The 72089-nt window shown below is 41.2% G+C and overlaps 1 protein-coding gene across 1 annotated transcript; it reads right to left on the bottom strand.

Annotated features, from left to right (window-relative positions):
* Window positions 1-25763: 25763 nt before the first annotated feature.
* Window positions 25764-53508, bottom strand: LOC129053507 (granulocyte-macrophage colony-stimulating factor receptor subunit alpha-like). Its single transcript, XM_063721442.1, has 10 exons — window positions 53427-53508; window positions 46498-46637; window positions 44089-44212; window positions 43842-43971; window positions 42397-42568; window positions 37953-38068; window positions 36487-36516; window positions 34388-34450; window positions 30319-30400; window positions 25764-25922 (listed from the first exon to the last, which is right to left on the bottom strand). The coding sequence occupies exons 1-10, from the start codon at window positions 53506-53508 to the stop codon at window positions 25845-25847; spliced, it is 1017 nt and encodes a 338-aa protein (XP_063577512.1). The 3' UTR covers window positions 25764-25844.
* Between the last annotated feature and the right edge of the window lie 18581 nt (window positions 53509-72089).

The following is a 72089-nucleotide window of genomic DNA, read 5'->3' as shown; positions in this document are numbered from 1 at the left end:
AAAAGTTTTGGTTAGGAGGAAACATCTACAAAAAATAATTCTGCAAGAAAGTGAGGAATGTTTTTGTATCACAGACTAGACATGAATCAGCAATGTAACGTGGCAACAGATCAATACCCTTTTGAGCTTCAACACTTCGCAAAACAAGGATGTTCCATTTGCTTTCTAACACTGCAGAGCTGATCAGTAAATGGTGATCATGAACAATAATAAGGCCTATGGTGATAAAGTGCATATTTGTGATAATCAGTGTTTAGCTGAGTTTACTAGGATGGGAGTATCGATCAATAAATTAGTCAGCAATCCTAAAATAGCATTTCTATCCATTTTCCCTCTAATAAACTTTAATTGATATTGCTATAAAAGTTTATAAGAACCCTCTATAAGGCTGACCACATTTCTCTTCCTATCCCTCAGTAACACTTTTTATTCTCCTTAAAACAAAAGAAGGAAATAAAATGAAAGGTATAAAAATCTAAAAGTAATTGAAATAGCTTGGTATTACCATAAGAAAAGAGTGCTTCAAATTCATATTGCTTGTTACAAGAAGTAAGATATCATAATCAAATATTGTGTACATTATAATCACACACATGCACACACACACATATGAGAAGCAAGAAGTCTGGATGATAGAGAAATTTTGCAAGATGTTTTCCTATTATAATTTGTTTAAAATATCTAACTTTTAAACAAATTACTTGAAGTACTTGAAATACACTTTTTAAAGATTGAAATTCTCTGTTGTAAGTGAAAAAGGGAGTTAACCAATATAGATAGATAGATAGATAGATAGATAGATGATAGATAGACGATGGATAATATAGTAATCCATAAGAGTTGCATGTGCAGATGAAATATAAAAACTCTTTTTAACAATTTCACTCAATTTATGACCTCTTCTGAAATATTAAGTATAACAGTTTTCCTATAACTTTTGACCCAGGCTGGGTGCAATGGCTCGCACTTATAATCCCAGCACTTTGGGAGGCCTAGGCAGGAGGATCACTTGAGCTCAGGAGTTCTAGACCAGCCTGGGCAACATAGTGAAACCCCGTCTCTACAAAAAATACAAAAATTAGCTGGGCCTAGTGGAGTGCAGGTGAGCCAGGTGGGCAGAGTTTGCAGTGAGCCAAGATTGCCCCACTGCACTCCAGCCTAGGTGATGAGAGTGAAACCCTGTCTCCTAAAAACAAGCAAACAAACAAAAATTTTTGACCCAGCCACTAACTCACAGGTAATTACTACTAGACACAGGGTCCCACGATCTCATAGAAAGTAGCTGAAAATAGTCCAACATTTAAAACTCACCAACCAGCTTGTTCTAGTGCAATTTTCCAAGTGACATTAGATAGTTAGCACAAACGCAGTCATAATGGAAGTCTTCAATATCTACTTGCTTTATTTTCAAACTACTGAGAAATTAAGTCCGTTTCAATGAAAGCATATTTCAGGCCATATTTCACAGCAATTGGTGAAACAATGAATTAAGAGGGTGTAATTTTATCAATGATTTAGTGAGAATATGAAGAAGTTCCTCCATAGAAGACAAAGAAAATATTTGTCTTCATAAATTTTATTCTCTATTTAATCTAGCCTATTTTCAACAATATTTATTAAATGAGATTTTCAAATGCAAGACCCATTAATAGAGTGGAGTAGAAGACAGTATTAAAGTTCTTGGCCATAGTAAGGAAATCATTTATGATTTTTTTTCCATTTAAAGAAATAAATATATGTGTGCGAAAATCATTATGAAGTATTTCTTACTGTAGGCAGTGCTCGAAATCTGTAAAATAATTCTATATAGATAAAATAAAGAATGGCTGACAGTGATATCCTGAAATTTGAAACTTGAAATATTTCATATTAAAACACAACAGGTTTACATTTCAGAGTGCGTATGTTTTGGAATTTAATGTGTTGGAAGGAGAACCCAGTGTAAGTTATGTCTTTCTTTTTAAAATTTTTCTTATTGAATTCTAAAATGGATGTCCTAGTTTAACCCAATGTTTTATTAAAAAAGGATAAAAGGAAAGCTGAAAGTTTAAAGTTAGATTTCATACTGGTTCACATTTAAAGACTGTTTATTAGAACTTAGATTGACATATAATGACATACAAATAGGATGTAATGAATAATCAATAATATCCAACAAATGAAGAATGAAGACTGTAATTCATTCATAAAAATGTAGAACTGTAATGAAATTTCAACTATCCAATATTTTTCACTAGCAGTGAGACATGTACTTCACCATCTTTCAATATATTACTATATTTGAATACTGTTAAATTAAGTGTAACTTAAAGCTGCCTCCTTATAAGTTTGGCATAAAGTTTTCTCCACACATAGTGAACTGTAACCTAACTGGACGTGAATACAGACTGTAACCTACTCTTTTGCCAATCATCATGTTTCAGCCAGTCAAAGGTGGCCAACTGCTCACACCATGTTCAAATAAGGCAAACGCCATGCCGAAACCAGTTCAGCTATTTTGGAACCTCACTTCAGTTTTCTGTAAGTCAACTTCCTTTTCCTGTCCATAAATTCTCTCCAAACGTGGTAGTGCTGGAGTCTCTCTGAACCTATTTTGGTTCAGGGGAGTGCCCTACTTGTGAATCATTCTTTGCTTAATTAAATTCTGTTAAATTTAATTTGTATCAAGCTTTCCTTTTAATAATATCAATGTCTTAATATAATTGAGGAAACCTCAGTTAACATCATAGCATTTTTATTTTCATTCAACTTGTGTCTCACGTGTCAATTCCCACCCCATCTAAGCTTGGAACTATATATTTAATTTATTGGCAGAGATTAATATTTCTAAGTTTTAACCTGCTTACAAGTGTAATTTAAAAACAATTAATGAGATGATTATTATTATTTTTGCTTGATGATTTGTTGAAGTTCCTTATAGATTCTAGATAGTAGGCCTGTGTCAGATGCATGGTTTGATAATATCTTCTCCCATTCTGTAGGTTATCTGTTTGCTCTGTTGATAGTTTATTTTGCTGTGCAGAAGCTCTTTAGTTTAATTAGATCACACTTGCCTATTTTTGTTTTTCTTGCAATTGCTTTTTGGGACTTACCCAAAAATTCTTTACCAGGGTCAATGTCAAGAAGAATATTTCCTAGGTTGTGTTCTAGGCTTTTTATAGTTTGAGGTGTTATATTTAATATTTAATTCTTTGACTCATTTTGAGTTAATTATTGTGCACTGGTCCAGTTTCAGTCTTCTGAATACGGCTAGCAGGTTATCCCAGGACCATTTATTGAATAGGGAGCCCTTTCACCATTGCTTGTTTTTCTCGACTTTGTTGAACATCAGATGGTTGCGGATGTGAAGCTTTGTTTCTTTTTCTTCTTCTTTTTTTTTTTTTAGCTTTGTTTCTGGGCTATTCTGTTCCATTGGTTTACATGTCTGTTTTTGTACCAGTACCAAGATATTTTGGTTACTGTAGACTTATATTGTAGTTTGAAGTCGAATAGTGTGATTCCTCCAGCTTTGTTCTTTTTCCTTAAGATTATTTTGGCTATTCGGGCTCATTTTCAGCTCCACAGGAATTTTAGAGTAGCTTTTTTTTTTCCTAATTCTGTAAAGAATGGCATTGGTAGTTTGATAGGAATAGCATTGAATCTGTAAATTGCTTTATGTAGTATGACCATTTTTGATATTGATTCTTCCAATCCAAGAGCATGGCATGTTTTTTTGTCTATTTTTACAGTCTCTGATTTATTTCAGCAATGTTTTGTATTTCTCCTTGAACCCCACTAAAAATAAGCAAAAGACGTGAACAAATACTTCTCAAAAGAAGACGTAAAAGCAGCCAAAAAACATATGGAAACATGCTCTATATCACTAATCATTAGAGAAATACAATCAAAACCACAATGCGATACCATCTTACACTATTCAGAATGGCAATTATTAAAATTTCAAGAAACAAAAGATGTTGGTGAGGCTGTGGAGAAAGGTGAACACTTATACACTGTTGGTGGGAATGTAAATTGGCCCAGCCACTGTGGAAAGTAGTTGGGGGACTTCTGAAATAAAACAGAGCTACCATTTGATGCAGCCATCCTGTTACCAGTTACATACCAAAAGGAAAATAAAGCATTCTACCAAAAAGACATTCACATGTTTATCACTGCACTATTCACAATAGCAAAGATATGGAGTCAACCCAGGTGCCTATCAGTGGAAGACTGGATAAAGAACATGTGGTACATATACACCATGGAACTCTACACAGCCATAAAAAAGAATGAAATTTTGTCCTTTGCAGCAACATGGATGCAACTGGATGCCTTCAACTTAAGCAAGTCAATGCAGGAACAGAAAACCAAATCCTGCACGTTTTCACTTATAAGTGCCAGCTAAACATTGAACACACACACTCATAAACATGGGAACAATGAACAACAGCCATTACAGATTACTAGGAGGGGAAGGGAGGAGGGGGAAAGGGTTGAAAAACTACCTACTGAGTATCATGCTCATTACCTAGGTGACAGGATCCATACCTCAAACCTCAGTATCATGCAATATTCTCATGTAACAAACCTACAAATATACCCCCTATATCTAAAACTTGAAATTAAAAAAAATAATAATCCAAAAAATAAATAAATGAAATGATGGATATTAAAATTATCCTGATTTGATCATTATACACTCTCTACAGGTATTAAAATATCACATATACCCCCTAAATATGTAATACTCCTACTAATATATATCAATAAAAAAGCAATGAAAACCACTTTATAATGTTTTCCATTTCACCAGTTTTCATGGTAACTATAGTACAACTAGTCTATAAGATACTTCCTAAGCCGAAAACTCTAGCTCAACCTCTAAATAGGTACATACTATAGATATATTTTATTATCAGCAGAAAACAAAAGCTTTTATAGTCAAACACATAGAAAATAAATGAAGGATCTCTAGAAACTAATCATTTGTCCATTGTTAAATCTGTCAAGGCTAACTTAGAAAACAGAATCAACCAATGGTATTAATCTTTTGAGAATAAGATTTATGTAGACATTTAAGCATATGTTTAGTGCCTGTGTCTTATTAATTTTGAAGCTAATCTGTAGTTTAATAGAGGAGGTGGGCCAAACAAACCAACAAAAAAGCACAGAAATAAATTGTCAGGCACAGACAAAAAGTGGCACTCTAATTTGACACACCAGCATGTATTTTTTTTATTTAAATGCATTTTTGTGCCTTCAGGCCTATAAAGGAAATCTTTTACATAGTGCTGTAAAGTGCAATTAAAGGGTATAATGAAATACTACTATTTTGCGTTTCTTATTCTGCCATTCCAGTGTCACTAACATCCAGCATCTGTTGCAAAAATGGGAGATTAGAAGTGTAGTACCAATAACCTTGTAAAGAATAATATTAGCTGTTCTACATCCCCCTGGTATCACCCAGACCATTCTGGCACTAAAGAATCATCACTTTGAAAAAAAGGCAAAAGCTCCTTGAGGCGTATCACATGTGAGTCCGCTGTTTTAATGGATGGAATGGGTTACTGCTTTTCCTCCTTTTCACACATTGTACATTAAAATTGGCTTTTGTGTTGACTGATTTTTCTGCATAGCTTGATTAATCATGGACAGCAGGAAACAGTTGTTCAGAGCCCCCCACCCCCACCCCCATTGAGCTAGGGACAAAGAAAACACAGTATAATTCCTATTGAATGCCTGGACAGATAAGTGACAACCTGGAAATTGTAGGTTACTATCAATCAGAGAAAAAAAAATGTGGCATAACAGGAGATAGGGTGGCTCCAAAACTAGCACTAGCCCTAATACAGTGGAAATAAAACAGGAAGAACAGGGTTGGTACTGAAATATGGGTTCAAGTGAACAATTTACGATTTATTATCTTTAACTTATCACAGTCTATATTAATGTAATAATAGATATTTCACACATAGCATATTTTCTGCCAATATTTAGGTTGTCCTTTCACTTTCTTGATAGTGTCCTTTAATGCAAAAAAAGTTGTTTTTTAAATTTTATTGATGTTCAATTTATTTACTTTTTAAAGTTTGTTGTCGTTGCTTGAACTTTTGGTATGATATCTAACAATCTATTACCTAATTTAAAAAAATGAATTTTACCCATATGTTTTCTTCCAAGAGTTTTATAGTTTTACCACTTACATTCAGATTTTTCCTCTGTCTCAAATAAACTTTTCTATATGGTGTGAGGAGACAGATGGTCTCACTTCAAATTTCTATATGTAGATACATAGTTGTCCCAGAAATATTTTTTGAAAAGACTATTTTCCCCATTAAATGATTTGCACCCTTGCCAAATATCATATGACTGTAGATATAACTTAATTTCTGGACTTTCAACTCTATTTCATTAAGCTAAACGTCTATCCTTATTATAGTTACTAAATTGTTTTGATTACTATAGCTTTGTAGTAAGTTTTGAAATTTGGAATTGTAAGTCCTCTAATTTTGTTATTTTTCATAATGAATTTGGCTACCTGTGTCCCTTGGAATGCAATATAAATTTTAAGACAAGCTTGATGATTTTTTTCAAAAAATGCCACTGTGATTTTTATAGTGATTGCATTGAATCTATAAATCACTTTGGAAAGTATTGTCATGTAAACATTATTAAGTCCTCTAATACATAAACATGAAACATCTTTTCATTTTTTAAATCTTCTTAGATTTCTTAGTTAAATTTTATAGTTTTCAGTATGCAAGTTTTGTATTTTGTTGGTTAATTCTAAATATTTTATTCATTTTGATGTCATTGGCATTCAAATTATTTTCTTAGTTTCTTTTCAGATTGTTCCTTGCTAATATACAGAAATATAACTGTTGTTTGCATATTAATTTTGTATCTTGTGCTACTCTGCTTAATTTACATATTAGCTCTAGTAATTTTTTGTGAATTCTTTAGGGTTTTCTATGAAAATCAGGTGTTAATCTGAGGACAGCCTTAAACGGGACAAACCACTTCTCTTTTTCTGCTATCAAGAATCTCTCTGTCTTTTGCTTTTAACAGTTTGATTATAATGTGTCTTGTTGTGTATTTTTTTGTGTTTATCTTACTTGGAAACCATTGAGTGTCTTGGATGTGTTTATTTGTGTTTTTAAAATCAAATTTGGTGAGTTTGGGGCCATTATTTCTTTAAAAATTCTTGCTTCCCTTTTCTCTCCCTCTTTTTCATCTCAGACTCATACTATCCCCATTTCTTTTATTCCTTAGTTCATAGTTTCCTTTTTCTTTTTAAGAATATGAAGACAGTTGATTTAAAGTATTTGTCTACTGAGTTCAATGTGTGAGCTTCCTTAGAGACAGTTTGCATTAATTTATTTTTTCCTGTGTTTGGGCCATACTTTTGTGTGTGTGTATGTGTGTGTGTGTGTGTTTGTTTAGGTTTTTTTTTTTGCATGTCCCATAATTTTGTTGTTGTTGTTGTTGAAAACTGTAAATTTTGAATGTTATAACATAGTAGTCATGGAGATAGGATTCTCTCCCTCTCCAGTGTTTGTTGTTGCTGCTTTTTGTGGTTGTTAGGTTGTGTTGTTGTTGTTCACTGACTTTTCCAAATGACGTTTGTTAAAAATACATTCTGTGTTGCGTGTGATCTCTGAAATCTCTCTTCTTTTAGCTTAGTGATAAGCTAGTGGTCTGATAAATTTCCTTGAACACCTGGAGCAAAGCAAATAAAATAAACACTTTCCTGGACTGTGCTAATTTGTTTTACATTGAATAGCTTCTTTTACTCTTAGCTAGTCTGTTTACAACACTGCCTTATCTTTTGCTTCCTATTTTCCACTTTTCTGAGCATACATCACGTGATGGGTATATGTGGCTTCCTAGATTCAATGGTATAGGTAGGATATTTTAAAATTTTTATCTCCCACATTATCTGATTGCCCAGCTTATTTTCCCCAGGCTTTCAGTGTGTCTAATATTTGACAAAACTCTTATCTTTTGCCCAGATGGCAGGGACTTGTTTATTTGCCTTTTAATGTTTTCTAGGCATGCCCTCTGTGTAGCTGCTTTTCAACTCTGAGAAATGTCCTGGCTAGGTGAAACAAGGGCAAGCCTCTTACATCAATACTTCAGGAGGGAGCCTCCGGGCAGATCCAGACAGACAGACATAATTCTTTGAGAACAATTATATTCTAAATCTTCTAGATTTAGGGACCCATTCAAGAATGTGGGCTTCCACCTTCAAAATTGCCACCAAGCAAGAGAGAAGAATGGGAAAAAGTGTAATTAAAAACATCATAAAGTTCTTTATCAAGTTTCAATCACCTACGTTTTAATTGAGCATTTGCTTTGTTGTTGTAAGCACTTGACAATTTTCCAGAGTTCCAAGTTGATTTAGATTTTACTCCATTTTCTTGGTGTTTCTGTAGAGGGCTGTAACCTTGGCATTTCCTACTCTACTGTTTTCACTGATGTCACTCATTAATGGATAGGTTTTGACTGATTTATCTCCTTATCATGAGTTATGCTTTACTGTTTCTTTTCATGCCTGATGAATTTTTATTGGATACCAAACATTATTAATTTTATCTTACTGGGTACTGGATTTTTTGTATCTTTAGACATGTTCTTGAATTTTATTTTAGGACTCAGGTATGATACTTGAAAATATTTTTATTCCTCCGGGTTTTGCTTTTAAGAAGCCTATGAACTATAAATATGTGAAATTACCCATTTCAACTAAAAAATAAGTAAATTTCTTGACATAAAAAACTCAAATTTTAAAAATAAAAATAAATAAGTAGCTAAATAAGTAAAACGATGCTATTATTAAAAGGAAAAGAAGTCTAGATGAGTCCAGATCACTGCACAGTTTAGGGTTAAATATTCACCACTGTTATGGGCTGAATGAATTGAGTCACCTCCCCACCCCCTTTCATATGTTGAAGCCTGTCTCAGCTTGGTCAGGCTGATATATCAAAATATCATAAGTCAGGTGGCTTGTAAACAGCAGAAATTTAGTTCTTAAAGTTCTGAAAGCTAAGAAGTCCAAGACTAAGGTGCCAATCGATCTACCACCTGGTGAAGGCCCACTTCCTGGCTCATAAACAAAAGTCTTCTTGCTGTGTCTACACATGGTGGATGGGGTAAGAGAGCTCTTTGGGACCCCTTCTATAAGGGAGTTAATTTCATTCATTAGGGCTCCACTTTCATGACCTAGTCACCTCCCAAAGGTAAATTTCCAAACACTGTCACATTGGGGATTAAATTTCAGCATATGAATTTGATGGGGCTCAAAAATATTCAGTCTATAGAAAAGCTCTAATCCTCAATGGCCCTATAGTTGAAGATAGGGCCTTTAGGGAGGTAATTAAGCTTAAATGAGGACCTAAGGGTGGAGAGATCAGCCAATAAAATCAGTGGAAAAGACACAAAAAGAAAGAAGGAGGAGGAGGAGGAGGAAAGAAGAAGAAGAGGAAGAAGGAGGAGGAGGAGGAAAGAAGAAGAAGAAGGAGGAGGAAGAGGAGGATGAAGAAAAGACAAGGAGAAGAGTCACCAGAGATCTCTCTCTCTTCGTGCAAATAAAGAGGTAAGGCCAGGTGAGGACACAGTGAGAAGGTGGCCATCTACCAGTCAGGAAGAAAGTCCTCACCAATAACCAAGTTTGCCGGCACCTTGATCATGGAATGGTATCCTCCAGACTGAGAGAAATTAAATGTCTCTTGTTTAAGCCACCCAGTCTGTGAATTTTTTTATGGTTGCCCTAGCATAAACCCACATTGATATAAGACAACTTCGGGTACTCTCTCAATATCCCATGATTCATGGTGTTTTTCTATGTTGCTTATAGGAAAATGCAGTATTAAATAACTAGTGGATACTAGGCTTAATACCTGGGTGATGGAATAATCTGTACAACAAAACCCCATGACAAACATTTACCTATGTAATGAACTTGCACATCTTGCACATGCACCCCTGAACTTAAAATAAAAGTTAAAAAGAAAATGGAAAAGGCACTATTCCAAGCCCTATTTGAGAAACAGTTTCTGTTTCTGTCAGTACTGTTGGTTGTTTTTTTCTGAGTCTTCAATTGTTTCCTCACACATGTGTGCTAATCAGTACCCAGCTGAATACTTGAGTGTTCACTTGAGAATTCTTTCCTCAAATGAATACTGTAAATCTCTGGAGTTCTCTCTTATGAAGCTCCTCTCTTCTCTTTTACTCTGTACTGTGAACTATAGCTGCCTTCATCCTCCCACTTTTCTGTTCACCTCAGCCAGTATGCTGAATTCAGCCTGCATGCTGCCTGCATACACTATGTTCATGAAACTCTTTTAAGGCAATAATCTGGGGTAATCACAGCTGACTGTGTTTGAGTCCTATTTCAGTGTGATCAATGTCTTTTTTGCCTGATAGTCAGTGTTGTGAAAATTGTCAGTTTATATAGTTTTCCATTTTGTATGTGCTTCAGAGAAGAAAGCAAAGCTGATCCCTGATAGTCCTTAGTTAAAAGCGGAAGTTCCTGCCATTTGTTATCAACTTGATCTTAAGCAGTGATTCTCTGTTTCCACATATATTAAATAGGAGTAATGACTTCAGAAGAGTATTGTAAACATTAAATATTATATTATATTTGTCAGTAGACGACCATAGTGAGAGAAAAATAAAATTTGACTCTGGAAAGCATAGGTAAAATCACCAGAGATTCTAAATATTGAGATAAACAGGAAACTAGAGATTAACTTAGTTATGGAAAATAATTTCAAATATAGTAGACCATTCCTGAAATATCTGTGACTACCTATGGTTTTGTAAAGAAAACATATATTGGCAATATATATTTTTCAATAGAGAACATACATTTTTCTTTTATTACAGTAAAAAAGGTCTCATTTTTGTTGTGGAGTGGCTGTTCCTTGTCAAGACTTTTAGTGATGCTGTAAACACATTCGTTGCCAGGTCTCTTTAGGAAGGAAGTAGTTCAGTGTTAAATTGATTATTTAAGTGACATTGGTTGTTCCAAGTTGATTCCTCCCACAGTTATTTTTCAGGCCTATTTCTACTTGTGATTAGGGAGTGACAGTTTATGTAATGTTCATTTAAGGCAGAGGTGAGGCTCCTTTCTTGTTCATGTCCCCAGATGAAGTCCTTCTTTCTGACAAATAAAGACTTGAAACAAGAATCTGATTGTTTCTACTGTTCAATCTTACTTCAAACTTCAGTTCTCTGTTAGAATTTATGTTCTGTATAAGAGAGAAAGCACTGTTCAACCAGATCCAACAGAATAATTCTCATGTAGGAAAATACTCTCTACTGGCTTCACTACCATTGTTCCAGTATTGCCTTAAGCTTCATTTTCCATCATGGGCTTGGAAAACTTGCTGCTGACAAAGAATGAAAAAGTAATCCTAGTCTCGGAAAAGTTATCTAATTTTTGTTACCTTTATGACAGTTGCATTTCTGTCCTTGTCACATGACTCTATTTCTCTTCCAACATGTCCCATATTTTAAACCCAGGCTAGGACTAACTTGATGAAGCTATTAGTATCAAGGATTTGGAACCCAAGTTTCTGTCCAGATTCTACACATGGTTTATTCCCACCTATGCTGACTCATAAAACCTCACAGTTACAGGGGACTGTAGAAGCTGCCTGCTGCCATTGTCTTCTCTTGTAGGAATCTCTTGCACAAATTATTTCATTCATTGTAACTCAGTCATTACGTTAGTCATATGTTCTTTTAGTAAGAAATATTTTTCACTCTTACTAACTGATAGGCCATATGCAAAGTGATGGAGATAAATCAGTGAGCAAAAACCGGGAGTATTTCAACTTCGGCGTCAGAATGCCCGGTGATGCCTATTCACCATGCCAAACAGCACTATCTCTCATTTTTCAATTCAAATTTTGAAATGAGTTTTATATAAGTATAGCTAAAATATCTCTTCTTATAATTTCAACCATCATCTTCTACCACCATCCCTAGTGCTGGCCTCTGGAGAATAATTCTCCTTATTTTCTCAATAGGTAATACTTTTATGTAACTATAATTATACCTCTCAGTGTAATGACACTTGGATTCTCTAAAAGCGGCCCAAGAGGCAAAGCTGGAATCATGCAGCAGGACAGTCAGAAATTCTGTGGAAGATATAAATAAAACTGTAATAGCATCATTTTCTAATGTATGGAAAGAGTTTGTTAGTACAGCTGTTAAATAAAATGAGATGGCTTGGGTTTAAAGTTATACTGCTCTATTTGTCTCCAGGAATTAGAATCTCCATGAATCAAATCTCTATGCTTTTGGAAAAAAAAAAAAAAAAAACCCAACGTTTTTTCAACTTATTACCACCCAGCCTACTTTTACAAATATTTTATTTTAAAATAATTATAGATGCACTGGATGTTTTAAAGAATTATAATCTAATGTTAATATCTTGCACAAATATAGTACAATATAAAACTCAGAAAATTTACAATTTACAGAACTGATTTAGATTTCATCAGTTTTATTACATATACACTTACAATTACTTGACATACTTTTATCTTCATAATGATTCTGTAAGGTAGGTTTTTATCATACCATTATATATGTGACAGAACTTAAGCTCAGAGGCTTATTAACTTTGCTATGATCAATTAAGCCTATGATTTGCCTGCATTAAAAGTATGTATTCTTTCCTCTAAGGAATTAGTTTTACATTGAGAAATTCAAACTTTTTAATCTCACTTTTGTTCTTAGGTTTCTATCTCTATTTCTTGACTCTTATGTCTTTTTTGTTTTTTTTTTTTCATGTGTCTAACTCTGTGCCTCACTTCTTAAATCTGTTTTATTCTTCCTTTCTTCAAACGCTTAGATCCTCACTTCCTTCTCGACCTTTGTAAAATAGCAATAGAAATGTGAACGTCTTCTTTGTCTCTAAGGAAATCATTGGGACATCCCTTAAATCACATCCCTTTCCTCCTTCTCTAGACTCTTTCTTATTCTCACAGGAACTTGCTCCAGATTATTATAACTTTCCCTCTTCCTATTTGTTTCTGCACAACAACTCTTTACCATGTTGCAAGATAAAATCTTGTCATTATGTGAAACTCTCTTTGTTAACATTTAACCCTAGAATAATTTTCTCTTCTGTTTAGTATAATTTCAAAATACTCTTTTAGGCAACCTTTAATATTATATGAGTTTATGTATTTTTTGTTAAACTAATATTTTGATTTATATACGCAACTTTGTTTTTAAAACACTTATGAATTTGTGAGTTTTAATTTTATATAAAAATTAAACTACTTAAGATGAAAAAGGAAAGTGTGAATTCAGCCAGTGACTGTTTCATGTAATCCACCGTGGCTTTTCTAAAATACCACTTAGAAGACATAAAACTATCCTACAGGTCTTTATAATTTCTACTCTTAGAAATGAAATAGATATTTTACATTTAATTTTTTCATGTCAATACTTGTGGCCAGGTCACTATAGAATGATGCAACATTAAGATAACTTTGGGAAGTGGCTTTATTCATTTTATTTATTTATATTCTTATTTTTTGAGACACGGTGTCACTCGTCTCCCAGGATGAAGTGCAGTGGCTCGATCTTGGCTCACTGGAGCCTCAACCTTCCAGGCTCAAGCAATCCTTGCACCTGAGCCTCCTGAGTAGCTGAGACTATCAGTGTGTCACCACACCCAGCTAATTTTTGTATTTTTTGTAGAGATAGGGTTTTGCCATGTTGCCCAGGCTGATCTCAAATTCCTGATCACAAAGGATCCACCTACCTCAGCCTCACAAAGTGCTGGAATTACAGGCACATGCCATCATGGCAGGCCAGGAAGTGGCTTTAGGAAGTATCTTTATAGTGATTCATGAGCTTAGGAAATATTTCACCATAGTCAGTGGCAGACTAGGAATATTAGCTTAAAATTGAAATGCCAATATATGCCCATTTTTGCAGACCAATAAACACTCAGATCATTGACAAAATGTGTAAGCCAGACGCTTCAGACAATTAAGTTACAAAATGTCCAAAAGATAGTTTTTCATCATCCATTGACATTATCTAAGCATATGAGAATTGGGAGAATTGTAGAATAATTAGCATATCAGGGCATTCCTCCAACCATATATGTTGCATTGTTTTACATATGTGTGCTGGAAATTTACCTTTTCATATCCAATGGTAGTTTCTGTTTCTTGTATCTGTTGTTTCAACATTTATTTTTAAATTTGTCTATATATGTAACTTTATCATAAAAGCCCTTTTTTTAAAAATGAGGCAAAAAGTTTTGGCATATTTTAAGAATCAATTGATTTTGTGACTGTAGGGATGATCAAACACTTAAAGATATAATGTTTCACTCTGTTTCTTTAAAAATAAGAAACACATTGGTAATAAAAAAAATAACAATTTAAAATTTAGCATAGAGATACTACATGCCCTGCATTCGGGTTCAGAAACCCAAAGTTTACAAGCACACATATTTTAAGAATTAACTTATCAGCTATTAACTTGAAAGAGATCCAGTGGTTTTATTTGTATGAAAATAGAACAGTGTGATGTTTGTGAAAAAAGTGATATAAACCACATAAATATTAATAACATCAAAAACAAGGTTTGTAAGTATTACATAGTCTGCTAGACCATATGTTCTAAAATATAGTCATGGTTTCCTGAGCTTTAGATATAAATCTCCCTTTTCATCTAACAAATGTTCATGTAGAGATTTATTTGGTCCATCAAACATTACTGGATCAGAGTACATCACCTTTTAAATCTCTGATATCTTCCTACATTGACATCAATATTCATCTATTCATATTACCTTGAAAACCACAATTATTTTTTAAAGGTTTTCCTCTCTCAGAAGGCCCTAACTATTTTGAGACGGAGTTTCACTCTTGTTGCCCAGGCTGGAGTGCAACGGCGTGATCTCGGCTCACCGCAACCTCCATCTCCCGGGTTCAAGCAATTCTCCTGCCTCATCCTCCCGAGTATCTGGGATGACAGGTGCCCGCCACCACACCCAGCTAATTTTTATATATTTTAGTAGAGATGGGGTTTCACCATGTTGGCCAGGCTGGACTTGAACTCCTGACCTCAGGTGATCTGCCCGCCTCTGCCTCCCAAGGTGCTGGGATTACAGGCATGAACCACCATGCCCGGCCGGGGTCTGTTTTTAAAGTAAAATTTATTTATTTATTTATTTATTTATTTACTTACTTTGAGATGGAGTTTCACTCTTGTTGCCCAGGCTGGAGTGCAATGGCATGATCTCAGCTCACTGCAACCTCTGCCTCCCGGGTTCAAGCGATTCTCCTGCCTCAGCCTCCCGAGTAGCTGGGATGACAGGCGACCACCACCACGCCCGGCTGATTTCGTATTTTTAATAGAGATGGGGTTTCTCCATGTTTGTCAGGCTGGTCTCGAACTCCCAACCTCAGATAATCCTCCTGCCTCGGCCTCCCAAAGTGCTGGGATGACAGGTGTGAGCCGCCGTGACCGGCCAAGGCTGTGTTTCTCTTTCTCAGAGACAGAGACAGAGACTTTGGAGAAAGCACTCTTCTCCCAGCCTGGCCTGTTTGCCTGGGGGAGGCCCAGGTGTTTCACAGATTACCTTTCAAAGAGGAAGCCGAGGATGAGGCCACAGACAAGGGTTCCCACGATCAGGAGCCTGTAAATGTACACAGAGCTGAGGTTTCGGTTGTCAGAGCCTAGAGAGACACACAGGTTTGAGTCTGCGGTGAATCGTTGATGGACGTGTGAAAGGAAATTAAATCTCTTCGGGTATCCAAACTCATTTAGCCGGAGGGAACAGTCAAGCTGGGAACCTGGTAGAGTAAACCTGCCTCCCTCTTTTTGGTTCTTAAGTAAGATGGCTCTGAGATGAAAGGCGACCTGCCTGCTCCATGTTTTGCCCACAAGTAAATTTGTGGTGAGCTGTTAAAACTTCGCCACCATGGGCCGGACACGGTGGCTGACGCCTGTAATCCCAGCACTTTGGGAGGCTGAGGAAGACAGATCACTTGAGGTCAGGAGTTCGAGACCAGCCTGGGCAACATGGTGAAACCCCGTCTCTACTAAAAATACAAAAATTGGGCCAAGCACGGTGGCTGACACCTATCATCCTAGTACTTTGGGAGGTCGAGGCGGGCACATCATCTGAGGTCAGGAGTTAGAGACCAGCCTCACTAACATGGTGAAACCCCGTCTCTACTAAAAAAAAAATAGAAAATTAGCCAGGCATGGTGGCACGTGCCTGTAGTCCCAGCTACTTGGGAGGCTGAGGCAGGAGAATCGCTTGAACCCGGGAGGTGGGAGGCAGAGGTTGCAGTGAGCCAAGATTGCGCCACTACACTCCAGCCTGGGCGACAGAGTGAGACTCTGTCTAAAAAAAAAAAAGAAAAAAAAAGAGTAAAGGCATAAAGAATGGCTGTAATTCCAGAACTTTGGGAGGCTGAGGCAGGAGGATCACTGGAGCGTAGGATTCAAGACCACTGTGGGCAACATGGTGAGATTCCATCTCTACAAAAAACTTGGGCTAGGCATGGTGGCTCATGCCTATAAACCCATCACTTTGGAAGGCTGAGGACGGTGGATCACTTGAGGCCAGAAGTTCAAGACCAGCCTGGGCAACATAGTGAGACCCCTGTATCTACTAAAAATACAAAAATTAGCCAGGCATGGTGGTGCATGCTTCTAATGCCAGTTACTCAGGAACTGCTTGAATGTGGGAGGTAGAGGTTGCAGTGAGCCAAGATGTTGTCACTGCATTCCAACCTCGGTGACAGAGCGAGACTCTGTCTCAAAAAAAAAAATTTTTAATTAAAAATTAGCCGGGTGTGGTGATGTTCAGCTGTGGTCCCAGCTATTTCAGGAGACTGAGAGAGGAGGATCGCTAAGCCGGGGAGTTTGAGGCTACAGTGAGCCATGATCATGCCTCTGCACTCCAGCCTGGGCAAAGGAGCAAGATCCTGTCTCAAAAATTTAAAAAGCAGGCCGGGCATGGTGGCGTACATCTATAATCCCAGCACTTTGGGAGGTTGAGGAGGGTGGATCACCTGAGGCCAGGAGTACAAGACCAGCCTAGCCAACATGGTGAAACCCTGTCTTTACTAAAAATACAAAAATTAGCTGGGCACAGTGGCGGGCAACTGTAATCCCAGCTACTAGGGAGGCTGAGGCAGGAGAATCGCTTGAACCCAGGAGGCGGAGGTGGCAGTGAGCCAAGATCACGCCACTGCACTCCAGCCTGGGTGACAGAGAGGGACTCCATCTCAAATAAATAAAATAAAATAAAATAAAATAAAATAAATAAAATAAAATAAAATAAATAAATAAATAAAATAAAATAAAATAAATAAAATAAAATAAAATAAAATAGAAATGAAATGAAATGGCTGGGCACAGTGGCTCATGCCTGTAATCCCAGCACTTTGGCAGGAGAATTGCTTGAACCCAGGAAGCGGAGGTTGCAGTGAGCCAAGATCACGCCACTGCACTCCAGCCTGGGTGACAGAATGAAACTCTGTTTCAAAAAAATAAAATAAAATAAAAATAAGCCAAGCATGGTGGTGGGCATCTGTAATTCCAGCTGCTTGGAAGGCTGAGGCAGGAGAATTGCTTGAACCTGGGAGGCAGAGGTTGCAGTGAGCCGAGATCATGCCACTGTACTCCAGCCTGGGTGACAGACCAAGACTCAGTCTCAAAAAATAAATAAAATAAAATAAGGAACTAAAGGATCTCCATCACCATGGGGTGAAGGAAGCTTTGCAATTTTCTTCCCAGACATCTGCAAACCTCTCCAAAGTCTTTTCTGTCCTTTCTGTCAGGAGGGGCTATCGGCGGCTCAGGGGGAGTGGGGCAAAGTCCAACGGCCTGGGGGGAAGTGGAGAAGGTGCAACCACACTTTGGCTAACTACTGTTGCATCCCACTGACAAGTGGAGACAAAAGTTCAGCTTCGGCCGGGCGCGGTGGCTCACGCCTGTAATCCCAGCACTTTGGGGGGCCTAGGCGGGTGGATCACAAGGCCAAGAGATTGAGACCATCCTGGCCAACATGGTGAAACCCTGTCTCTACTAAAAATACAAAAATTAAGTCTGGGCACGGTGGCTCACACCTGTAATCCCAGCACTTTGGGAGGCCGAGGCGGGCAGATCACATGAGGTTGGGAGTTCGAGACCAGCCTGACCAAAGTGGAGAAACCCCGTCTCTACTAAAAATACAAAATTAGCCCGGCGTGGTGGCGGGCACCTATAATCCCAGCTACTCAGGAGGCTGAGGCAGGAGAATCGCTTGAACCTGGGAGGTGGAGTTTGCAGTAAGCCAAGATCACGCCATTGCACCCCAACCTGGGCAACAAGAGTGAAACTCTGTCTCAAAAAAAAAGTAAAAAGTAAAAAAAACTTAGCCGGGCTTGGTGGCAGGTGCCTGTAGTCCCAGCTACTGGGGAGGCTGAGACAGGATAATCTCTGGAACCCGGGAAATGGAGGTTGCAGTGAGCCGAGATCGTGCCACTGCACTCCAGCCTGGGTGACAAAGTGAGACTATGTCTCACATAAAAAAAGAAAAAAAGAAAAGAAAAAAATTAGCCAGCCATGGTGATGCATGCCTGTCATCCAAGCTACTAAGGAGGCCGAGGTGGGAAGATTGTTTAAGCCTGGGACGTTGAGGCTGCCGTGAGCCAAGAATCGCCACTGCACTCCATCCTGGGCAAAGGATCTTCCTAGCAATCTCTTACTTTCCCTCAATAGAATTCCTCTTTTCCCACTCCAGGAGAGAAGATCCAAGCCCCAGTAGAATTTCTCTTCTTCCTCTTCTTCCACTCCAAAAGCCTGTTTTTCCAGGATGGTAAACCCATCCTTTCTGTAACCACAGGATGGTGTACAAGCTTGTACCTCCCTGGGAGTGTGGGTCTTCATTCTGAAGGCTCCTGTGCATGCATGTTACAGAAATTTGCATGCCTTGGCCAGGCGCGGTGGCTCACGCCTGCAACCCCAGGGTTTTGGGAGGCCGAGGCAGGCAGATCACCTGAGGTCGGGAGTTTGAGACCAGCCTGATCAATGTGGAGAAACTCCATCTCTACTAAAAATACAAAATTAGTCGGGTGTGGTGGTGCATGCCTGTCATTCCAGCTACTCGGGAGGCTGAGGCAGGAGAATCGCTTGAACCCGGGAGGCAGAGGTTGTGGTGACCTGAGATCGTACCACTGCACTCCAGCCTGGGTGAGAAGAGCAAGACTCCATCTCAAAAAAAAAAAAAAAAAGAAAAAAAAGCTGGGCACGGTGGCTCACACCTGTCATCCCAGCACTTTGGGAGGCCGAGGCAGGCGGATCATAAGGTCAGGAGTTCGAGACCATACTGGCTAACACTGTGAAACCCTGTCTTTACTAAAAATGCAAAAAAAATTAGCCGGGCATGGTGGCGAGCACCTGTAGTCCCAGCTACTCGGGAGGCTGAGGCAGGAGAATGACGTGAACCTGCGAGGCAGAGCCTGTAGTGAGCTGAGATCATGCCACTGCACTCCAGCCTGGGCGACAGAGCGAGAGTATGTCTCAAAAAAAAAAACAAGGAAAATATGCATGTCTTGTTTCTTAGTAATCTATCTGGTTCATTGTTAGTGATTATTCAGCAAACCGTTAGGGGGCCAAGCGTGTTGGCCCCACACCCTCAATGCCTCTGTGTCTGGGGCATCGGCTGCTGGTTTTGTGTCCACACAGGAAGACAGAATTAGGGAACTTGCTCCCCACGGCATGACTCAATAAGATGAGAGACGCAGGCACAGGTGTAGGAGGTGGTGTTGCTGTTGATCTCATTCAGGAGAGCCCAGGTGTTGGGGATCCCCATGACGCCGGTGTTCCCTCCCGCGTAGATGAGCAGGGGCTGAACATGAGTCTCCACAGCTCTTCTTGGGCCAAGCCCATCTCCAGGAGATACCTTTCTCCTGCCCCTTGTTAGACGCTGTGCACTGAAAACCTAGCCTTACCCAAAGGGGAGTGTTACCTTGGATCTTGGCTAGAAGGTGATGATCCCTCAGGTCCTGGAATGGCCCCTGGTAGTATCTTTGCTGGCCCGGATGGTTCACGGTCTAACAATGTGATTTAAGGTGAGAGTCCTGGAACAAGCAAGATCAGTTCCAACTTCCAGGAGGGAGCCTGAGAAATAGCAGATAGATCCCAACTATCTATCTGTCTATCTATCTATCTATCTATCTATCTATCTATCTATCTATCTATCTGTCTGTCTATCAATCTATCATCTAATCTATCATCTGTCATCTATCATCTATCTATCTATCTATGTATCTATCTATGTATCTATGTATCTATCTATGTGTCTATCTATCTATCCATCTACCTGTCTATTCTATCTATCTATCTATCTAATCTATCATCTATCTATCTATGTATCTGTCTATGTATCTATGTATCTATCTATATATATATCTATGTGTCTATCTATCCATCTATCTATTCTATCTATCTATCTGTCTATCTATTGGTCTATGTATCTATCTATATATCTGTCTATCTATTGATCTACATATCTATGTATCTATGTATCTACCTATATATCTGTCTATCTACCTATCTATCTATCCATCTATCTATCATCTATTTTCTATCAATCATATATTTTTCTATCATCTATCATCTATTATCTATCTATCATCAATCTATCATCTATTATCGATCTATAATCTATCTATCATCTATCTATCCATTCATCCACCTATCTATCCACCTATTTATCCATTCATCTATCTATCTATCTATCTATCTATCTATCTATCTATCTATCATCTCTCTATTTTATCTATTTTCTATCTATCTATCATCTCTCTATTTTATCTATTTTCTATCTATCTATCTATCTATCTATCTATCATCTATGTCTATCATCTAAAATATTGACAGCCTCTGCCCACCCATCCCCTGGAGAGGGTCCTTAGGTGCCAGAGAACACAGGGGAGGGGCTGATCTCCACAGCCTTCAGGGGCCTCAGTCATCCTAGGCCATGTCTCTGCTGGCTGTTTTTTATTTAATTTAATTTATTTATTTATTTATTTTGAGACAGAGTCTTGCCTTCTCACCCAGGCCAGAGTGCAATCGCATGATCTTGGCTCACTGCAACCTCTGCCTCCAAGGTTCAAGCAATTCTCCTGCCTCAGCCTCCTGAGTAGGGCACCTGCAATTACAGACACTACCACACCCAGCTAAGATTTTATGTCTTTAGTAGAGACGGAGTTTCATCATGTTAGCCAGGCTGATCTCAAACTCCTGACTTCAGGTGATCCGCCCACCTCAGCCTCCCAAAGTGTTAGGATGACAGGTGTGAGCCACCGCGCCCAGCCATGTTTTTTGTTTGTTTGTTTGTTTGTTTGTTTGTTTTATGAGATGGAGTCTCGCTCTGTCGCCCAGGCTGCAGTGCAAAGGTGCCATCTCGGCTCACTGCAACCTCCGCCACCTGGGTTCAAGCGATTCTCCTGCGTCAGCCTCCCAAGTAGCTGGGATTATAGGTGCCTGCCACAACAACTGGCTCTTTTTTTGTCTTTTTAGTAGAGACGAGGTTTTGCCATGTTGGCCAGGCTGGTTTTGAATTTCTGACCTCAAATGATCTGCCTGCCTTGGCCTTGCAAAGTGCTGGGATTACAGGCATGAGCCACTGTGCCGGGCCACAGCTCCTCTCTGTCACCCAGACTGGAGTGCAATGGCATTATCTTGGCTCACTGCAACCTCCGCCTCCCGGGTTCAAGTGATTCTCCTGCCTCAGCCTCCTGAGTAGCTGGGATTACAGGCATGTGCCACCATGCCCAGCTTTTTTTTTTTTTTTTTTTGTATTTTTAGTAGCGACGGGGTTTCACCATGTTGGCCAGGCTGGTTTTGAACTCCTGACCTCAAGTGATCCACCTGCCTTGGCCTGGCAAAGTGCTGGGATTATAGGCATGGCCACTGCACCTGGCCTCTGCTGTCTCTTTGACACTGGAGGCCTCTGCTTCTGAGCTAAATGGGGCCTGAGGTCTCTGAAACCCACAGGTTCCTACCCAGGGATGTGGTGCTTCCTTGGGGAGGTGGACTTGCTTCCTGGGGCACTCTGCGAGGGTCTCCTCCTCTCACTTCTTGCGGGCCCAGGGGATTCCACACTTTTTCTTCCTTGCTGTGTTAGACACTCCTCCCTGCCAAAAGCCTGGCCCCATCTCTTCCCCAAGCTTTGACTTGTGAATTAAAAGGTCAGGTGTAGAAGGTTCTGTAAGTCTGCCTCTGCTCCATTGTCAAATCTCCCCTGAAACTTGGAAGCAAGGGGCTGGCCGGGGTTTGCAGGAGGGACGTGGAACGCCCATGAGGAAGGAAAGAACTGCCATTCTCATCATGAGATCCATCCCAAGGTCAGCTCTCTCTCGGCTCCAAGCCCTGAAGTCTCCTATAGGCTCTAGACCACCTGTCAGCCACCATCTCAGTTGATGTTTAAGCATCTGTGATGATTGAATCACCCACTGATAGTGGGAAGCAAAATAATGTCCTGTAAGTATGGCCACGTCCTAATCCCATGTGGCAGACAGAATAATGGCCCCGAAGATGTCCACGTCCTAATCTCCATGTGGTAGACAGAATAATGGCGCCAAAGATGTCCACCTCCTAATCTCTATGTGGTAGACAGAATAATTACCCCAAAGATGTCAATGTCCTAATGCTATGTAGTAAACAAAATAATGGCCCCAAAGATGTCGACATCCTAATCCCATGTGGTAGACAGAATAATGTCCCCAAATATGGCCACATCTTAATCCCATGTGGTAGACAGAATAATGGTCCCAAAGATATCCACGTCCTAATCCCATGTGGTAGACAGAATAATGGTCTCAAAGATGTCCACGTCCTAATTCCCATGTGTTACACAGAATAACAGCCCCCAGCATGTTCTTACCTGGATGAGCATCTTGTCGACACATTACAGAATGCTCTCTATGGAAGGAGGACTTTTATTCCAGGGATATTGCCATGGAGAGATGATTCTGGACTGTCCCCATGGGCCTGACATATAATTATAATTGTCCTTATAACGGCCAGGTGCGGTGGTTCACGCCTGTAATCCCAGCACTTTGAGAGGTTGAGGCAGGTGGATCACCTGTGGTCAGGTCAACATGGTGAAACCCCATCTCTACTAAAAATACAAAAATTAGCCAGGTGTGGTGGCAGGTGCCTGTCATCCCAGCTACTCGAGAGGCTGAGGCATGAGAATTGCCTGAACCTGGGAGGCAGAGGTTGTAGTGAGCTGAGATCGTGCCACTGCACTCCAACCTGAGTGACAGAGCAAGACTCTATCTCAAATAATAATAATAATAATTAATAATAATAATAATTGTCCTTATAAGAGGGAGGCAGGAGAGTCACAGTCCAGTGAGATATGAGGAGGCAAGAGCAGGCCTGAGTGACAGCAACCACCAATGAAGAAAGTCAGCCTTTTCTAGACGTGGGAAAGGGAGGGAAATGAATTTCCATCTTGTCTTAGTCTGTTTTGTGTTGCTACAAAGGAATTCCCCAGGCTGGGTAATGTATTTTAAAAAGAAGTTTATTTGGTTGGACGCGGTGGCTCACGCCTGTCATCCCAGCACGTTGAGAGGCCGAGGGGGGCGGATCATGAGGTCAGGAGTTTGAGACCAGCCTGACCAACATGGTGAAACCCTGTCTCTACTAAAAATACAAAACAAAACACAAAATTAGCCAGGCGTGGTGGCTGGCACCTGTATTCCCAGCCACTTGGGAGGCTGAGGCAGGGGAATTGCTTGAACTGGGGAGGCGGAGGTTGCAGTGAGCCGAGATTGCGCCACTGCGCTCCAGCCTGGAGACAAAGTGAGACTCCATCTTAAAAAAAAAAAAAAAAAAAAGTTTTATTTGACAAATGATTCTGCAGACTGTACAGGAATCACGCCTTCAGTATCTGCTACTGGTGAGAACCTCAGCAACTTCCACTCCTGGTGGGAGAGGAAGGGGAGCTGGTGTTACATGGTGGGAGAGGTGGCAAGAGGCAGGGAAGGAGGTACCAGCCTCTTTTTCTTTTTACCTTTTTTTTTTTTTTTTTTTTTTTGGAGACAGAGTCTAACTCTGTTGCCCAGGCTGGAGTGCAATGGCGTGATCTTGGCTCACTGCAACCTCTGCCTCCCGGGTTCAAGCAATTCTGCTGCCTCAGCCTCCTGAATAGCTGGGACTACAGGTGCACCTGCCGCCACACCCGGCTAATTTTTTGTATTTTAGTAGAAACGGGGTTTCACCATGTTGCCCAGGCTGGTCTCGAATTCATGAACTCAGGCAATCTGCCCGCCTCGGCCTCTCAAAGTGCTAGGATTACAGACGTGAGCCACTGCACCCGGCCACTAGCCTCTTTTTCATAACCAGCTCTTTCAGGAACAAATAGAGAAAGAACTCACTCATTACTACAAGAAAGACACCAAGCCATTTATGAGTCTGCCCCCCTTGATTCAAACACCTCCTGCCAGGTCCCACCTCCAACCTGGAGAAGCAAATTTCAAACTGAGATTTGCAAGGGACAAACAACCAAACTATATCATCACTTTGTCCTCCAGAAGGAACCAGACCTGCTAAAAACTGGGTTTTTAACCCAGGGAGGCCTGGCACTGTACAATAATAAATAAATTTTTTTTTTTTTTGAAATGGAATCTCACTATGTCATCCAGGCTGGAGTGTGGTGGTGTAATCTAGGCTCACTGCAACCTCTGCCTCCTGGGTTCATGCCATTCTCCTGCCTCAGCTTCCAAAGTAGCTGGAACTATAGGTGCCCGCAACCACGCCCGGCTAATTTTTTGTATTTTTAGTAGAGACGGGCTTTCACCATGTTAGTCAGGATGCTCTCAATCTCCTGACCTCCTGATCTGCCTGCCTCGGCCTCCCAAAGTGCTGGGATTACAGGCGTGAGCCACTGTGCCCGGCCATGAATTTTTTTTTTTTTTTTTTTTTTTTTTTTAATGAGATGGAGTTTTTCTCTTGTGGCCCAGGCTGGATTGCAATGGTGCAAACTCAGCTCAGCAGGTCAGTTATTCAAGGAGGAGACTAGACAGTGCCTCAGTGGTTGGATTGGAGGGAGATGCAAAAGCTTCTTGGAATCTAAGCATCTTTGTGAAATATCACTTTTTTTGAGACAGAGAGATGGGGTCTTAGTTTGTTACCCAGGCTGGAGTGTGGCGGTGAAATCATAGCTTACTGTCAGCTTGAACTCAAGTGATCCTCCCACCTCAGCCTCCCAGATAGCTGGCACTACAGGCACAAGCCACCAAACCCAGCTAATTTTTGCATTTTTTGTAGAGATAGGGTCTCGCTATGTTGCCCAGACTGGTCTTAAACTCCTGTCTCAAGCAATCCTCCAAAGTGTTAGGGTTACAGGCATGAGCCACAGCACCCAGCCAAATATCAGGTTTTTATTATTTATTATTATTATTTGTTTTGAGATGCAATCTTGCTCTGTCGCCCAGGTTGTGTGCAATGGCATGATCTTGGCTCACTGCAACCTCTGCCTCCCGGGTTCAAGCGATTCTCCTGCCTCAGCCTCCTGAGTAGCTGGGGTGATGGGCATCCGCCTGGGTTAATTTCTGCATTTTTCGTCCAGATGGGGTTTCACCATGTTGGGCAGGCTGGTCTTGAACTCCTGACCTCACGTGATCTGCCCACCTTGGCCTCCCAAAGTGCTGGGATTATAGGCATGAGCCACCGTGCCTGGCCCGAAATATCATGTTTTTAAATAAAAACATAGAAAATTATATAAAGGCTCACAGCATCATCAACAAGAAAACAGTTCCCCAGTGTCGTGGAGGCAGAGATGTCCATGCCCTTCCTACACCCTCTGGGTCTCAGGTAATTTCCTTCACAGTCAAGACCTCTTCGCGGTAGCCTTTCCCTTCCTCTGGGGCGAATTCCTCCCAGATGATCTGAGAAAAAGGAGGATTCAGGCTGTCAGATCTTCACGAGCTCAGCCTGGGACTCAGTGGGCTGTGCTTATTTTCTTTTTCTCCCTCAAGACAGAGTCTCACTCTGTTGCCCAGGCTGGAGTGCAGTGGTGTAATCTCAGCTCACTGCAACCTAGGCCTCCCGGGTTCAAGCGATTCTCCTGCCTCAGCCTCCTGAGTAGCTGGGATTACAGGTGCCCACCGCCACAAATTTAACTTATTAGATGAGGCCCACCCTTCTCCTTTAGACCTTCGACTGATTAGATGTGGCCCACTCTTCCCCCTTTAGACCTTCGACTGATCAGATTAGGCCCACCCTTCCCCTCTATACCTTTGACTGATTAGATGAGGCCCACCCTTCCCTCTTTAGACTTTTGACTGATTAGATGAGGCCCACCCTTCCCCCTTTAGACCTTTGACTGATTAGATGAGGCCCACCCTTCCCCTATATACCTTCAACTGATTAGATGAGGCCCACCCTTCCCCCTTTAGACCTTCGACTAATTAGATAAGGACCACCCTTCCCCCTATATACCTTCAACTGATTAGATGAGGCCCACCCTTCCCCGTTTAGACTTTTGACTGATTAGATGAGGCCCACCATTCCCCCTTTAGACCTTTGACTGATTAGATGAGGCCCACTGTTCCCTACATACCTTCAACTGATTCGATGAGGCCCATCCTTCCCCCTTTAGACTTTTGACTGACTAGATGAGGCCCACCCTTCCCCCTATATACCTTCGACTGATTAGATAAGGCCCACCCTTCCTGCTTTAGTGGCTACTGGCTAAATTTTGTATTTTCAGTAGAGATGTGGTTTCACCATGTTGGCCAGGCTGGTCTCAAACTCGTGACCTTAAGGTGATCCACTCGCCTCAGCCTCCCAAAGTGTTGGGATGACAGGCGTGAGCCAGTGCGCCTGGCCAGGGGTTTTTCCTGGGGTAAAGATCTGAGACAGATCCACCCGTGCAGCCTCATAGTTGTTGATGAACAGGGTGGCCTTTGGAAGAGCTTGTGAGCATGAAATTTGGGCAGGGTACAGCAGGTGCTAAGCCCTTGGGGCTGACGGAGCTCAGAGAAGGGAAGGTTGAAGCCTGAAGCCGTCATCCTGGCACCTCGATGTGGGGGACCCCGGGGGTCATTGGAAAGCAGGGGCCAGGGAGGAGGCTGGTGTGGGGGTGGAAGGTAATGGAATGACAGATGGCCGGGTCTAGGACGGGGGTGTGCAAGTGGAAACCGGGAGGATGCGGGTCACACAGATCCCTCATCCTCTCTGGGGTCTTGCTCTTAGTCACCCTCTCTGGGGTCTTGCTGTTGAGCCTCTCTCTCGGTCTCTCTGCCTCTTTTCTCTGTCTCCCTCTCTGTCTCTCTTTCCTCCCCCTCTCACCTTCTTCCACCCCCATCTCTGGGTCTCTCTCTATCTCCAGCTTCCTGTGTGTCTACCTCTTTCGGGTTGAGTCTCTCTGTTTCTCTTTCATCTCTTGGTCTCTGTCTCGGATACTTGGCACCAATGATATCTCGGATACCCAGCACCAATGACGTGTCCCTGTGACTAGGCTACAGTCCCCAGTTATTGAATCAAACCATGACTCACGGGCTGCTACGGAGGTGCTCTGTAGATGTCAACTTCACAATCAGCTGATTTCCAGGAAAAAGAGATAGGACTGGAGAATGTGGGTGGGCCTTATCTAATCAGTCAAAGCTCTAAAAGGGGTGGGCCTCATCTAATCAGTTGAAGGTCTAAAGAGGTGTGGGCCTCATCTAATCAGTCCAAGGTCTAAAGGGGGTGGGCCTTGTCTAATTAATAAGCTGAAGGTCTAAAGGGGAAGGAGGGAAGGGTGGGCTTCATGTAATGAGTTGAAGATCTAAACGGGAAGGGTGGGTCTCATCTAATCAGTCAAAGGTCTAAAAAGGGAAAGGTGGGTTTCATCTAATGAGTCGAAGATATATAGGGGGAAAGGTGGGTCTCATCTAATCAATTGAAGATATAAAGGGGGAAGGATGGGCCTCATCTAATCAGTCAAAGGTATGAAGAGGAAGGTGGGCCTCATCTAATTGTTGAAGGGTGGAAGGGGGAAGGGTGGGCCTCATCTAATCAGTTGAAGGTCCAAAGGAGAAGCGTGGGCCTCATCTAATCAGTCGAAGGTAATGGGGGAAGGGTGGGCCTCATCTAATCAGTCAAAAGTCTAAAGGGGGAAGGGTGGGCCTCATCTAATCAGTCGAAGGTATATGGGGAAGGGTGGGCCTCATCTAATCAGTCAAAGGTCTAAAGGAGGAAGGGTGGGCCTCATCTAATCAGTTGAAGGTATATGGGGGAAGGGTGGGCCTCACCTAATCAGTCAGAAGGCTAAAGGGGGAAGGGTATGCCTCATCTAATCAGTCAAAGGTATATAGGGAAGGGTGGGCCTCATCTAATCAGTCAAAAGTCTAACGGGGGAAGGATGGGCCTCATCTAATCAGCCGAAGGTCTAAAGGGGGAAGAGTGGGCCTCATTTAATCAGCTGAAGGTCTAAAGGAGAAGGGTGGGCCTCATCTAATCAGTCAAAGGTCTAAAGAATAAAAGCTGAGGTTCCCCTGACAAGAGTTTTATTTCCTTTTTAAAAATTTCATCTCCTACTCTGAGAATGCAGGACGGTTCTGCCTCTGGGATGCAGCATTAGCCCTGGCCTGACTTTCCAGCCTGCTGGCCTACTGCAACATAAGGCACAGTCCCTGAGCCAGAGAGAGGTGGGTGGGAGAGGAATGCCACTGGGGTCTCGGGGTGCAGGTCACATGGTTCCTCGCACTTGTTCACCCTCTCTGGGCTCTCGCTGAGACTAAGTCCCACTCCTCTGTCTTCCCTGTCTCTCTCGGTGTCGCTGTGTCTCTTTTCTCTGCCTCCCTCTCTGTCTCTTTCCTCCCTCTGTCTCTCTCTTCCACTCCCATCTCTTGGTCTCTGTCTCTTTCTGTCTCTCTCTCTCTCTCTCTCCCCTCTCCGTGTCCACCTATGTCTCTCCCTCTGTTTCTCCCTCTGTCTCTCTGTCTTTTTCTCTTTGTCCCTGTCTCTCTCTCTCCTTCTCCGTCTCCCTCTCTTTTTCTGTCTCTGTGTCTTTCTCTGTGTCTCTCTGTCTTTGTCTCTCTCCCCTCTCTGTGCCTCTGTTCTTCTCTGTCTCTCTCCTCTCCCTGCTGCGGTTGTTTTTTTGTTTTGTTTAGTTTTGTTTTTGATATAGAGTTTTGCTCTTGTTGCCCAGGTTAGAGTGCAATGGAGCGATCTCGGCTCACTGCAACCTCCGCCTCCTGGGTTCAAGTGATTCTCCTGCCTCATCCTCCAGAGTAGGTGGGATTACAGGCATGCACCACCACACCTGGCTAATTTTTGTAATTTTAGTAGAGACAGGGTTTCTCCATGTTGGTCAGGCTGGTCTTGAACTCCCGACCTCAAGTGATCCACCCGCCTTGGCCTCCCAAAGTGCTGGGATGACAGGTGTGAGCCACTGCGCCCAGCCCCCGCCTGGGTCTTTGTGTTTGTTTTTGTCTGTCTCTGTTTCTCCATCTCTGTCTCTCTGATTGTCTTTTTCTCTTCATATGTCTCTGTCTTCCTCTCTGTGTGTGTCTCTCTCTTTCCCTCTCCCTTTTCTCCCTCCTCTCTGTTTCTCTCTCTGTCTGTGTGTCTGCCTTTGTTTCTGTCAGTCTGTCTACCTGTTTCCCTCTCTTTTGTGTCTCCTCATTCTCTTCTATGTTCCTCTCTCTCTCCTCCATCTCTCTCCCTCCATCTTTCTCTGCCTCTGTCTCTTGTCTCTTTATTTCTGCCTCTCCTCTCTACCTTCTTTTTTCTTTTGAGATGGAATCTCACTCTGTCACCCAGGCTGGAGTGCGGTGGTGTGATCTTGGCTCACTGCAACCTCCGCCCCCTGGGTTCAAGACATTCTCCTGCCCCAGCCTCCCGAGTAACTGGGATTACAGGCGTGCACCACTATGCCCAGCTAAGTTTTTGTATTTTTAGCAGAGATGGGGTTTCACCATGTTGGCCAGGCTGGTCTCGAACTTCTGACCTCACGTGATCCACCTGCCTCAACTTCTCAAAGTGCTGGGATGACAGGCGTGAGCCACCATGCCCAGCCCTCTCTACCATCTTCTCCTTTTTTTGACCACTACCCTGCCTCAGTTTCTCCTGATGGAGCTCACAGATACAACCCTGACCCCAATCCAGGAGAAGATCCTGACCCAGACTGACCCGGGAGAAGGCCCAGGAGTGGGATACAGATTCCCGTCTCACCCATGGCGACGCTGTGGTCGCTGCTGGTGGAGAAGCAAGATGGTTGACACTCAGAGGCCATGTCCCACGCTCCCCACTCCCCACTTCCCATCCCAGGTCACCGCTCCACCCATCCCTACCTACCTCGTCTTCCACCTCATGGTTATCATTCAGTTTGTCTTTGATCTGCGGAACTGGCGGGAACAGTTGCTGTATCCTAAGGAACCTGAGACACAGAGAAAAGTGTGAAGAGAATGAACCGCAGGTCACCAGAGTTCCTTCTATCAATGCCCTGTGCCGAGGGATGCTGCGTGCAGGGTGTCTGCTCAACTATGCAAAACAGCTTCACTAAGAATCACCAAGTGACGAAAATCCTAAGGAACTAGGCCGGGTGCAGTGGCTCACGCCTGTAATCCCAGCACTTTGGGAGGCTGAGGTGGGTGTATCACTTGAGGTCAAGAGTTTGAGACCCACCTGGCCAACATGGTGAAACCCCGTCTCTACTGAAAGTACAAAAATTAGCTAAGCATCATGGTGCACACCTGTAAATTCCAGCTACTCAGGAGGCTGAGGCAGGAGAATCGCTTGAACCTGGGAGGTGGAGGATGCAGTGAGCTGAGATTGCACCACTGCACTCCAGCCTGGGCAACAGAGTGAGACTCCATCTCAAAAAAACAAAACAAAACAAAACACCTCCAACCCAGAAACCATGCTCTTCAAGGCTGGTGGGATCAAGGCAGGCGTTTCGCCTCTGCAGCTCAGCCCTTCAACACCAGTGACCTCAGACTCCCTGAAGCTGCCCACAGCTGACTGCCTCTTCCATTCCCATCCCTGTGCCTGAGAGGCTGAGGGAAGATTCTAGAAAGATTCCCTGTGAGCATCACTGTGTATTCCTATAGGATTTCCTGTTCTTTCAGTTCTTTTTGTTTGTTTTGAGACGGAGTCTCACTATCACCCAGGCTGGATTGCAGTGGTGCAATCTCAGCTCACTGGAAGCTCTGCCTCCTGAGTTCAAGCTATTCTCCTACTTCATTCAGCCTCATGAGTAGCTGGGACTACAGGAACGCACCACCATGCTTGGCTAATTTTGTAATTTTAGTAGAGACAGGGTTTCCCCATGTTGGTCAGGCTGGTCTCAAACTCCTGACCTTAGGTGATCCTCCCACCTCAGGCTCCCAGAGTTCTGGGATTACAGGCGTGAGCCACTATGCCTAGCCTAGTTCCTTAAGATTTTCATCATTTGGTGATTTTTTTCTTTTTTTTGAGACGGAGTCTCTTTCTGTCACCCAGACTGGAGTGCAGTGGCATGATCTCCACTCACTGCAAGCTCCGCCTCCCAGGTTCACGCCATTCTCCTGCCTCAGCCTCCCGAGCAGCTGGGACTACAGGCACCCTCCACCACGCCGGGCTAAATTTTTAGTAGAGACGGGGTTTCACCGTGTTAGCCAGGATGGTCTCAATCTCCTGACCTCATGATCCACCCGCCTCAGCTTCCCAAAGTGCTGGGATTATAGGCATAAGCCACCACGCCCGCCCATTTGATGATTCTTAGTGTGTATCTGTGTGGTCCCTGAATCCAATGACAGATGCCCTTCTAAGAGACAGAAGAGGAGACACAGACACACAGGAGGTCACGTGGAGACGGAGGCAGAGACGGCAGTGATGCAGCCACAAGCCCAGGGACGCAGGGAGCCCCCAGGAGCTGGGAAAGGCAGAAAGGATCGTCCCTTAGCGGCAAAGCCACAGGAGACAGGAAGATACCGTAACCTTTGTGCCTGCAGCTGAGCTCTGCGGGGGTCTCACGTCCAGCAAAAACGTGGGGTCCCAAGCAAGTTCTCTGTATTACTGGATGGGTCATGGAACCACCAGGTAGCTTTGCAGACTGTGTTTCTCTCTTTTTATTTATTATTATTATTATTTTTTTGGAGATGGAGTTTCGCTCTTGTTGTCCAGGCTGGAGTGCAACGGGTTGATCTCGGCTCACCGCAACCTCCGCCTCCTGAGTTCCAGCGATTCTCCTGCCTCAGCCTCCTGAGTAGCTGGGATGAGAGGCACCCGCCACCATGCCCAGCTAATTTTGTATTTTTAATAGAGATGGGGTTTCTCCACGTTGGTCAGGCTGGTCTCGAACTCCCGACCTCAGGTGATCCTCCCGCCTCGGCCTCCCAAAGTGCTGGGATGACAGGCGTAAGCCGCCGTTCCTGGCCAAGGCTGTGTTTCTCTTTCTCAGAGACAGAGACTTTGGGGAAAGCTCTTTGCTCCCGGCCTGGCCTGTTTGCCTGGGGGAAGCCCAGGTGTTTCACAGATTACCTTTTAAAGAGGAAGCCGAGGACGATGGCACAGACAAGGGTTCCCACAATCAGGAGCACATAAATGTACACAAAGCTGAGGTTTCGGTCGTCAGAGCCTAGAGAGACATACAGGTTTGCGTCTGCGGTGAATCGTTGATTGACGTGTGAAAGGAAATTAAATCTCTTCGGGTATCCAAATGCATTTAGCCAAAGGGAACAGTCAAGCTGGGAACTGGGACCAGCAAACCTGCCTCCCTCTTTTTGGTTCCTAAGTAAGATGGCTCTGAGATGAAAGGCGACATGCCTGCCCCATGTTTTGCGCACAAGGAAATTTGTGGTGAGCTGTTAAAACTTCGCCACCATGGGCCAGACGTGGTGGCTTATGCCTGTAATCCCAGCACTTTGGGAGGCTGAGGAAGACAGATCACTTGAGGTCAGGAGTTCGAGATCAGCCTAGGCAACATGGTGAAACCTCGTCTCCAAAAACACAAAAATTGGGCCAGGCACGGTGGCTCACACCTGTCATCCCAGCACTTTGGGAGGCCGAGGTGGGTGCATCATCTGAGGATAGGAGTTCGAGACAAGCCTCACTAACATGGTGAAACCCCGTCTCTATTAAAAAAAATACAAAATTAGCCAAGCATAGTGGCGTGTGCCTGTAATCCTATCTACTTGGGAGTCTGAGGCAGGAGAATCGCTTGAACCCGGGAGGCGGAAGTTACAGTGAGCCGAGATCGTGCTGTTGCACTCCAGCCTGGGTGACACAGCGAAACTCCATCTCAAAATAAATAAAGAAATAAAAATAAAATTATTTATTTATTTATTGAGACGGAGTCTCGCTCTGTCACCCAGGCTAGAGTGGAGTGGCGCAATCTTGGCTCACTGCAAGCTCTGCCTCCCGGGTTCACGCCATTCTCCTGCCTCAGCCTCCCAAGTAGCTGGGACTACAGGCGCCCAGCACCATCCCAGGCTAATTTCTGTATTTTTAGTAGAGACAGAGTTTCACCATGTTAGCCAGGATGGTCTCAAACTCCTGACCTCGTGATCCGCCCGCTTCGGCCCCCCAAAGTGCTGGGATTACAGGCATGAGCCACCGCGCCCAGCCTATTTTATTTTATGTGAGACAGACTCTCGCTCTGTTGCCCAGGCTGGAGTGCAATGGCATGATCTGGGCTCACCGCGAACTCTGCCTCCTGGGTTCAAGTGATTCTCCTGCCTCAGCCTCCCACGTAGCTGGGATTACAGGTACCCGCCACTACGCATGGGTAATTTTTGTATTTTTAGTAGAGACCGGGTTTCTCCATGTCTGTCAGGCTGGTCTTGAACTCCTGACCTATAGTGATTTGCCTGCCTTAGCCTCCCAAGGTGCTGGGATGACAGGCGTGAGCCACCATGCCTGGTTAAAATTTTATTTTTTGAAACAGAAATTGTTGGCCAGGTGTGGTGGCAGGTGCCTGTAGTCCCAGCTACCACGGAGGCTGAGGCAGGAGAATCGCTTGAACCTGGGAGGTGGAGGTTGCAGTGAGCCGAGATTGCACCACTGCACTCCAGCCTGGGGGATAGAGCGAGACTCCGTCTCAAAAATAAATACATACATAAATAAATGATTCAGGAGCAACAACTGATATTAACAGAGCTTCAGATGGATAGTTTAGCAAGGGATATTAAGATCCCCAAGTCTGGCATATGCATTGGACAGAGGAGGATACTGAGGGTCAGAGTGACTGCAAGACTTGGTAAATATCCGGCAACAGTACTCACTCTAAAAGCATTTTAGAGGGAGACATTATCTCCTTAGACAGTCACTGGAATATATTCTTAACCCAAGTAGAGGAAAGAGGAATAAAATGGAAAATCAGTAGAACAGGCTGAGCATAAATATTTCAACCATTGGGACATGAAGGTTGAGGCTAAGAGCGGACCCCTGTGAGATCTGCATCCTCCAGTTCAGGGTCCACCGTGTCCACCCCTGGGCCACACTGGCACTAAGTGTCCCATAAACCAAGACTGTAGGGTTACACTGGGTTCATGGAAACTGTACGGTGATGCTAGGGTTGTGAGTGGTTCAACTGTATGTGGGGCAGAGTATGCTGCTGTCTACACTGGATCCAGGTAGACATTGGGCAGGCTCTCCTTCTTGTCTACATTGGGTCTAGGTGGAGGTGGGGCAGGGTCTCCTCCTGTCTACCCTGGGTCCAGGCAGACATGGGTCGTGGGTAGGGGACTGTAGGGTTACACCGGGGGTCATGTGGGGTTACGCTAGGGGTCGTGAGTAGGGGACTGTAGGGTTACGCTGGGAGTCATGTGGGGCAACACTGGGAGTCGTGAGTAGGGGACTGTAGGGTTACGCTGGGGGTCATGTGGGGCAACACTAGGAGTCATAAGTAGGGGACTGTAGGGTTCCACCAGGGGTCATGGGTATGGGACTGTACAGTTACACTAGGGGTGGTGAGTAGGGGACTGTAGGGTTATACCAGGGGTCATGGGTGGGAAACTGTACAGTTACACTAGGGGTCATGGGTAGGGGAATGTAGGGTTCCACCAGGGGATGTGAATAGGGAATTGTAGGGTTCTGCCAGGGGTCATGGGTACGAGACTGCAGGGGTCGTGGGTAGGGGACTGTAGGGTTCTGCCAGAGGTCATGGGTAGGGGACTGTAGGGTTACACTAGAGGTTGTGAGTAGGGGACTGTAGGGTCACACTACAGCTCATGAATAGGGGACTGTAGGGTGTCATGAGTAGGTGTCATGAGTAGGAGACTGTAGGGTTTGTGAGTAGGGGACTGTAGGGTTCCGCCAGGGTTGTGAATAGGGAATTGTAGGGTTCTGCCAGGGGTCATGGGTAGGGAACTGTACGGTTACGCTAGGTTTGGTGAGTAAGGGACTGTAGGGTCATGAGTAGGGGACTGTAGGGTTCGGCCAGGATGGTGAATAGGGAACTGTAGGGTTCTGCCAGAGGTCATGGGTGGGGGACTGTACGGTTACGGTTGGGGTTGTGAGTAGGGGACTGTAGGACCATGCTAGGGCTTGTGAATAGGGGACTGTAGGGTTACTCCAGGGATCATGAGTAGGAGACTGTAGGGGTGATGAGTAGGGGACTGTAGGGTTCTGCCAGGGTGATGAATAGGGAACTGTAGGGTTCTGCCAGGGGTCATGGGTAGGGAACCATACGGTTATGCTAGGTGTGGTGAGTAGGCGACTGTAGGGTTCTGCCAGGGTGGTGAATAGGGAACTGTAGGGTTACACCAGGGGTCATGGGTAGGAGACTAGGGGTCGTGAGTAGCGGACTGTAGGGTTCTGCCAGAGGTCATGGGTGGGGGACTGTACGGTTACGGTAGGGGTTTTGAGTAGCGGACTGTAGGGTCATGCTAGGGCTCATGAATAGGGGACTGTAGGGTTACTCCAGGGGTCATGAGTAGGAGACTGTAGGGATCGTGAGTAGGGGACTGTAGGGTTCTGCCAGGGTGGTGAATAGGGAACCGTAGGATTCTGCCACGGGTCATGGGTACGGAACTTTACGGTTACACTAGGTGTGGTGAGTAGGGGACTGTAGGGTTCTGCCAGGGTGGTGAATAGGGAACTGTAGGGTTATGCCAGGTGTCACGGGTAGGGAACTGTATGATTACGCTAGGTGTGGTGAGCAGGGGACTATAGGGTTATGCCAGGGGTCATGGGTAGGGGACTGTACGGTTATGCTAGGGATTATGAGTAGGGGACTACAGAGGTCATGAGTAGGGGATTGCAGGGTTATGCTAGGTGTGGTGAGTAGGGGATTGTAGGGTTATGCCAGGGCTCATGGGTAGGGTTATGCCAGGGCTCATGGTTACGCTAGGGGTCATGAGTAGGGAACTGTAGGGGTCGTGAGTAGGAGACTGTAGGGTTACTCCGGGGGTCGTGAGTAGGGGACTGTAGGGTTACACTAGGTGTAGTGAGTAGGGGACTGTAGGGTTACACTAGATCTGGTGAAAAGGGGACTGTAGGGTTACGCTGAGGGTCGTCAGTGGGGTCTGTGGTTTCACTTACTAGTAGGTTTTCCGTGCCAGTCTGGCTATTCTAGAAGCAAAACAAAACACAACACAAGGCTCATCGTTTCCATTTCTAAAACACTAGATGGTTCACACAGTGTCTCTCTTGGTGTGAGCACTGAATGGGAAAGAGTCCCTGAGGAGTGGTGGGCAGGTCTCCCTCCATAAACCCCGAATCTAAAAGACAGGTAGAATGAGGAGCTGTAAACACAGAATTCTTCCTGGCCAGATATCTTCCTGTAACCCATCCAGAAAGGTCCCACTGGCGTTGGGGCTCGGTATTCTCCTGTCTTCCAGGTAGATATGGAGCAGGCTCTCCTTGTCTACACTGGGCCCAGATGGTTGTGGGACAAGATCTCCTCTTGTCTACACTGGATCGAGGTGGACGTGGGCCAGGGTCTCTTCCTGTCTACACTGGGTCCAGGTAGTTGTAGGACAAGAGTTCCTCCTGTCTACACTGGGTCTCCATGGAGGTGGCGCAGGGTCTCCTCCTGTCTACACTGGGTGGAGGTGGAGGTAGGATCGGGTCTCCTCCTGTCTACACTGGGTCCAGGTAGACATGGGGCAGGCTCTCCTTCTTGTCTACACTGGGTCCAGGTGGTTGTGGGACAAGATATCCTCTTGTCTACACTGGATCGAGGTGGACGTGAGGCAGGGTCTCTTCCTGTCTACACTGGATCCAGGTAGTTGTGGGACAAGAGCTCCTCCTGTCTACACTAGGTCTATGTGGAGGTGGGGCAGGGTCTCCTCCTGTCTACACTGTGTGGAGGTGGCAGTGGGGTTGGGTCGCCTCCTATCTACACTGGGTCCAGGTAGTTGTGGGACAAGATCTCCTCTTGTCTACACTGGAGCGAGGTGGATGTGAGGCAGTCTCTCTTTCTGTCTTCACTAGGTCCAGGTGGTTGTGGGACAAGAGCTCCTCCTGTCTACACTGGGTCTATGTGGAGGTGGGGCAGGGTCTCCTCCTGTCTACACTGGATGGAGGTGGAGGTGGGGTCGGGTCTCCTCCTGTCTGCACTGGGTCCAGGTAGACATGGGGCAGGGTATCCTTCTGTCTACACTGGGTGTAGATGGAGGTGGGGCAGGGTCTCCTCCTAGCTACACTGGGTCCAGGTAGACATGGGACAGGCTCTCCTTCTTGTCTACACTGCATCCAGCTGGAGGTGGAGCGGACGCTTTCCCTTGCTTGTGGCATCGTCCCCCACACCTCCCGGTCCACTTCCTGGTTCCATGGGTGCAGGATCATCCTTGTCCATCCTCCCTGCAACCTTCTTCAAGGTGGCTTCACAGGCCACAGACCCTTCACCTCTTCCTCCGCTACCCGAAGTGCATTCACCCCAGAGTCACTGCTCACCACCCACCCATCCTTCCCCCAGGCCACTTCCCTGGGATTCCCAGGCTCCTGTGTGGGTGTGTCCTGTACGCCTCCCTCCTGGTGCCCAGCCCTGGGGAGCTCTCACCGGCCTTTCTGTGGACGTCCAGCTGGTACTGAAAGTCCAGGTACGATAGCTTCTGATAAGTCCTGGGCTATTTCCACTGTATGAGGCAGTGCGTCGTGTTGCAACGTACAGTGACATTGCCCGGAGGGTTGAATCGTTCTGCAATGAGGGCGCAGGACACACCCCTGAACCAGAAAGGTCCTGTCTACACTGGGTCCAGGTGGAGGTGGGACAGGGTCTCCCCCTGTCTACACTCAGTCCAGATGGACACAGAGTAGGGACACCTCTTTGTCTACACTGGGTCCAGGTGGAGGTGGAGTAGGGAAACCTCTTTATCTACACTGGGTCCAGGTGGACCTGGAGTAGGAACACCTCTTTGACTACACTGGGTCCAAGTGGAGGTGGGGCAGGGTATCCTCTTGTCTACACTGGGTCCAGGTGGAGGTGGTGCAGAGTCTTCTCCTGTCTACGCTGGGTGCAGGTGGAGGTAGGGCAGGGTCCCCTCCTGTCTACACTCGGTCCAGGTGGAGGTGGACTAGGGACACCTCTTTGTTGACACTGTGTCCAGGTGGAGGTGGAGTAGGGACACCTCTTTGTCTACACTGGGTCCAGGTGGAGGTGGAATAGGGACACCTCTTTGACTACACTGGGTCCAGGTAGAGATGCGGCAGGGTCTCCTCCTGTCTACACTGGGTCCAGGTGGAGGTGGTGCAGAGTCTCCTCCTGTCTACACTGGGTCCAGGTGGATATGGAGTAGAGACACCTCTTTGTCTACACTGGGTCCAGGTGGAGGTGGGGCAGGGTCTCCTCCTGTCTACACTGGGTCCAGGTGGATATGGAGTAGAGACACCTCTTTGTCTACACTGGGTCTAGGTGGAGGTGGGGCAGAGTCTTCTCCTATCTACACTGGGTTCAGATGCAGGTGTGGCACAGTCTCCTCCTGCCTACACTGTGTCCAGGTGGAGGTGGTGCAGAGTCTCTTCCTGTCTACACTGGGTCCAGGTGGAGGTGGGGCAGAGTCTTCTCCTGTCTACACTGGGTCCAGGTGGATATGGAGTAAAGACACCTCTTTGTCTACACTGGGTCCAGGTGGAGGTGGGGCAGAGTCTTCTCCTATTTATACTGGGTTCAGGTGCAGGTGTGGCACGGTCTCCTCCTGTCTACACTGGGTCCAGGTGGAGGTGGTGCAGGGTCTCCTCCTGTCTACACTGGGTCCAGGTGGATATGGAGGACAGACACCACTTTGTCTACACTGGGTCCAGGTGGAGGTGGAGTAGGAACACCTCCTTGTCTACACTGAGTCCAGGTGGAGATGGGGCAGGGTCTCCTCCCGTCTACACTGGGTCCAGGTGGATGTGGAGTACAAACACCTCTTTGTCTACACTGGGTCCAGGAGGAGGTGGGGCAGGGTCTCCTGTCTACACTGGGTCCACGTGGAGGTGGTGCAGAGTCTCCTCCTGTCTATACTGGGTCCAGGTGGATATGGAGTAGGAACACCTCTTTATGTACACTGAGTCCAGGTGGAGATGGGGCAGGGTCTCCTCCTGACTACACTGGGTCCAGGTGGATATGGAGTAGAGACACCTCTTTGTCTACACTGGGTCCAGGTGGAGGTGGGGCAGGGTCTCCTCCTGTCTACACTGGGTCCAGATAAACGTGGAGTAGGGACACCTCTTTGTCTACTCTGTGTGGGGAAAAGAAAGAGAGATCCAGGGGATGGGTGACATAGCTCACGCCTGTAATCCTAGCACTCTGGGAGGCTGAGGTGGGCGGATCACGAGGTCAGGAGATTGAGACCATCCTGGCTAACACGCTGAAACCCCATCTCTACTAAAAATCCAAAAAAATTAGCCGAGTGTGGTGGCGGGCGCCTGTCGCCCCAGCTACTCAGGAGGCTGAGGGAGGAGAATAGCATGAACCTGGGAGGCGGAGCTTGCAGTGAGCCAAGATCGCGACACTGCACTCCAGCCTGGGTGGGCGACAGAGTGAGACTCTGTCTCAGAAAAACAAAAACAAAAAAAAAAAAAAGAAAGAAAGAAAAAAAGGAAAAGTGATCAGACTGTTACTGTGTCTATGTAGAAAAGGAAGGTAAGAAACTCCATTTTGATCTGTATTTTGAACCATTGTTTGGCCTTGAGATGCTGTTAATCTGTAACTTTAGCTCCAACCTTGTGCTCACAGAAACATGTATGGAATCAAGTTTGAAGGGATTTAGGGCTGTGCAGGATGTGCCTTGTTAACAATATGTTTGCAGACAGTATGCTTGGTAAAAGTCATCGCCATTCTCCATTAACCAGGGACACAATGCCCTGCGGAAAGCTGCAGGGACCTCTGTCCAAGAAAGCCTGGGTATTGTCCAAGGTTTTCCCCGACTGAGACAGCCTGAGATATGGCCTCGTGGGAATGGAAAAACCTGACTGTCCCCCAGCCCGACACCCATAAAGGGTCTGTGCTGAGAAGGATTAGTAAAAGAGGAAGTCCTCTTGCGGTTGAGATAAGAGGAAGCCCTCCGTCTCCTGCATGCTCCTGGGAATGGAATGTCTCAATGTAAAACCCGATCATACATTCGTTCTGTTCTGACAGGAGAAAACCACCCTGTGGCTGGAGGTGAGATATGCTGGTGGCAATACTGATCTGTTACTCTTTGCTACACTGAGATGTTTGGGTGGTGAGAAGCATAAACCTGGCCTGCGTGCACATCCAGGCATAGTAGCTTCCCTTGAACTTATTTGTGACACAGATTCCTTTGCTCACATGTTTTCCTGCTGACCTCCTAGCCACTATCACCCTGTCCTCCTGCCACATTCCTCTTGCCGAGATAGTGAAAATAGTAATCAATAAATACTGAGGGAACTCAGAGACAGGTGCTGGTGCCGGTGCCAGTCCTCCGTATGCTGAGTGCCGGCCCCCTGGGCTTACAGTTCTTTCTCTATACTTTGTCTCTGTGTCTTATTTCTTTTCTCAGTCTCTCGTCCCACCTGACGAGATATACTCACAGGTTTAGAGGGGCTGGCCCCTTTCACACTGGGTCCAGGTAGAGGTGGGGCAGTGTCTCCTCCTGTCTACACTGGGTCCAGGTGGAGGTGGTGCAGTCTCCTCCTGTCTACACTGGGTCCAGGTGGACGTGGAGTAGAGACACCTCCTTGTCTACACTGGGTCCAGTTGGAGGTGGTGCAGGGTCTCCTCCTGTCTACACTGGGTCCAGGTGGAGGTGGACTAGGGACACATCTTTGTCTACACTGGGTCCAGGTGGAGGTGGTGCAGGGTATCTTTCTGTCTACACTGGGTCCAAGTGGAGGTGGGGCAGCTACCAGGTACAGGAGAGATACCCAGTGGGGCAGGCGGTCCAGGGTGGGAGGTGGGGATGGGCTCAATGGGCAGGAGTCACACTTCTGTGAGACTTCTAAGCCTGAAGAGGCTGGGAACGTCCAACGGGATGAAGGAGTCCATGGGTGGGATGCGGTGGGCTTGGGAAGAGGACAGTGTGTGGGCATATGGGGCTGGCTCCAAGAGGCCAGACAGGAGTGGGGCACTGGGACATGAAGAGATGTTGGTGAGGAAGAAATGAACAAAAAGAGGAAGGAAAGAGGAAAGAAGTGAAGGTGAAGGAAGGAGAGGAAGAAGGAAGGAAGGAAGAAGGGAGGGAGAGAGGGAGGGAGGGAAGGAAGGAGGGAGGGAGGAAGGAAGGAAGGGAAGGAAGGAAGGAAGGAAAGGAGGAAGGAAAGAAAGAAAGAAGGGAAGAAAGAAGGCAGAAAGGCAGGAAGGAAGGAAAGAAGGAAGGAGAGAAAGAGGGAGGTCAGGTGTGTTGGCTGACACCTGTAATCCCAGCACTTTGGGAGACTGAGGCCAGCCCGGCCAAGATGGTGCAACACCGTCTCTACTAAAAATATAAAAATTAGCTGGGCATAGTGGCGGGCACCTGTAATCCAAGCTACTAAGAAGGCTGAGACAGGAGAATCGCTTGAACCTGGGAGGCAGAGGTTGCAGTGAGCTGAGATTGCACCACTGCCCTCCAGCCTGGGCAACAGAGTGAGACTGTATCTCAAAAAGAGGAAAGTTAAATCGGCTCAGTTCTAATTTGTTACTTTTTTTTTTGTTTGTTTGCTTGCTTGTTTTTGAGACAGAGTCTTGCTCTGTCACTCAAGCTGGAGTGCAGTGGCACAATCTCACCTCACTGCAATGCCCACCTCCTAGGTTCAAGTGATTCTCCTCAGCCTCCCGAGTAGCTGGGATTACAGGCATGTGCCACCATGCCCGGCTAATTTTTGTATTTTTAGTAGAGATGGGGTTTCCCCATGTTGGTCAGGCTGGTCTCGAACATCTGATCTCAGGTGATTGGCCTGCCTCGGCCTCCCAAAGTGCTAGGATTACAGGTGTGCGCCATCACACCTGGCCTCAGTTACACAGATTTTGAGGCGAATTCCATTTCACCTATAAACAATAGGAAAATCATATGTGTTATTCTCACCTATTTTCTTTGTGTCCAAAAGTGAATCTAAGAATTGGATGCCGATTTCTCGGCTGGTTCCATTAACCAGAAAGTAATTGCAAGACGTTAGTCCTGACAGGCTATCCAGGTGACATCCCACATGGGTTCCCGAGTCTTGTATGTAATAAGGACACCGGATCTCCCTTTTTCTCCTGAAAGATTAGAAAGTGTTCAGAGAGCAATCAGGAAAACAAAACAAAACACAAAATACAAAACAAAACAAAAACAAACATAAAACAAAAACACAAAACAAAAACACAAAAACACAAAACAAGAAAACACACACAAAAAAACACAAAACAAAACAAAAACAAATACAAAACAAAACAAAAACACAAAACAAAACAAAAACATGAAAACACAAAACAAAAAACACAAAAACACAAGAAAAAACAAAAAACACAAAACAAAACAAAAACACAATAACACAAAACAAAACAAAAACACAAAACACAAAACAAAACAAAAACACAAAAGACACAAAAACATGAAACAAAACAAAAACAAACACAAAACAAAACAAAAAACACAAAACAAAACAAAAAAACACAAAACAAAGCAAAAAAGCAAAAACACAAAAACACAAAACGAAAACAAACACAAAACAAAACACAAAAACACAAAACATAACCCCCAAAACACAAAACAACACAAAAACATGGAACAAAAAAAACAAAAACACAAAACAAAAGAAAAACACAAAAACACAAAACAAAACAAAACTAAAAAATACAAAAACACAAAACAAAACAACAAGCCCAGTGCGGTGGCTTACGCCTGTAATCCCAGAACTTTGGGAGGCCAAGGTGGGCGGATCACTTGAGGTCAGGAGTTCAAGACCAGCCTGGCCAGCATGGTGAAACCCCGTCTCTACTAAAAATACAAAAATTAGATGGGTGTGATGGAGTGCACCTGTAGTCCCAGCTACTCGGGAGGCTGAGGCAGGAGAATCGCTTGAACCCGGGAGGGAGGCACAAGTTGCAGGGAGCTGAGATCACACCACTACACTCCAGCATGGGTGATAGAGCAAGACTCTGTCTCTAAATAAATATATAGAGCCTGGTGTGGTGGCTCATGCCTGTAATTCCAGCACTTCGGGAGGCCAAGGCAGGCAGATCACTTCAGGTCAGGACTTCGAAAACAACCTGGGCAACATGACGAAACCCAGTCTCTACTAAAAATACAAAATTTAGCTGGATGTGGTGGCGGGCGCCTGTAATCCCAGCTACCTGGGAAGCTGAGGCAGGAAAATTGCTTGAACCCAGGAGGTCAAGGTTGCAGTGAGCTGAGATGGTGTCATTGCACTCCAGCCTGGGCAACAGAGCAAGATCATGTCTTAAAAAAAGAAAAAGAAAAAAAAAACTAGCGTGATTTTTCTCCCGTCCCTGCATTCCTCATAATTCTTCACATGAGGTGAACACTTACTTTGAGTTTTGTATGTACAAAAAATACTGGACGTCACGGAGGGCCATTGAACCCCTTGCCCAGGTACAGTTCATGAAATCCACATTGTAGATGAAACAGGGGAAATTCTGAGCAGCGGTACCCTCCCTTCCTGGGAAGAGGCAGAAACAAAATAATTTTCACTCCGAAGCTCAACGGGATGTACTTTGATGCTGGCGGGATGGTGATGGGTAGTGCTGTAAACAGATCTCTGAGCTGTCCTGCTTACCTGAGTTTGGATAAAGCAGTTTTTGCTGAAATCCTCTTTGACTGGTATTCACGTGAACCTCAAATATGACTCCTCCATGTAGACGAATTTCACGAAACGTGCACGAACATTCGTTGTTACTGAGCTGAAGAGTTGCAACCAGACAGAGCCGATTAGGAAACAACCTTCTGTCTCCTACCACTCTTCAGGCTGGAGTGCGGTGGCACGATCTCGGCTCACTGCAACCTGCGCCTCCCAGGTTCAAGTGATTCTCTTGCCTCAGCCTCCCGAGTAGCTTGGATTACAGACACCTGCCACCACACCCAGCTAATTTGTGTATTTGAAGTAGAGACAGGGTTTCACCATGTTGGCGAGGCTGGTCTCAAACTCCTAACCTCAGGTGATCCACCTACCTCACCCCCGCAAAGTGCTGGGATTACAGGAGTGAGCCTCCACGCCCGGCCATGGTATTGGTTTTTACCTGGATTTGGCGACGCACGCCTGCCTCCCTTTGTGAAATCATCCCCCTACGCTTCCTCCGAGGAATCTGAGTGGATATGCCGAATACCAGCTTGCAGGTGAAAACTCAATCTTACACTCTAGCAGTGCTAAAAGTATCAGACTAGAGGCCAGGTGCAGTGGCTAACACCTGTAATCCCAGCACTTTGGGAGGCTGAGGCGGGTAGATCACTTGAGGTCTGGAGTTTGAGACCAGCCTGGCCAACATGGTGAAACCCCATCTCTACTAAAAATACAAAAATTAGCCAGGTGTGATGGCAGGTACCTGTAATCCCAGCTACTTGGGAGGCTGAGGCAGGAGAATCTCTTGAACCTGGGAGGCACCGGTTGCAGTGAGCTGAGATCACTCCCCTGCACTCCAGCCTGGGCAACAGACAGAGACTCCATCCCCCCCAAAAAAGGATCGGACACAGTGGCTCACACCTGTAATGCCAGCACTTTGGGAGGCCAAGGCGGGAGGATCACTTGAGGTCAGGAGTTTGAGACCAGCCTGGCCAACAACCCCGTCTCTACCAAAAATTACAAAAATTAGCCAGGTGTGATGGCAGGCACCTGTAATACCAGCTACTCAGGAGGCTGAGGCAGGAGATCTCTTGAACCTGGGAGCCAGAGTTTGCAGTGAGCTGAGATCACGCCACTGCACTCCAGCCTGGGCAACAGACGAGACTCCATCCCAAAAAATAAAGGTCGGACACGGTGGCTCACACCTGTAATGCCAGCACTTTGGGAGGGCAATGTGGGGCAGATCATGAGGTCAGGAGTTCGAGACCAGCCTGACCAACATGGTGAAACCCTGTCTCTACTAAAAATACAAAAAATATCCGGGCATGGTGGCAGGTGCCTGTAATCCCAGCTACTCAGGAGGCTGAGATAGGAGAATCGCTTGAACCCAGGAGGTGGAGGTTGCAGTGAGCCAAGATCACACCAGTGCATTCCAGCCTGGGCAACAGAAGTGAAACTCCATCTCAAAATTAAAAAAAAGTATGTCATCTGGGGTCACATAGTAAGACCACCCATCCATCCATGTAACATCTATCTATAGAATTGATTATCAATCTCCCAATCATCTATTATCACCTATCAGTCAATAAATCATCTATCACCTATCTATCGATCATCTATATTTCTCTCTTCCTCTCCCTCCTCTTCTATACTCTCTTTTTCTGTGTTTCTCCCTCCTTCCCTCCCCTCTCCCCACTCTTCTGTCTCTGTCTCCTGTGTTCCAAAAACCCTGACCTTAATCCCTTGGGGGACCAGGATGGTGACACACTGACAAAGTCACTGACACTTTCTCCACCCTTCTTCCACCACAGACCCAGACGCACATCCAACTGCATTTGTCAGGATTTCTCTTCCCTTGGGGTAAAATACGTTCTTGGGCTAAAATATGGTAAAATATGCTCCGCCTCAGGGAATCAGGCTCCGGTACACCTTGTGGACATGAGCCAACAGCACTTTCTCAGTCCCCCTGAGATTGTGGCTCTGACATTTCTCCAAATACCACACGTGTTTGTGGCCCTCTCACTTTAATTTAATTTAATTTATTATTATTATTTTTTGAGACAGAGTTTTGCTCTTGCTGCCCAGGCTGGAGTGTAATGGCGCCATCTCAGCTCACCGCAACCTCCGCCTCCTGAGTTCGAGTAATTCTCCTGCCCTCAGCCTCCTGAGCAGCTGGGATTACAGGCATGCACCAGCACGCCTGGCTAATTTTGTATTTTAGTAGAGACGAGGTTTCACCATGTTGGTCAGGCTGGTCTCGAACTCCTGACCTCAGGTGATCCACCCGCCTCCGTCTCCCAAAGTGCTGGGATTACAGGCCTGAGCCACCGCACCTGGCTGGCCATGTTGCTTTTAACTCAGAAAGGTCTGTGTAAAGGACAGGGGTTGAGCATGGGAAATTTGTCTCACCCTGGGTTCCACGACTCTATTCTTGTCAATTAAGAAACATCTGCTAAAGGTTGTATTTTCTTGGCAGTCCCAGCTTAAATTCATCGTCCTGGAGTCAAACGTCACAATGAGACTAGAGGCTGGTACCACTGTTCTCGGATCTGCAAGGAGCGGGCACTGGATTCAGAATTTCCTCTTTTTGTGTTTTCTTTTCCTTTTTGGTTTTTTTTTTGAGACGGAGTCTGGCTCTGTTGCCCAGGCTGGAGTGCAATAGCACGATCTTGGCTTACTGCAAGCTCCGCCACCCGGGTTCAAGTGATTCTCATACCTCAGCCTCCTGAGTAGTTGGGATTACAGGCGTGCACCACCACACCAGGCTAATTTTTGTATTTTTAGTAGAGATGGGGTTTCACCATGTTGGTCAGGCTTGTCTCGAACTCCCGACCTCAGGTGATCTACCCACCTCGGTCTCCCAAAGTGCTGGGATTACAGGCGTGAGCCACCACGCCCGTCCGGCCCTGTTTTCTCTCCTCTCACTCGGCTCTAGGAGGTGAAGTTCAGAGCTGGAGCCTGCTGACTTTCCTCTGTCACTCACGTGGTCCCAGGACGTCCCACATCCTCAGGTATCTGTTCCTCCCTTGTCCATCTTCCCTCCTTTTCTCAGCCCCCTTGCTGTTTCTGAAAAAGGAGATTTCTACTTCAGAAATACTCAAACATCACCTGAAGACTGGGGGTGGTGGCTCATGCCTCTAATCCCAGCACCTTGGGAGGCTGGGGCAAAAAGCTGACTTGAGCCCAGTAGGTTGAGATCTGTCTGCAACATAGCAAGATTACATCTCTTAAAAAAAAACAATTTTTTAAAAAAATTTAAATTAGGCAGGCATGCTGGTGCACGTCTATAGTCCCAGTTTGCTGCTTCTCCACGTGGAGATGTTTACTGCAGAAATCATCAAAAACTGGCCGGGTGCGGTGGCTCACGCCTGCAATCCCAGCACTTTGGGAGGCTGAGGTGGATAGATCACCGGAGGTCAGGAGTTCGAGACCAGCCTGGCCAACATGGTGAAACCCTGTCTCTACTAAAGATACAAAAAAATTAGGTGGACATGGTGGTGGGTGCCTGTAATCCCAGCTACTCAGGAGGCTGAGGCAGGAGAATCAGTTGAACCTGGGAGGTGGAGGCTGCAGTGAGCCAAGATCGCGCCACTGCACTCCAGGCTGGGAGACAAAGCAAGACTCCATCTCAAAAAAAAAATAAAAATAAAAATAAAAAACCAGTCTTGGCAACATAGCAAGATCCCATCTCTATTAAAAAAAAAAAAAAATTAAATTAACTTGGCGTGGTGGTGTATTTCTGTAGTCCCAGCTACTTGGGAGGCTGAAGTGGGAGGATACTTGATCCCAGAAAGTTGAGGCTGCAGTGAGCCGAGATCGCGCCACTGCACTCCAGCATGGGTGACAGAGCGAGACCCTGTCTCAAAAAAAAAAAAAAAAAAGAGAGAGAGAGAGAAAGAAAACCGCTTGAATGAGAACAGGAAAAGGCTCCTTATCCACAGTGATGTGGCTCTGAACACGCTTCCCAAATTATGGAATCTTGGCAGTTTAAAATAAAGCCGAAGGAATTTGAGAAAATTGCAGAAACAGAAAGCTGTCTTTGTCTGTCTTCCCTGAACCAGGTCACAAAAACTTGGAAATATTTTCCTGAAGCAGACCCTCACACCCTCAGTGAAGAGGGTCCCTCCCGGAAATGCAAATCAAAACCACAATGAGCTGTCATTCCACACCAGTCACAATGGCTATTATTAAGAAGTCAAAAAGCAAGAGGCTGGGTGTCGTGGCTCACAGCTGTGATCCCAGCACTTTGGGAGGCCGAGGCAGGGGATCACCTGAGGCCAGGAGTTTGAGACCAGCCTGGCCAACATGAAAAAACCCGTCTCTATTAAAAATACAAAAATTAGCTGGGCATGGTGGCAGGCACCTGTAATCCCAGCACTTTGGGGGCCAAGGCAGGTGGATCACCTGAGGCCAGGAGTTTGAGACCAGCCTGGACAACATGACAAAACCCCATCTCTACTAAAAATACAAAAAATTAGCTGGGCCTCGTGGCAGGCACCTGTAATCCCAGCTACTTGGGAGGCTGAGGCAGGAGAATCGCTTGAACCGGGAGGCTGAGTTTGCAGTGAGCTGAGATTCAGCCATTGCACTCCAGCCTGGGCAACAAGAGGGAGACTCTGAAAAGAAAGAAAGAAAGAGAAAAATAAAGACAGACAGACAGACAAAGAAAGAAAGAAAGAGAAGGGATGGAGGGAGGGAGGGAAGGAAGGAAAGAAAAAACAATGGAAGGAAGAGAGAGGGAAGGAGGAAAGGAAGGTAGGAAGAAGGAAGGAAAGAAAGAAAGGAAGAAAGAAGGAAGGAAAGAAAGAAATAATGGAAGGAAGAAAGAGAGGGAAGGAGGGAAGGAAGAAAGAAAGAAAGAAAAAAAAGAAAAAGAAAGAAAGAGAGAAAGAAAGATCCTTTAGGAGGTACCCAGAAAAAGGTATTGTTATATAGAAGATGACAGCTCCATGCATGTTATTGCCCCTGAAGACCTTCTAGTGGGGGACAATGTGTGGAGGTAGAAGACAGTGATATTGGTAATCCTGACCCTATGTAGGCCAAGGCTAAAGTGTGTGTCTGTGTCTTAGTTTTTAACAAAAAATTTCAAAAGTAAAAAAAAAAAATAAAAAACATTAAACATAGAAAAAAGCATATAGAATAAGAAAATAAATAGAGAAAATATTTTTGTACAGCTATACAATGTGTCTGTGTTTTAAGCTAAGTGTTATTACAAAAGAGTTAAGAAGTTAAAATGCTGGAATAAGTACTTAAGTACCCCTTTTAAGGTGTAAGCTCTCCTGTACAATCAAAAGTACTCATTCTACCTTTATAAATTTAAAATTTTATAAGGTAAAAACTTACAGTAAGCTAAGGTAAATTTATTACTGAAGAAAGAAAAATACGTTTTCATAAATTTAGTGTAGTCTAAGTGTACAGTGGTCATAGAGCCTAAAGTAGTATACAGTAATGTTCTAGGCATTCACATTCACTCACCATTCACTCACTCACTAAGAACAACTTCCGGTCATGCAAGCTACATTCATGGTAACTGCGCTATCCAGATACATCATTTTTAATCTATTATACTATATATTCACTGTACCTTTTCTATATTTTGATATGTTTAGATACACAACTACTTACATTGTGTTACAATTACCTACAGTATTTAGTACAATAACATGCTGTACAGGTTCATAGTCTAGGAACAAATAGTTTATACTACATAGCTTAGGTGTATAGTAGGCTATACCACCTAGGTTTTTGTAAGTACACTCTATGATGTTTGCAAGACAACAAAACCCTCAAATGACATATTTGTGAGTATATTTCCCCATTGTTAAGCAATGCATGTCTATATTTCACAGATTCTCAGTAAAGGGCATGGTTTCTGGGACTTATTGAAGAAGATAGTGGTAAAGATAGATATTTAATATGTAAATGACAAAGCCATTACAATATCCATATCTCCCTAAATCTTTGTATTTCTTTCACTAATGTATGCCATAAAAGTTCTAGCATCTTAACATCATTGAATAAAAGCCTTCACAAGTCCAAGTTTCAATTAACCAATGAAATAAATTCTTGAGTCATTTCCAGTTCACTTTAATATATGTCATCTCGAATTTTTGCTTGGTGTATCCATACCAGTAAATTGAGACTAGCCCAGTAATTTATAATATCCTACTTGCTTCCAGACCAGAGATTCCCTCAGAATCTACTCTTGCAAATATTTCCCCAATTTCTGAAACACTTTTGGAATACATTGTATTTCTTTCTAGGTCTGACTTAGCACTTTTGCTTCAGAGCATACCCTTGTCTAAGGTTGTTTATAGTTCTATAGCAAATAAAGAATGGTTGTGATGAGACTTGAGGAGAATATGTATCTACTTGCAAAACAGCTGCCTGAGTTAATGTTATTATATTGTCTTAACGTAAGTAAAGCCTAGTCTCTTCAAGGGCAGATGGAGAGTCAGGTTCCAGCAGCAAGGGAACATCAGGGAGACTTGAAAGTCTAAGTCTCTTATATCTTTTTCATCTTTAGATTTCTTTTTAAAAGGCATTCACATTCAATTCCTAAAGTCCCACTACTTTCCAATGGATGCTATAAATTTTACATCTGAAACTTAACAATCTATGAATTAAATTTTCATCGCAATTTTACAAATATTGCAGTTAATTTGGGGTCCTATTTTTAGATATGTTGCTTCTGATGTTATAAGAAATAAGAGATTGTTTTTTAAGGCTGACATATAAACCCTCTGTTCATTTGACTGTCACTTGAGCTAATTATTTAAAGTCCTGAATTTTAATTTTAATTTTCTTGTTGTAAACTCTCTTGTGCAATCAGAAGTACCTATTCCACCTTTCAAGTCCAGGGGTCTTTAATATTAAAATACTTGTCAAGTTAGTCAGTGGTATCAAATGACAGGCACTAGTCACATGTGTCTATTTAAGTATAAAATTTAATCATAATGAAATGAAATAAAATTAAGACTTTGTTCCCTAGTTTCACTTGCTGTATTTAAAATGCTCAATAGCCACCAGCAGCTATTGGCTACTATATTGGACAGGACAAATAGATTATTTAAATCAATGCAGACAGTTATATTAGTATTTCCCTGGAGACCTAGGTGCTTATATGTACCAGATACGCATATCCAGTATATTCATAATATTGAATTTAATTGCCAAAAACCTGGAAACATCCCAATTACTCAGGACAGGAGAATGGACAAATAAAATTAGTGAAAATTGATGAACTATGGATACACACCACTTGATGAATCTTAGCAACAAAATAATGAACAAAAAAGGATGAGAAACAACATACATACATTATACTTTATAACCATGGGAATAAAATATCAGTTAGTGATGCATCACTGGTGTTAAAATGATAGTGAAAAGAAGGAAACTATTACCAAAATATTAAGATAAGTTAAGGAAGGCATTCAAATTAATAAGGAATAAATTGAAACTTTCTGGCAGGTGGTTGATATTGTTTTTGACTTAAATGGAGGTTCCATGAGTGTTTGTTTAATAACTATTGGTAGAAATATCTTTTAAAATATGTATATTATATTTTAAAATAACTTATGCTGAAATAAAACCTAGAAAAAAGTATTTCAATGAGAGTTAAGGAATTATGGGCCCTGTTACACCCCTGGTAAGAGCACAGCAACTTTTCTCTTAAATTGCTTTCCACTTAGAATGGAATAGAATAGAATTGAATCTGGATATTTGTAGTCCTATATCATTCTCACTCTGTAGGAACCATAGAGGATTATCAAACACAGAATCTTAACTGGTATTCTTACTATATAACTTGCTTTAATATTAGCATGAGGAAAAGAATTACTGACAATATGATAATATAATAATAAAATATTTTCAGACCCTTTTAACTTAAAAAACTCAGAAAATGGGATTAGTAGCAAAACTTCATAATACCTGACAATGATGGAATTTCTATATGGTTCTTTCACATATTCATTGTAGGTAAAATGATGAAAAATATGGAATACATGTGTGCCCATTTTTCCTGAACTCCTGTGATTTTCTCTCTTTTCATTATTCTTTTTAATTGAGACAAGGTTTTTCCCTGTTGCCCGGGATGGAGTGCAGTGGCACCATCACAGCTCACTACAGCCTGGACTTCCTGGGCTCAAGTGATCCTCCTGCTTCAGCCTCCTGAGTGAGACTACAGGCATGCACCACCATGCCTGGATAACTTCTTTATTTTTTATTTTTAGTTGAGACAAGGTCTTGATATGTTGTCCAGGATGGTATCAGTTTCCTGGCCGTAAGTTATTTTCCTGCATCAGCCTCCCAAAGTGTTGGGATTACAGGCATGAGCCGCTGCACCTGGCACACATTTTTCTGATTACTAGCAATTTGACATTCATGTTCACGTGTTATTATTATCTCTGAATCTGGCAACTCAACATACTGTGTATGGTTAGTGTGGATTTTATATAATCATTATTAGAAATGTTTAATCCTTTATTTTATGTGTGTTGGTATATATATATGTGTGTTGAAGATAATTTTAAATTTACAGCTTGACTATTTTACAAAACTTTAAATAACTTTATATATATATATTCATATTAGTTGGATTATGGTACATAGAAATAGGACATTCCAGATTAAAAGAAATATTCATTTTGCTCAATATATATCTTACTCAAGAGCATATTTAAACAGATCATTCCTGGGAGGGAATAAAATATAGCTCCTATATCTTTCTATGCTATGCATTCTTCTCTGGGTTGTGTTAATGTTTAGTTTGGATATGCCAAACAGCCAAAAATTAACAATAATTCTAAGAGATTTAAGACTACTGGGACAGGAATTTAGATTTAGGTAAAGATTGACCAAAAAATGAAGGAGGGGGAGAGGCTGGAGGCTGTTGGAATCATTCTCATCAGACACTTGAATCAGGAAGAGTTTTTATGGCTTTAAGAAGTCAGTAACAGAGCTGAAATCTTCACTCCTTCAAATTCCTTCATTCTGGTTAGGGTGGCAGGGACAGTCCACCTGATGAAAAGCTTGACTCTTCTGGGTTGAACAACTTCATTGTTTCATCTGTTGGATTGGTTGTGAAATCTGTGAGATATTATGTCATATTTACATATTAGTAGTTGGAAAAAATTGAAGAAACGATGTGATATAGCTAATTAATTTTATCAACTTGAATGATCCAATAAATTGTTGTACAGGGTCTGGAAGGGAGGGGATGTTGTAAATATCAGATGAGCCATGCATTTCTTCTTATGAAGGGGGTCTATGAAGATAAGGTTTGTGTTACTTTCTTGCATATTAGAAGATGTCTTACAGAAATTAATAGATACCCTGTAGCTCCTCCAGTTTCTGATTGGTTAGGACGACAGTACTGGTGTTGATATTGCAAAAAATATCAGGAATGAAAGCCATAGGTCATGGGAAATTGGATTTGGGGTAGAGACAAGTAGCACTTTTATGTATAAATTTCACAGGACTAATATAATATGAATTAGTCATGTTGTTTTCAAGAGAGACCTACATTGTTTGGCCATTGTTACAATATAATGCAAGGAGGTTCACTAATGGATCTGGATAAGATGGGATTGGTAAGCAAGTTGTTTGGAATAAGGATATGGAATCTTTTATCATAGAGAATAGAAGTCTCAGTAGCTGACAAGGGAAAAGTGTTTTTTGATGAATACACCAGTGTGGCATGGAAGAAAGGCAAGTGAAAGAGTTACTTGCCATATAGCTATCAAGTTGGGTTGTGATCAAACTCAGGCAAATCACTTCCCAAGGGTGATCAGGATTCCTATATGTATAACAAATATTAGAATACTTAGTTTGTAATCCCAGCACTTCGAAAGGCAGGGGCAGGCAGATCACAAGGTCAAGAGATCGAGACCATCCTGGCTAACATGGTGAAACCCCATCTCTACTAAAAAAAAAAAAAATACAAAAATCAGCTGGGTGTGGTAGTGGGTGCCTGGAGTCCGAGCTACTCAAGAGGTTGAGGCAGGAGAATCACTTGAACCTGGGAGGTGGAGGTGGCAGTGAGCCAAGATCATGCCACTACATTCCAGCCTGACGGCAGAGAGAGACTCCAACTCAAAAAAAAAGAAAAAAAAATTAGAATACTTAAACACATCAGTAATTAATTCATCCAAGTTTTATTCAGAACCTGTCCTTGACAGTGGGAAAATTGTTGTCAGTTGTATTCTCTTTCTCCTCGAGTTGTTACCTATCCTGGGAGAGAGAATGTAGGTTCACCATAAGTTCCTATAAGCTGATAATAAAAGGGAACAATTATCTGAGAGAAGGAATCACCCTCTGATTCTTTATATATATATATATTCCTTATATACATATTCCATATATACTTTATATATATACTCCATATATATACTTTGTATATATATATTCCATATATATATTCTTTTTCCATATATATGGAATATATGTTCTTTATATATACATATTCCATACATATATTCTTTATATATATATTCCATACATATATTCTTTATGTATATATATTCCATATATATATATTCCACATGTATTCCTTATATATATGTTCCTTATATATATATTCCATATGTATTCCTTATATATATTCCATACACATATATTCCATACATATTCTATATATATTTCTTATATATATCCTATATATATACACACCTTATATATATATCCCATATATAAATATTCCTTATATATCTATCCCATATATATATATTCCTTATACATATATATCCCATTTATATATTCCTTATATATATATCCCATATATATATTCCTTATATATATATTCCACATATATATATTCCACATATATATGTTCCATATATATATTCCACATATATATGTTCCATATATATATTCCACATATATATGTTCCATATATACATTCCTTATATATATTCTAAATATATTCTTTATATATAATTCCATATATATATTCCTTATACATATATGCCATATATATTCCTTATATATATATTCTGTATATATATTCCTTATATATATATTCCATATATATATTCCTTTTATATATATTCCATATATATTATATATAATGTATATATTATATATATTCCATATATAATATATATAAGGAATACATATGGACTATATATACATTATGTATATAATATATGGAATATATATAAGGCATATATAACATATATAATATATAATATAATATATGACATATATAATATATAATATAATATATAACATATATAATATATAATATAATATATAACATATATTATATATAACATATAATATATAATATATAAAATATATATACAGTATAATATATAATATATATTATTTGTATTCCATATATACATTCCTTATATATATTCCCCATATATATTCCAGATATATATTTGCTTCATATATATATTCCAGATATATATGTGACTCATATATATATTCCAGATATATATATATGCCTCATATATATATATATTCCAGATATATATGTGCCTCATATATATATATATTCCAGATACATATATGTGCCTCATATATGTATACATTCCAGATACATATATGTGCCTCATATATGTATACATTCCAGATACATATATGTGCCTCATATATGTATACATTCCAGATACATATATGTGCCTCATATATGTATACATTCCAGATACATATATGTGCCTCATATATGTGTACATTCCAGATACATATATGTGCCTCATATATGTGTACATTCCAGATACATATATGTGCCTCATATATGTGTACATTCCAGATACATGTATGTGCCTCATATATGTGTACATTCCAGATACATGTATGTGCCTCATATATGTGTACATTCCAGATACATGTATGTGCCTCATATATGTGTACATTCCAGATACATATATGTGCCTCATATATGTGTACATTCCAGATACATATATGTGCCTCATATATGTGTACATTCCAGATACATATATGTGCCTCATATATGTGTACATTCCAGATACATATATGTGCCTCATATATGTGTACATTCCAGATACATATATGTGCCTCATATATGTGTACATTCCAGATACATATATGTGCCTCATATATGTGTACATTCCAGATACATATATGTGCCTCATATATGTGTACATTCCAGATACATATATGTGCCTCATATATGTGTACATTCCAGATACATATATGTGCCTCATATATGTGTACATTCCAGATACATATGTGTGCCTCATATATGTGTACATTCCAGATACCTATGTGTGCCTCATATATGTGTACATTCCAGATACCTATGTGTGCCTCATATATGTGTACATTCCAGATACCTATGTGTGCCTCATATATGTGTACATTCCAGATACCTATGTGTGCCTCATATATGTGTACATTCCAGATACCTATGTGTGCCCATATATGTGTACATTCCAGATGTATATGTGTGCCTCATATATGTGTACATTCCAGATGTATATGTGTGCCTCATATATGTGTACATTCCAGATGTATATGTGTGCCTCATATATGTGTACATTCCAGATGTATATGTGTGCCTCATATATGTGTACATTCCAGATGTATATGTGTGCCTCATATATGTGTACATTCCAGATGTATATGTGTGCCTCATATATGTGTATATTCCAGATGTATATGTGTGCCTCATATATGTGTATATTCCAGATGTATATGTGTGCCTCATATATGTGTATATTCCAGATGTATATGTGTGCCTCATATATGTGTATATTCCAGATGTATATGTGTGCCTCATATATGTGTATATTCCAGATGTATATGTGTGCCTCATATATGTGTATATTCCAGATGTATATGTGTGCCTCATATATGTGTATATTCCAGATGTATATGTGTGCCTCATATATGTGTATATTCCAGATGTATATGTGTGCCTCATATATGTGTATATTCCAGATGTATATGTGTGCCTCATATATGTGTATATTCCAGATGTATATGTGTGCCTCATATATGTGTATATTCCAGATGTATATGTGTGCCTCATATATGTGTATATTCCAGATGTATATGTGTGCCTCATATATGTGTATATTCCAGATGTATATGTGTGCCTCATATATGTGTATATTCCAGATATATATATATGTGCCTCATATATGTATATATTCCAGATATATATATGTGCCTCATACATATATACTCCAGATATATATGTGCCTCATATATATATATTCCAGATATATATGTGCCTCATATATATATATATTCCAGATATATGTATGCCTCATATATATATTTCAGATATATGTATGCCTTATATATATATATATTCCAGATATATGTATGCCTTATATATATATTCCAGATATATGTTTGCCTTATATATATATTCCAGATATATATATGCCTTATATATATATTCCAGATATATGTATGCTTTATATATATATTCCAGATATATATATGGCATATATATATATTCTAGATATATATATGCCCTATATATATTCCATATATATGCCTTATATATATTGCAGATATATATATGCCTTATATATATATTCCAGATATATATGCCTTATATATACATTCCAGATATATATGCCTTATATATATATATTCCTTATATGTATGTATTCCGTGTGTATATGTTCCTTATATGTATGTATTCCGTGTGTGTATATTCCTTATATGTATGTATTCCATGTGTATATATTCCTTATATGTATCCTATGTGTATATATTCCTTATATGTACGTATTCCGTGTGTATATATTCCTTATATATATGTATTCCATGTGTATATATTCCTTATATATATGTATTCCGTGTGTATATATTCCTTATATGTATGTATTCCATGTGTATATATTCCTTATGTATGTATTCTGTGTGTATATATTCCTTATTTATATGTATTCCATATATATATTCCATATATGTATTCCTTATATATATTCAATATATATATTCCTTAGATATATATTCCATATATATTCTATATATGCATTCCTTATATATATATTCCATATATATATTTCTTACATTTATATTCCATATATATATATTCCTTATGTGTATATATATTGCATATATATTCCATATATGTGTATATATATATATTCCATATATTTATATATATATATTCCATATATGTGTATATATATATTCGATATATGTGTATATATATATTCCATGTATGTGTGTGTATATATATATGGCTGGTTTTGCCCTAAATCTTTAAGAATTGTGTTTGGGTGACTCTAGTTTTCTACTTAGACACTTTTATGTAAAGACAACTTCTTTATGTACCTGGTGAATCAACGTAGTAAGTCCTGGTTGCTAGTTAATGGCTGTAACATTTTGTGGCTAGAGAAATCCTCATGATGGGGTATTATAATTTCCCTTGGTGTTTTAGCTGATGTGATATGCCATGTGCTCAGCAATTTTAGTTACGTTGAATGCAATTCACGCAAAAATTATATATCTCCAAAAATAGTGTCCATGTCATTTGTAATGTTAATTTCATTATTGGTTTCCTAACCTCAGACTGTAATAGCTGGGCTTTACCATAAAAGCATACTGAGCACATTGATGTTAGGGTTTCTACGTCTCAAAGTCAGCTTTAGAAACAAACAAACAAAAAACCCCCCAAAAAAAGAGAAAATAAAAAAATAAAACAGTAGTCCTTTTTCAAAAATAGGAGTAGTACCAGCTTCCCTGTCAAGTAAGTACATGGAAGAGATCAATTTTTGTGTGGAATGCTTATTTCTTTAGGTATCATGGCCCCTACAATAGTGTTTAACACATCTACTTGACTATTAGAGGGATGCATTTGGAGGTGAACTCATTCTTTAGTACTTGGAATGTTGCTTCAGTTCTGGCATTCATGCAAGTAAAGACTTTCAATTCTTAAAGTGATGTGTTATTAGATAAATGAGGATGAGAAATTAGAGATTAAGAACCACTGGCTTTCATAAGAGACAGAAACTTTGGGCTACGTCATGAGGATGTTTTGACAAAACTGAATTTGATGCAAGAATTGTTCTCAAAGATTTTTTCCCTCTTTGTAAGTTTAAATTTGTTTTATTTAACTTATTTTGAATATGTAATGTGTCTTATAAGACACATAAAATAAAGGAAAAAGACTCATTTTCACCACCGTACCCTTTACCCATTCTCTATCCCCACTATCATACCATAGGTAATTATAATTGTTGGTGTATGAGCAAGTGTAAGCAGAACACACTCACACACACACATACACACACACACACAGAGACATATAATGATCCTCACACTCACTCTTACATAAATATATCATTATACACATTTTTACATACCTTGCTGTTTTGACTTGAAAATATATCCTGGGCATTTCTCAATGACACAGTGCAGATAATTTCCTCTTTCTTTTGCATGTCTGTACAATACTGAATTTGATGCATCATCATTTATTTAATAAGTTCCCCATTTTTGGATACTTGGACTGTTCTAATATGCATGTTTTTCCCAATATTTTGTTGTTGCAAATGATTTTGTAATAGGCATGTGTAGAGATTTGTCATTTCAAAACTGTGCAGGTGTATCTGTACGACAGACATCTAGAAATGGGACTACTGGGTCAAAAGTTATATACTCTGGTTATTTTTCAAAAATTTATTCTTCTCTTCACAGAACTTGTATCATATTGTGTTTCTACCAGCTATATGAAAATGTCATTTTCCTCACAGCTCACCAACAGATGGTGTTGTCAAACTTTTGGATTTTTTCTTATATGGCTTATGAGAAACAGTACCAGCTGTGTAGTTGTAATTTAGATTTATATTATTATAAGTAATTTTATGCATATTTTCATTTGGTCAAGGGACATTTAGATTCCTGTAAAATTTCCATTTCTTTTATTCCATATTTTTAATGAAGATTTGGTTTTTTTCTTCTCAATTTCTAGGAGCTATCTCTCTTCTATCTATCCCTTTTCCTATCATATATGTTTCAATTATTGTTCCCAGCCTGTTTATTTAAAGTCTTTTTTTTCCTTTAATGGTTTGCAGATTTGAACATGGATATCTTTAGAGGCATATTATTGTAACTATCACATTTGCTATCCTTGAACACTCTCTCTTTGGATTTTATTTGAATGCATGTGTGTGTGCATTAAAACACTTTCTTTAAGTCACTGTGGTCAGATCTCTGTTAATGCTTTAAGCAATTCAAAACAAACACCTGTATTAGTATCTGTCCTCTTATTTATTTAGAAAGAGTTCATCTAACATAAAATTCACCTTTTTAAAATATGTAATACAGTATTTTTTAAAATATTCACAATGTTATGCAACCATCACCACTATTTAACTCCAGAATATTTTTACCACCTCCTAAAGCAAACCTATATCCACCAGCAATCACCCCTCATTCCTCCCTTCCCTCTGTCCCTGGTCACCACTAATTATTTTCTGTTTTTATAGATTCACTTATTTTAGGTACTTCATATAAATTGAATTATACCATATGAGATTTCTTGTGACTGGCTTCTTTCACATAGAATAATGTTTTCCGGGTTCATTCATATTGTAGCGTGTGTCAGTATTTCGTTATTTTTCTGGCTGAATAATATTCCATTTTATGTATATATCACAAACATTTTTTTAGCCATCAATCAGTTGATGGACATTTGGGTTGTTTCCACTTTTTGTCTATTTCGAATAATGCTTCTATGAATATTTGTGTACAAGCTTCTGGTAAGAACACATGTTTTCAATTATCTTGGGCATACGCCTAGGAGCAAAATTGCAGAATTATATGGTTTTTACATTTTGATGAACTGCTAAACTGTTTTTCAAAGCAGTTGTATGATTTTTAGTTAGCATCTGCCATGTAGGAGAGTTCCAATTTTTGCACATCTTTACCAACACTTGTATTTCTGTTTTAAAAATTATAACCATTCGATTGGGAATAAGGTGGTGTCTTATTGTGGTTTTGATTTGAATTCTCAGTGACTAATTATGCTGAGTATCTTTTTATGTGTTTACTGGCCATTTATAAAGCTTTTTTGGAAAAATACCTATTGAAATCATTTGCCTATTTTTTAAGTAGTCGTTTGTCTTTTTATTAGGGTTATAAGTTTATTACATATTCTGGTTACTAGACCCTCATCAAGTATATTTACACCTGTTTTCTTCCTTTCTCTGGATTTTTTTTCACTTTCTAGATGGCATCCTTATAAGCATTTGATGAAACTGTGTATTCTTCTGTTTCTGGGTGGAGCGTTTCATGAATGTCTGTTAGATCTAGTATTTGTTCAAATCATCTATTTCATTTTTTGATTTTGTTTTATTGTTCTATCCTTGACTGAAAGTGGATTATTGAAGTCTCTATTATTTTTGAATTGTCTATTTCTACCTTCAATTCTGTTAGTTTTTGCTTCATATGTATGAGGGCTCTGTTTTTAGATGCACATGTCATAATCTTAATGGTTACCAGGATTTTTTCACATGTTAATGAAGATGAGCATCCTAGTGATGTCATGCATAGAAAATTATTATGTATTCCTAGTACTTTTAGTATGAAAATATTTTGTGATCTTATTTCTTTATCTATTTATATCTATAAATGTATATTTATCAATCTGTACATCCATATTTGTCTATATGTATATACACATATATAGAACTGTTTTCAAGCAAGATATTATGTAAAACTTAACTGCATAATATACATGAGTGATATTTTATCAGTAAAAATACATTTCATAAGTTCAAATCTACAACCTTTACTTATTGTCAATCCAATCAATAGAATAAGCAGCTTTTGATATAGGACAAATTTAAAATTGGCTGTCATAAACATTAACATTAATTTTTATTGGTATTAATAAAGAACTTAATTCACATAAATAGTTAATTCAATGGCTCATTTTACAGCAATCATACACTCTGACTTACTATATCCAGAAGCTTTCAATAACAGTAGAATTATAAAAATTTGAATGTAATCATTATAAATAGATAAAAAGCATATTTTGTTATATACTTTTTAGTCAGTACTCACCCTAAACTTCTAGTGAGCACAAAAATCATATATAAGGTGCCCTTATAAAGAAATATATGTCTTGGTAACACAGGCATCTGGCTATTATTCCCTGAAGAGAACATGTACTGAGAAGATTCACTTGAGTATCACATGCATTTAATCAAACATTGTAAATGTATGCTGAGGTGGAGTAATGTCTTTCAGTTTTATGTGAGCAGATATGCAAGAATATGATTTCTAGAAATAAATCAATACAAAGCTATAACCATCCTAATTAATGGTATATTTATACTCAGTCAAAATATATACACTGATATGACAGTATGACAGTAGAAGTTTCCTGCTGAACACTGAGTAAAAAATGACTTATCTTGAACTCATGGGGCTGAAACATTGCCACACTTCTGAACACCACAGCTCTAGAAAGATGATGAAGCCCCATTTCAAGAGATTATATATGCTTTAATCCATCTGCCTCAGGGAGACAGGGAACTCTGGCAAGTGAACCACTGAAGTAGTCTAAAGGATATATTTAAAAAGCTTCTCTTAATTTATTATCCTATTGCCAGTGAATTATGTTTTGAACCTTAAGGCATCCATCTGCATAAATGCTTAGGCTTCTGAAAATTGCTATTGGAGGTGGAGAGTTCGAGAGACTTCTGATGGTAATTATATAGCTTAACACTGAAGTCAAGGACTTCCTGGAAGGAGAATCTCTGGAGATATATTTCTATGAAATCTGGGAGCCCTGCTTTATAAAACCCAAATAATATATTCATTTCAAATTGAAGTTTGTGAGTGTGAAATCAGGACTAATTGTGCATTATCGCTTTTACTGAGCATACATATCTTCTACCTCATAATATGAGAACACAACCAAGTTGTAAATTTTTGTCTCAGAATTCAGGGGATAAATACATGAATCAGACAAATGGGGAGCCTGTAGGCATAGCTGGTGGTAGAACTTTAAGTTTCTCCAACAGATGTCATATTCCAAGCTATCTGATTGGAGATTGTGGAAACTGTTAAATAATTTTTTCACGTACATTTTGATGGAAAGTTCACATGAATCAATAAGGTTTTGCCATTAGATAAGCTGCTTAGTTTCTGATTCCAAACAAATAAAAAACAAGAAATTTACATATATCAGAGTTGTATTTTTGAAGAACAGATAAAATAATTCAGAACTTACTTAGAATCCTGCACAGCTCAATAACTGTGAGCTGTTATTTTTATGTGGCTGGGTTTGCTCAACCAAGGCATCCAAGGCACATCAGCTGTACCCTTTGTGTGACTATTCAGTAACACTGCTGTGCTGCAGATGAAAATATGCCCATGATTCTGCTTCTCCTGGGGAAAACATGGGAGAAACCTGATTGACTCAAGGTATTGCACATAGCTCCTTAAACTCTTCCCATTCTAGTATGAATTATTCACACTCATCCATGATGCCACACACTTTTCTCCTAACATACTACATTACCCAGGTCAAGAGAATGAGTAGTTGATGGCTTCATGTATGACCCTCAGTGGTAGGTAGGAATTTCTGGAAACACGTGATAAAGGATCATATATTAGTTTGTTCTCACACTGCTATAAATAATTACCGGAGGCTGGGTAATTTATAAAGAAAACAGGTTACATTGGCTCACGATTCCACAGGCTGCACAGGAAGCATGATGCTGGCATATGCTTGGCTTGTGAGGAGGCCTCAGGGAACTTACAATCATAGCAGAAGGCAAAGGGGGAAGCCAACACTTCACTTGGCCAGAGCAGGAGGAAGTGGGGAGTTGCCACACACTTTTAAACAACAAGATCTTGTGAGAACTCACGCACTATCATGTGAACAGCACCAAGGGGATGATGCTAAACCTTCATGAGAAACCACATTCATGACTCAATCACCTCCCACCAGGCCCCACCTCCTATATTAGGGATTACAATTCGACATGAGATTTGGGCAGGGACACAGATCCAAACCATATCATTCCATCCCTGGTCCCTCCTAAATCTCATGCCCTTCTTAAATTTGAAAATGCAATCATTTCTTCTCACCAGACCCCCAAAGTCTTAACTCATTTAAGCATTAACTCAAAATTCCAAAGTCCAAAGTCTCATCTGAGGCAAGTCTAGCTCCTTCTGCCTATAAGCCTGTAAGATCAAAAACAAGTTAGTTATTTCCAAGACACAATGGAGGTATAGGCATTTGGTAAATATTCATGTTTGAGAAGGGACTAATTCATGAAAGAAAGGGGCTACAGGCCCCATGCAAGTCTGAAATGCAGCAGGGGAGTCATTAAATCTTAAAGCTCCAAAGTAATCTCTTTTGATTCCATGTCCCACATTCAGGGCATGCTGATGCAAGGGGTGGGGTCCCAAGGACTTGGACAGCTCTGTGCCTGTGGTTTTGCAGGATTCAACCCATATGCCTGCTCTCAAGGGCTGGAATTGTGTGCTTGCAGCTTTTCCAGATGCAGGGTGCAAGCTGTCAGTGGATCTACCATTCTGGGGTCTGGAGGATGGTGGCCCTCTTCTCACAGCTCCACTAGGCAGTACCCCAGTGTGGAGTCAGTGTTGGGGCTCCACCTCCACATTTCCCCTCTACACTGCCTTAGTAGAGGTTCTCCATGAGGGCTGTGCCACTGAAGTGGGTTTTTGCCTGGACATCCTGGCTTTTCCATACATCCTCTGAAATCTAGTCACAGGCTCCCAACCCTCAACTTTTGCATTCTGCACACTATCAGGCTTAACACCATCTGGAAGCCACCAAGGCTTATGGCTTCCATCTCATGAAGCAGCAGTTCACACTCTACCTGGGCCCTTCTTAGCCACGGTTGAAGCTGAAGTGGCTTGGATGCAGGGAGCAGTGTCGCAAGACTACATAGGCCTCTGAAATGCCTTTGAGGTTTTCTCCCTATTTTATTGGCTATTAGCACTTGAATCCTCATTACTTATTTCATTTCTTGAATTGCTGCCCTGAAAATGGGCTTTTCTCTTCTACCACATGAACAGGCTGTAAATTTTCCAAACGTTTACGCTCTGTTTCCTTTTTAAAAATAATTTCCTGTTTCAAGTCATCTCTTTGTTCATGCATAAGAACATAAGCTGTTAGAAGCAGCAAGGTAACATCTTGAAAAATTTATTGCTTAGAAATTTCTTCTTCCAGATACCCTAAATAATCTCTCTCAAGTTCAACATTCCACAGATCCCTAGGGCAGGGACACAGTCCAACCAACCTTGCCAATGTGTAACAAAAGTGACCTTTGCTCCAGTTCTTAATATGTTCCTCATCTCCATCTGAGCCCTCATCAGCCTGGCCATCTCTGTCCATATCACTATCAGCATTTGGTTCACAACCATTCAACAAGTCTTTAGGGAATTCCCAATTTTCCCTCATCTTCCTGAGCCCTCCATATCACTATCAGCATTTGGTTCACAACCATTCAACAAGTCTTTAGGGAATTCCCAATTTTCCCTTATCTTCCTGAGCCCTCCAAACTATTCCACCCTCTGCCCATTACCCAGTTCCAAAGCTGCTTCCACATTTTCAGGCATCTTTATAGCAATGCCTCATTCATCAGTACTAATTTACTGTATTAGCTCTCTCACAGCTGTAAAGAAATACCTGAGACTGGATAATTTATAAAGAAAAGAGCTTTATTTGAATCATGGTTCTGCAGGCTATATAAGAAGCATGGTGCTGGCATCTGCTCGGCTTCAAGGGAGGATGACACTCCACATGCACAGAGCAGAAGGAAATGCAGGTAGGTGCCACACACTTTTAAACAACCAGATCTTGTGAGAACTCACTCACTATCACAAGGACAGTACCATGGGGATGGTAATAAAACATTCCTGAGAAAACACCAATTCATTTTTAAAAATTGAGATTTTTAAAAATCTCAATATCAGGTGGTTTAACACAATAAAAACCTATTTTTCATGGCAAAGTTGGATGGAGGCAGGATAATGATCCTTCAAATAGTGACTCAGAGATATTACTGAGAAGGATAATTATTTTACAGTAATTTTATTATACGCTTCCCATTTTATCCATAAACTTTAATATTTGTATTAATTTATGACTAAATAAAAGAAAATATTTGGACTGGGATTCATGTGGGAACATATAAAGAGATCCTTTCATTAATTAGTGGAAAGTTTTGTATATTAAATATACCCTGTTCCCCATTCTCTCATTCAATCCAAATATTGACTTTACCCAAACAAGAATCTCTTTCAATCTTGTTATTCTTCTAGTTGTTAATGCTAGCATTGACTATGAAAAATATTTGAGAAATTAGAATTTAGTTTCATAACTAAAGTTATGAGAAAAAATTAAACTCTGTATTTGTATGGTATCAAAGTTACCTATTTCTACTAAGACCTCATAGGTATGTAACCACAAAGCATAGACTTTGAAATTTACAAAATAGCCACCGAAATCTTAAAACTAAAATGAGATTACATTTGTTTTAAAAAAGAGTTCATTATGAGAATCTAAGGAAATTTTAAGGTTTACTGTGAGGTTTTTCACACAGTTTATTTTGGAATTGTCTGAGATTGCTTTTGGTATTTCAGAATATGATGGTAAGCTTAAATGATGACCTAGTATGCTTTATGCTTCTTTTTGTTAGCATTTTGATTTTGTCATGCCTTTCTGTTATTAATTTCTCAGCCAGAATAGCTTTACTTTTCAAAGGAGCACTCTTAATTCGTGATTTAAGGAATCTTTCCATGTTATTTGACCACTAGATAAATAATGTTTTGGCAGTTCCTCTTAAGCCAACAGAGTTTCCTATATGTAGGAAGACAGGAAGACATATATCCCATTGTTTTAAGACATGATTATTTTTAATATTATCTTCATGTTCCTATATTTATATTCTTTCACATTTTATTTAATAGCAAATTACCTAAAGGAAGGTGAAATCTGTACAAGTGAAATTTCTTTTAACAGTTCTCATTTTTCCACTATGTTTTTCCATTACTCTAATACAGCTACTGTGTTTATGGCCAGAGTGAAGACTGATATGGTTTTGGGTACACTTATGATTACAGTTGAATATAACAAGTTTTCAAGTCACATGAGATTTCAGCCATCCTGTCAGTTCTTCCTTCCTATGAATATGAACATTCTCTTACTTTGTTGAGGGAAGTCAGGAAACCTGAACGGAGAGACCTGCTGAAGCTGTGATGGAAGAACATAAGCTGTGACGGAAGAACATAAATTCATGGACATTTATCACTTCCCCAATCAATACTCTTATAATTTTCTATGCCTGTCTTTACTTTAATCTCTTAATCCCGTCATCTTTGCAAGCTGAGGATGTATGTCGCCTCAGGACCCTGTGATGATTGCAGTAACTGCACAGATTGTTTGTAGAGAATGTGTGTTTGAACAATATGAAATCTGGGCACCTTAAGAACAGGATAATAGCGATTTTCAGGGAACAAGGGAGATAACCTTAAAGTCTGGCTGTCTGTGGGCGAGGTGGGACAGAGCCATATTAATGAAGGAATATTAATAATTAACAGCCCTAGGAAAAGAATGCATTCCCGGGGGGGCCTCTAAAATGGCTGCCCTAGGCCCAGGCATAAGGAATGCCTGCCTTATGCAGTTGCAGGTAAGGGATGAAACGCACCCTGGCCTCCTGCAGTGCCCCCAGGCTTGCTAGGATTAAGAAATTCCAGCCTGGTGAATTCTAGTCAGACCGGTTCTCTGCTCTTGAATCCTGACAATGCGTGCACAGCAGGACATGGAAGTTCATTAGTGCTTCTAGTTTCGCCCTGACCTTCTGCCTTGTGATCTTTTGTCGCTGTTAAGCATGTGATCTCTGTGACCCACACCCTATTTGTACATTCCCTCCCCTTTGAAAATTGTTAATAAAAACTTGCTGGTTTTACCGCTCAGGGGGCATCATGGAGACTGCCAACATGTGATGTCTCCCCCGGACACCCAGCTTTAAAATTTCTCTCTTTTGTACTCTTTCTCTTTATTTCTCAGACCGGCCGACACTTAGGGAAATAGAAAAAAACCTACATGAAATAATGATGAATTATCTAGAGTGGGTTCCCCTGATAAACTTTAAAGCTTGAGCTTCTAAACATAGGTGAATAATGTTCCAAACTACAAAGTTGTGATTAATTCATAACTTTTTATGGCTTTGCAAAATGAAACTGACCACAACTTTGTAGTAAGTTTTATTATTGCCTAGAATAAGAATGGACATGAGTCATCCTAGAGAAGACTCCCACAGGAGAAAAGAAAAAAAAGATGGAGAAGGATTTATCATTTTATTTTTATTGCTGGCCTGTATTTGTAGGCCCTCTGGCTGAAGGACATCTGAGAATTAGAGATTCTTTCAATTCTAGAAATCAAAAAGGTAATAAAATAAGAAAATTATTTAAGAAGTACTCATTCAACATTATAAAATCAATCCCATATCAACATATAACAACTTAAACTTCCATATATACTGCAGGCATGAATCAGGGTTAAAAAAATCAGACTACGTGGTTGATACTTCTTATTTCTTATAGCCATGGCATAAGCTGTATCAATAGGAAGTATATATCTATTCTGCTCTTTTCAAATTACATACACTAATAGGGGAAAGAGAACAACATATGGAATTTTAGAAAATATATAGAATTTTATCATTTCTTCAAATTATTTTCAGATGCTTAAAGTAGAAACCTGGGTATTATTGTTTTTAAGTGTGCACAAAAATACATCCTTGGATATATCATTCAAATAAGTCTAATGGTAATTGATTCTGTGATAGTACACACAAAAAATTTCTGCAAATAAAGAAGCAGGGGTAGATGGGTTATCTAGAAGGACAGAATGAATTTAGAAAATTGTATTAGATCCTGAAAGTTACTGTTTCAAAAGAGTTCATAATCTTTTCTCACACAAATATAGAATGAGCACATGCCAAATATACTTTTAAATTTGCTAATCGATATGGGAACCAGTAACTAGTATGTTGCAACTAGTTCAAAGAACATTCAAAGAACCACACATATATAAGCATTAAATGATGCTGAAATATGTTTATAATGAAATGTAACAGTGGTTTGCAGAGAGAGAGATTAATTGTATTTCTAATGGACAAAACGTATTGGTATGATTATGGACAAGAATCATTCATATTGCTGTCAGTTTCTACAACTAACAGAGTTGTTAAAGAGTTCAAAAACTAGGAAAGGTGAAGCGACCCTATATGGGTCAGAAAGTCCAGAAGTATGTGCTTATACAATGCCTAGTTTTCTTTTAAGGACACCCAGCAATCTTTTCAGAACATCTATTCTGAGAAAGCTTGCCAGTGGGAAAAATACCTGTGGAATGGGTATAAAAATCTTTTGCAAACATAAATTAATATGGAAATTTAAGATATTATTTGATAGAAATTTTCATGAATAAACACCCTTTAAAATATGCTACATACATTGATGATACAAACAAGTGCTTTTTTCGGTAATTAAGGAACACAGGCTGAGTTTCACATTTGGACATAACTTAGCAAAAGCAATAAGATATTAGATCTAAAGTTTGTTGGTGGAAAGTAGGAGGAACAAGAATTTACCATGAGAATAAAGATTCTATGATGTTTGCAAAATCTGGGGAGGAAAGTGGATTTTCTATAGAATTAAACGTATTAGGCTTTAAAAATTATGTGTAAATATCAAAGAATAAGCTTAATGGTCATATGAAGTTCAGCACTTCTGTTGTTGTTAACTACTTATATATTTCACCAGTGTATTGGCAAAACACTTAGTATTAAGTGACTAAGATTGTCTTTTTTTCTGCCCATTTTTATTTCACCATTCCGCTTGAGCATATCCAACAACTTCTTTCTATTTGCATTTTTCTGTGGGTTGTGTAAAACGTATTATTCCAGGCTGAGAGCTTCTCTAGGTACAACTCTCCATCACTCATATTTCTTTACCTCTAGAGTTATTTCTTGTGTTTCAAATAGCCATGAAATTACTTGCCTGTGGTAATGAATTTATGCTCACCAATTGAACTGACACTTCGCTGTTTTGCATTTTTATTACCAACTATATTTCTGTGTTTGGGGAATAGGGGTGGGTGGCTAGGTGTGTTTCTCATGTTATAAAGTACCTTGCAGAGCTGCTAGAGTTTAATAACATTTGACTCCCAGATTATATCTGCCTCATTTACCGCTACGTCCCCCTTGCAGAACATAAAGCCTTATATTCAACATATGTTTAAAATATACTACTTTTGTAAATGCATGCAGCAAAAGGTCAGAGACAGTGGTTGTTTACACAGCTCCAGGGAATCCACTGGAAGCTAGTACCAAAGATACTGCTTTTTTCTTTTTCTGTTCGGACAATGGACGTAAGTGTGCTTGAGGAAAATAGGTAAATTAACAAATTTGAAGCAATCCTTCTTTATTACTTTCTCATATATGATTTGTTATATTTCAAGATGGTGTTGCAGAGGCATTCAATAAAATGTCCATGGTCAGCAGTTTTTTTCAGCACATGAAATGAATAGCAATCTATACTTCCCATGTCTGTATTTTGACAAATGGGACATGTTTACAAAATGGTCAGTAGTGTAAGAAGCATACTCAGCAAGAATGGATGAGCTTAAGGCTAATAGGCTGAGTTTTCTGGCACTGTAGATCATAATATCAACATAACATAAAAAAAAATGAAGTCCTGAGTTTTAGTAGCTTAAGAATAAGGACAGAGAAAAAAATGATTTGATTCCTACTAGCACACATATCTAGCCTCTCAGAGTAACCTTCTCTTTCATTCTTAGATATTAGTGCATGCCATATTTGTCACATCTAAGAATGTAGAGTATTATTTTTAAACACTTGGCATACACACATTTATGTTGAAAATTAGCAACAAAATGTGAAGGATAAATTTGCATCTTAGCAATATATGTTAAAATTCAATGAAGATTGTCATGTTTATTGCTTAAGTAGTCACTTTTTTAACAGAGCATAACTAGCCCCTTTTTTTCCAGAAAGATGACAAATATTTAGAAGTTTGAATTTTTCCGTGGCTAGTTCGCCACCTCACTTGGAGTGAAAAACAATGTGGTATCTTAATATTGCCAAAGAGAAAGGGCTTTGAGTTGTATATTCCCTTACGTATAGCTTCCTAAGTTTTGATTTATACCTTATCACCTAAGAGATTGCAGCTCTGGTAATATCAGCCTATCTGCTGGCCTGTATATAGATCTAATAGTGTAGTGGGTGTTGATTCGAACTGACTGAACAGCATGATGTTGCATTCTGACTCTCTAAAGCCTACAATCAATTATAGCAGTCTTCCATTAAAATTTGCCATCGGAGTCCCAAAATCATTTTATGAGATCTGAGAAAAGATAGGGCAATGAAGGTCACGGAATCTACATTTCTATGTGATTAATATTTTCTGACACAAACACACAATTTTCTTCCTGGGTCAAGTTCCTGTCAGTGAGGTACACTTGAAAAGTCTAGTATAACAAGCAACTCCTCCATAAATAAATATGATATTTTAAAATAACCAAGCTAAGAGAGTAAATAAGAATAAATAAGCAATAAGTGCTTTCTACAGCTCTTGTTCAATTTTAACAAAATTATGCTATTAACGTAAACAGATGAAGACAAAAAGTTTATACATGTCAAATCTCAAACAGATACATGCTAATTCTACTCACTTTGGGATTATCATATTTAAGGGTAAACTATTCTTAAATCTCAGAGCAGCAACATTTGATTGGAGTAAAATAGCATGAAATAAAATAACCAAGGTCCATTTTATGCAAAATGTTGAAGTCTGTGTATTATATTTAGGGCAACTAGGCTACCTTTCATCACCACTATCATTCCTTCTCACATATAAACATTTTTTCTTTGCTGCCATATGAATACCAAATGATTCATTATAGCTCCCTTTGTATATAGGCCTTTTCTTTTCTCCTTTTCTCTGAAATATTAAGAAACAAGTACCAGATTTGTATTGCCCTTTTG

Source organism: Pongo abelii, chromosome Y (genome assembly GCF_028885655.2).
Source record: "Pongo abelii isolate AG06213 chromosome Y, NHGRI_mPonAbe1-v2.0_pri, whole genome shotgun sequence".
In the NCBI taxonomy this organism is placed as follows: Eukaryota; Metazoa; Chordata; class Mammalia; order Primates; family Hominidae; genus Pongo; species Pongo abelii.
Note: the sequence above shows the minus strand (reverse complement) of the source record. Positions and strands in the feature narration are given on the sequence as shown.

Excerpts from the sequence above, each read along its gene's own strand:
- LOC129053507 (XM_063721442.1), bottom strand. The coding sequence starts at position 53,508 with ATGGCTTTCATTCCTGATATTTTTTGCAATATCAACACCAGTACTGTC. Across the intron at positions 46,638-53,426 it reads GAAACTGGAGGAGCTACAGG|ATCCGAGAACAGTGGTACCA; the intron begins GTATCTATTAAT and ends CGCTCCTTGCAG. Across the intron at positions 25,923-30,318 it reads ACCATGAGGTGGAAGACGAG|ATCATCTGGGAGGAATTCGC; the intron begins GTAGGTAGGGAT and ends CCTTTTTCTCAG.